The 72,089-nt window shown below is 35.9% G+C and overlaps 6 protein-coding genes and 1 long non-coding RNA gene across 7 annotated transcripts in view; 1 reads left to right on the top strand and 6 right to left on the bottom strand.

The window, feature by feature from the left end:
* Positions 1–7,379: 7,379 nt before the first annotated feature.
* Positions 7,380–10,376, bottom strand: LOC125273829. The gene is made up of 3 exons (XR_007186124.1): positions 10,263–10,376; positions 8,801–8,986; positions 7,380–8,412 (listed from the first exon to the last, which is right to left on the bottom strand). It is a non-coding gene; the product is annotated as an uncharacterized LOC125273829 (long non-coding RNA).
* On the top strand, positions 8,918–22,058 carry oxtra (oxytocin receptor a). Its single transcript, XM_048199538.1, has 3 exons — positions 8,918–9,007; positions 9,238–10,340; positions 19,800–22,058. Exons 2-3 carry the CDS (start codon positions 9,419–9,421, stop codon positions 20,048–20,050), a joined length of 1,173 nt encoding a protein of 390 aa, XP_048055495.1. The 5' UTR covers positions 8,918–9,007; positions 9,238–9,418; the 3' UTR covers positions 20,051–22,058.
* Positions 22,059–22,361: 303 nt separating this feature from the next.
* On the bottom strand, positions 22,362–25,102 carry cav3 (caveolin 3). The gene is made up of 2 exons (XM_048199539.1): positions 24,736–25,102; positions 22,362–23,101 (listed from the first exon to the last, which is right to left on the bottom strand). The coding sequence occupies exons 1-2, from the start codon at positions 24,844–24,846 to the stop codon at positions 22,760–22,762; spliced, it is 453 nt and encodes a 150-aa protein (XP_048055496.1). The 5' UTR covers positions 24,847–25,102; the 3' UTR covers positions 22,362–22,759.
* Positions 25,103–30,877: 5,775 nt separating this feature from the next.
* On the bottom strand, positions 30,878–36,539 carry LOC125273259 (caveolin-2-like). The gene is made up of 3 exons (XM_048198467.1): positions 35,216–36,539; positions 33,548–33,735; positions 30,878–31,767 (listed from the first exon to the last, which is right to left on the bottom strand). The coding sequence occupies exons 1-3, from the start codon at positions 35,534–35,536 to the stop codon at positions 31,617–31,619; spliced, it is 660 nt and encodes a 219-aa protein (XP_048054424.1). The 5' UTR covers positions 35,537–36,539; the 3' UTR covers positions 30,878–31,616.
* A 6,735-nt stretch (positions 36,540–43,274) lies between these two features.
* Positions 43,275–46,821, bottom strand: gpr61l (G protein-coupled receptor 61-like). Its single transcript, XM_048198468.1, has 2 exons — positions 46,320–46,821; positions 43,275–44,877 (listed from the first exon to the last, which is right to left on the bottom strand). Exon 2 carries the CDS (start codon positions 44,786–44,788, stop codon positions 43,505–43,507), a length of 1,284 nt encoding a protein of 427 aa, XP_048054425.1. The 5' UTR covers positions 44,789–44,877; positions 46,320–46,821; the 3' UTR covers positions 43,275–43,504.
* A 4,579-nt stretch (positions 46,822–51,400) lies between these two features.
* parp3 (poly (ADP-ribose) polymerase family, member 3) lies at positions 51,401–57,955 on the bottom strand. The gene is given in 12 exon segments (XM_048199540.1): positions 51,401–52,473; positions 52,583–52,726; positions 52,933–52,962; positions 52,965–53,109; positions 53,387–53,467; positions 54,002–54,157; positions 54,395–54,615; positions 55,153–55,297; positions 55,402–55,581; positions 55,692–55,817; positions 56,617–56,808; positions 57,823–57,955. Coding segments are annotated over 11 exon segments (1,587 nt in total). The 5' UTR covers positions 56,797–56,808; positions 57,823–57,955; the 3' UTR covers positions 51,401–52,294.
* The window catches only part of grm2a (glutamate receptor, metabotropic 2a), a 34,315-nt gene continuing 20,048 nt past the window's right edge, over positions 57,823–72,089 (bottom strand). Inside the window, exons 2-5 of the mRNA XM_048200939.1 lie at positions 68,691–69,588; positions 66,272–67,335; positions 61,138–61,315; positions 57,823–59,863 (exon numbers count right to left, since the gene is read on the bottom strand). Of these exons, the coding sequence (XP_048056896.1) occupies positions 59,790–59,863; positions 61,138–61,315; positions 66,272–67,335; positions 68,691–69,588 (2,214 nt within the window). The 3' untranslated portion in view covers positions 57,823–59,789. The remainder of the gene's footprint in view (positions 59,864–61,137; positions 61,316–66,271; positions 67,336–68,690; positions 69,589–72,089) is intronic.

The raw sequence follows: 72,089 nt of genomic DNA on the forward strand, positions 1-72,089 counted from the left end.
TAATAATTAAAAAATTAAGAATTCATTCCCATGACTTAATTCGCGTATTAGTTCCCTCGTTTTAGTAAATCATGGCCTACTAATGCATTCCCTCATTTTGATTAAATTAAAATGAGGTAACGAATCATTAGTACAACGTGGCCACGATTTACATACACGAGGGAACAAATTCTTTATTTTTGGCAATGATTTAATTAAAACAAGGGAACAAATTCTTAATTCATGGCCACGATAAATATATTTGTTTTCTGTGCTGTGAATCCACTTTGCAAAACTCTGGCTCGAATTGGTATGGTAAAACCAACACCATTGTTACTGTTTGTATCACTGTGTATACAAGTGCTGAGGAAGCCTCCGGAGCTGAAATTCAGATATGGTAATGACCGTTTCTTTTTGAAACATGCACTGTAAGCAGTAGACCAATCACAACAGACTGGACCATCTGACCAATCAGAGCAGAGCAGGCTCTCAGAAAGGAGGGGTTTAGAGATACTGGATCCTTTATCGAACCGTTTCAGACACTGTGAGAAAAGTGGTGATGCTGCAATATATATTAGGAGACCAAATTAGGAAAACAAAACAAAATTAAAGTTGCAAGCAGCAATGAAAGGGCCCTCGCACCCATGCCACTGCCATTAGGAAAACAGAGCATGGTGGGCAATATGCATTTAAGTATAGGAGGACTATGTCAGTCCATCGTAATTGCCACACTTCCTGCTACCAGCTGGTGGCGCTATGACTATAACTAAATTTTGGCATGTAGATATCTTCAGGCCAGGACTCTTATCAAACATGAAGTTTGGGCCAGGTTGGACATTGTATGCCTGACTTACAACAGCTTCCCGTTTCATTGCGAAACATCAGAATTTGTCAGGCCACCACGGACTCACCGTTCAACGAAAACTCAAAATCATTGCAATTTAATATTGCTAAGGCCAAAAGGTGTCAAAATGCAAAGATTGACTTAAGCGCTCTTTTCCTGCCAATTTCTGACTTCTACAACATGCCATTAAATTGTACAGAATTCATGGGCATGACGGATACAGTAAACTATTGTCTGATTATGACTTTATGTAGTCTGCAGATAGGAGTGCTTAAACTGCTTCCACATCTGCATTTATTAAGGATGGTAAAGTACGGCATGACCTCGCAGAATAATTTTGAGAAATGTGTTGAAATGGTGGGGTTTACTGTTCAGGGAATCTGGATGTTTACTTCCAATTGTAAAGGCAAGTTAAGAATGGGAAAGAATGATTTCCCACCTATTGGATTCAACTGACTATAAATGATGTTGTTCTGGTTAAATCTTAATGAGGAGTTAATCACAGTCTAAAACATGATATTTCCTGTTGCCTGCAGGTGGCGCTATGACTGTAACTGAATATCGGCATGTAGATGTCTTCAGGCCAGGACTCTAATTAAACATGTGAAGTTTGGGGCAGATCAGTTTCAACAACTTCCTTTTTCATTGCAAAACATCAAATTTTGTCACGCCCTTCAGCGAAAACTCAAGATCTTCGCAATTTAATGTCGCAAAGTCCTTTAGATTAGACTGAACAAATATGATGTTGATCTGATAAAATCTCTAGGGGGAGTTTGTTAAAGTACAACGTCTGGAAATGGCAAAAACTGCAACAATTTTGCAGAGAAAATTCAAAATATCTCACTTCCTGTTGAGTTTTCAGATTTTGCACCCAGGGATTTTTTTTGTAGGTATTGGGCTGTTACATGTGTCTTCCCAATTTTCATACTTGTACGTGAAACATAGCGCGAAGGGCACTTAATTGAAATTTTGTATGTGGCGCTATAGAGCCATTTTGCCACACCTAATAATCACCACTTCTAACACGTGTGTAAAGTTTCATAAGTTTTTGAGCATGTTTAGGCCCTCAAAAATGTGATTAATTTCAGAGAAGAAGAAGAATTGACGAGCAATTACAATAGGGTCCTCAAACGGACCCTAATTAAGAATCTTTAAAATAGCGTAATAGGAGTCCAACTGACTAATTGCTTTTGCACTAAAATCAGACATTGCATGACTTTGAATTGATATATATTACAAAATAAGATAGATATATGGAAGGAGTTATGCTAAGTGGAAAGTTATTTCATTAGAAAGAAAGAATTGCTTTGTTATAAAAATTAAGTTAGACCCTAGGGTTCTTCTGTATCAATATACATCTGTGGTCTCTTTCTCAGTCTTTCCCTCTCTTTCTCTGACAAGCTAATAAGCTAATTTTGTTCACTAAGAAGATTAAATTTGTTTCAAGTAAATGAGGTGTCGTAGGCTGGGATTTACTCTTCTTTGAATGAGGGATGTACGTTAATTCCCAACTTCATTGCACACTCTGGACTTTTTAAGTATATTAACAATTCTGTGGGTGTATACTATCCCTAATCTCCTGTTTTTCATTCATAATTTAATTTTTAATATTGCTGAAACATCCCTTTTATATCACAAATTAAAGACCTATATGAATAATAGAATGTGCATGAAAATGATGTATGATCTGTTTCCTTGGATTTTCATTTTGTTTCTATAATGAAATGAGATGCAGAGGTATTTTACATCTTATAAAAAATGTACAGATGTTTTCTTCTGCCTCATCTAGCGCTCGCAGGAAAACGTTCTGTAATGCAATTCCGAATTCAATGGCTTTGGCAATTTCGAAGTCCCATTTTCAGAGAGTCTGGATTGATCTGAAATTCACTTTATGCCTTTTCTTATAGAAATCCAAAAATATGAGCGTATCCAATTTCATTTGAGAAGAAGCCCTCACATCTTCTATTTATGAACCACCTTCGTGTTGTTTTCATCTTATCTCAGTGCTGTCAGAACAAAAAGAAAAATAACCCTTGAGAGAGGTAAGATACTGAAAAATGATGCTATCTCACTCCATAAACAGCTCTAGTGCAGCACGGTTTAGAAATACTTAGCAGAGCCTGAACTATACCGTGTTCATTTCATTTACTGTGATTTAAAAGGAATCTCAACACTGGCCTCCAAAATATGTTTCATTTTGATGTTTGGGGCCTGTCTTGAATTTATATCTAAACATTTGATCCAGTGATATCTTGTCATGCTTGTCTATGTTAATAAACAGTGAACTCGTTTTCTCTGTCAGCCTTAAAGTGTTCAACAGTACTGCCAAGACCCCCAGAATACATCACTTCACGCATGCCAAGATTTAGGACTACTTATCATGACTGTTTTCATTAGCGTTTGCATGTACGCTATCGTTTAGCAAACATGCCCCGCAGGATAGAAAACAATTAATACAGCAATAAAGTGAATTATTATTTTTGTTTTAGCCCACTGCACAACAAGATTCAAGAGCCCTTATTTTGTAAATTATTTGAATATGTGAACGTACCTTAATAACAGGGATTTTTTTTTTTGTTCAAAATTCTTCCAAATCGTGTTTTTGTCTTGCCCTGATTCACTATGCTAAGCCTATTACAAGTGTTTATGTTTTAGAGCTGTCGGGATGGGTTTCATGGAAAAGTACGTACATATGTCCCTCGCCTGTACATGTCTCGTCATATCTGTAAATAGAGATAAGTTGCTCCGGCTACTTTAATGCGTGTTTGGGTGTGGGAGTGGCATAGTTTTCACAAAAAAGTGAGAAAGGTTGACATGGAGCACTCTAAATCTCCAAGCTTTCGGGGGAATCACCCGTTTTACAAAAACACAGAACAGAGGAGAGTCTGCTGGCAAAAAGAGAATGTGAAAGAGCTCGTAATAAAACAAGAATCAACATTAACTTGGCTTTTCGGGGAAGCCGAGAACTGAGGGATCTTAAAAGTTGTAAAAGTGATGCAGAGATAGTGTTTTATTACTCAACAGGTGAGTGTGAGGTATTTTATTGAACAGATAAATTTCCATTTGTAGCTCTCTAACAGAGTTCATTGTAAAGCATTATCTATGGTGAAGGGTCATATTCATCCACACAGTCATGCAGAGCCGAAGCACAACCAAAACTGTTTATTACTACTTGTCCTTCTTGAAAGTCTTGGAGATATTTTTTGTGAGCTATTCCTCACTAAAAATCTCATCACAATTCAAGTTTTTGCCTTTATAATGGGAGAGTTTGTCAAATAGCATCTGAATCACTGCAGATTTTCAGTGCTATTGATCAGTCATTGCTATTGATTTGTTATTTTTCTTTCTTCATTTTTGTCAACACTACAAAATATCCTAACATATGTGAATCATTTACAGTACCATTCAAATCTGGATCTGTACTGGTCAAATGTGTCTGCCAACTAGAAATCTTTCTGGCAAGTGAAACTGGAAATGTTTCCTCTATGGCTATGATTCTATAACCACAATTTTCTTCTTTTTCAAGCATACTGCCTTTTTTTTTTAATTATTCCATAACAATTATACAAATAATTGTGATCCCACTATGTAAGTCTAAATATAGAATCAACAAAACTTTTTTTCCATTAGAAAAAATGGAATCATATCTGTAGCCTAATCTACATTAGCTTTGACTTTAGGGGAAGTGCTGCATGATAGCGTGAGCAGGCTAACTGTTCTCTCCCCTGTTTTGTGTCTTTGTCCTCTCTCTGTGTACACATCTATCTGTGTAAAGATAAATACAAAGTCAGACTACCCTTCAGTGACTTGATTTAATTTAATTCAGTGCATTCAGTTTATTATCAGATAAACAATTGTACCCATAAAGAATTTACATCAGATCTATCAATGTAATTTAACATCATAAACATAAATAAAAATTTGTGCTTTCTTTTAATAGTGTAATGATACACTTAGTAGCCCTTGATGCATGCTCTTTATATTATAATGATTATGTTGATATAGAACAGACACACTTACATGGCCATCGACTAGGTAGCAATGATCCATGAATGGCCAACCACTCATTAGCAGTAACTTAGTTTCCAGTGGCTACAAGGTTTACTTTGAACCAACCTTATGTAAAACAATATTTACCTTTCTTTGATGTCTCTGCATTTTAGAGGTTGATATGGCATTAGTATATATATATATATATTTACATATACACACACATACATACAGTGTTGGGGAAAGTTACTTTTAAAAGTAATGTATTACAATATTGTGTTACTCCCTAAAAAAGCAACTAATTGCATTACTTAGTTACTCCACAAGTGAACACACCAAAAGTGAAATGAATAAGCTTCATGCTTATCACAAATGTGATGTTTATCTAAAGTCATTTTTGGTTATAATTATGATTGAATTGGATCATCAAAGGTCAGCAGCTGTCACTCAAAACATGGGATATATATATATATATATATATATATATATATATATATATATATATATATATATATATATATAATGAGCACAAACTTTTGATTCTGAAACTTTGATTCTGACTGTTTGGCTCTGTATTTATATATATATTATATTATATTATTTGTAGTGATATCTTTTAGTGCCACAATATGAGTTTATCACATAGTCAAACATTCTCGTTAAAGTTGAGTTATGTACACTCAAAAAATGTTGCAAAATACTAAGCTTTTAATTGTCTTAACCACAAAAAAATTGTAAAATCAAAGCAAGTGCACTTCTTAAAAAGCCATTGCTGTCTGGAAAAAAAAAAAAAAAGTTGAAAGACAGAATGAAATTTTTGGCAGAATATGGGAAGTTTGATTCAGTGTGGTTCAGAGTTGTGTGAAGTGATGAATCACAGTGAAACACGAGTTGCATGTTGATACTCCAGAGTGGTGTCTTTAAAAAATCTGCTGAGAAATATAATAAATGCATCTCTACGACAGTAAAGCATGGAAGAAGAGGTGTCATGGGGAGCCTTTTTAGCTGCTGGCATTGATGAGCTACTTCACTGTGAAAAGTCATTTAATGCTTTGGAGTACAGGAGAATATTGCAGAATGGCTTGCTTCCCAAGTGGAATGATCAGATGTTATTTTTCAAGAAGACAATGCTCTTGCACAAATTGCAAAGACAAACAAGAAATGGCTTGAGAACAAGTCCATCAGGCTCATGTATTGGCGTGGTCAGAGTCCAGATTGGAACCTTCTCTAGCGAATATTTGGTCACATTAAACTCAAACTAACTGGGAGACATTTTTCAACTACTCATGAACTGTTTGAAGCCACTAACTTTGAGTAGATGGAACAACACTGACTCTTATTCTTGTAAAAAGCTGTCTGCAAGTTTTCCCAATTTAAACATTTAAAGAAAACAAAGGGGAAGGCTTTTTCATTACTTTATCTACAGTATTTTTGCAATTCAAACTAATTTCCTGACCAGTAATTTGTGATTAAAATGACGATTAAAAGACAACTAAATATTTTGCCATTTTTGGCTTTGCCCAGGAGTGTACATTCAGAAGAATTAATATCTCTTTCTCACTTCATTATTTCATCTGCTTTGTATTTTGTACGGCACACACCACATATTTTACAAATAAATAACCCCTCTGGCCTATGTATCTTCATTTCTTTTTATTTGATTAATTTTCCCATTTATTTATTTATTATGGGACGGTTGACCATTTCCAGATACTTTCTTAGCATCGTTTTTGTTTTAACCAATTACACTTGCCAAAGGGAATGAAATTTGAAAATCAAATTATGGTGGAGTTGTGCCAGGGATGATAATGAAAACCAGGCTTACTGTTCAATGATAATGGGCAATACAAATCATAATGCTGACAGAGGAGACACGCTGTAAAAATAATCATTTGGTTCTTTAGAAATATACCTAGGAAAACAGCTTTAAGAACATTTATAAAATCTCCATCAAGCAAAAATTATGCTTTTTACTGAATCTTACACAACCCATTGTTGTTTGAAAACTAAACGATTTGTTTAAAATTTCTAGAAGAAGTCCAGGCCTGTTCACTTACGCCACTGCTACCACTGAGAATAATGAGTGAGCTTTGCTGTAAATAAACAGTGCAGTCAGAAGAATACATCTCCTATAGGGTCAGCCAGGTCCTGCTATTTTCTCTAGAAGAAGTCGGACTGTTTTTGAAGCTCAAAACAGTGATTATCTAAGGTGACTGCAGTCATACTCTGAGCCCCTCTTTGGTGGCCAAATGAGATTTTAGGATGCTGCTGTGGTAGAGATGGCGTTATTATGCCAATTATGAGCCTTACCGCATGCCAGGAAGCATGCGCTTGCACTTTTAGCTTTGATTCTCCAAGAGTATCATATGGACTTGTTAGAGGAATTTTATTAATCTGGGCAATCTGTGCATGTCATTCTGCAGGAGCTGTTTATGGGTAAATTTGTTTAAAATTGAAATTGACATTCGAACCCCATTCAGTGGCTTTGCCTGTTCAGCATGAAGCATCTTGAGATTTTACTACAGATGCCACTGACAGGTGTAATTTACAGCTCTTTGTGGTCTCAGTAAGATTTCTCTCAGCACTGCGACAAGGATTCTTTGAACCTACTTGCTATATGAGGCAGCTGGCTTATGCATATTTTCACCAAAGGAGGCAGAAGTTTTGTTTTGAACATAATAATGCAAAGTCATTTAATGCAAATGAACTTGCCATACAATAGAACGTCATTCATTTCGCACAACATCCTTTCCTTTCAGGTCTGGTGGCCATGATAGCACATGGTTTAAAAGCTAAGATGTTAGATTATCGGAGTTGAACAAACCATTTTCTTGCAATGTCCACATGGGATGTCTGAGGTTCTGTGATGTCCAAACAAATGAGTGATGGTGAGATACCAGTGCACTAGTTTGGCTGGAAAACATGAAGGTTGATGTAGCATGGAGTGATTTATTCCTCTTGAAGCTGACCAGTTTGACACATTGGGGACATTCCACCATTGGGTGTTATGAATGACAGCAAAGTGGGCGATTTAGCACAGTCGATGGATTGCACAGTGTCAGTCTTTAATGATGATTTGGTGATCTTATCGTATAGAGTTTTTCTTTCTTATTCATACTTTGAACTATTGTAGTCCATTCAAATGACTTACATATTCTAATCCTCTCCATTGTGACTATCACAGACAGTTTAGCAACATTTCGAGGGCAATGTGATCTGCATGTACAACACACACACACACACACACACACACACACACACACACACACACACACACACACACACACACACACACACACACACACACAAAACACATCTGTTCATTGTTTGTTCATAATAAGAAACATACCTACATTTAAAAGTGTAACAACAAAACCAATGCATTTACTTTCCATTATAAGTTATGAAAACGTTATCGCCTGACATTAATAAGTTATGTAATTTCCGTAACTGATGGTTGATGTCCTTCCTTGGCCGGCACTATTTTGTAAGCGTGTTGACTTTCAGAAATCCTCCTGACACTGGTATGCAGCGCGTCCACTGAGAGACGCTGACGCAGTTCAGGACTCGGGCATTCAGTTGATGGAGTGTGATAAGGCCTGTTTGGGGCATACTAATAAGTCATCTTGAGGTGGATATTCAAAACATGAGCTGCAAAATCTCAAATGCCACCAAAGATAAATGTTATTCAATGATAACAGTGCTGGCTGATATTTTGTATGAATTAGTCAAATATTGTTGTGTTAATGTGCTGGAGAAAGATGTCTGCTGGGCAGTGTTTCATTAGTATTTATCTACATAACTGCATTTAGTTTATTTTATAAAGTATATTTTATATAATCTCCCCTGATACTGCTCTATTCCCATCATAAATCTTATTTGATTGCTCTAAAAATATGTTCCCTAATTACAAGGCAGTTAACAACATGCAAGCACTGAAAACATTTGATGCCATTTAGGCTGTTAGACCCTTTCAGGGGAACTTACTGATTTGCAATAGAGCACACGGACCCCTAGTGGAAGTCCTGGGTACGTTTTGGTAAAGAGAGCCATTGAGAAGATGTATAAGTGGTGATATCGTGACGCGCTCCATTCAGTGCGAATCGAGTGAGAGCAAAAGGAGGTTCTCCACATCTAGGACTCTGCTTTACACCAACTCTGCCAGGTGGAAACCTAATAAAATGGATAACAATTGTAAGTACTTGGACATTAGAAATAATATTTAAAATGTTAAAATATATTTTAAATGTTTAAAATATTATAAAGTTATATTTTTATAATCTTTAAATTGAAGTTACTGGATAAATGCATCTATTTAAAATATAATTCTTAAAAAAAAAAAAAAAAAAAACATGCATGTTTGTAAAATTCAGGCTAAATGTGATGGATTACAAAAAAATCTATAATGTTAATTGTTTTTATAGTTCACAGTAAAGGTTGAAAACAGCTAAGAAATCAGCACCAAGCAGCAAAGGGCTTTTCCCTGTTCCTGGAGATCCTTGTGGTGCCACCTGTTAAGTTAAAGGGCTACTGGCTGATTATGCGCGAGGAAAAATAATCATTTCTCTGACATTTGTGGAGAAGTAGGCGTGCATATTTGGCACCATGGAGGACATCTTCAAGGATCAAGACTTTTGGTCCTTCAATGAGTCATCTAGAAACTCCAGCGTCACCAATGAAACTTACGGCGTGAACCAGACGGTGAACCCCCTGAAGCGGAACGAAGAGGTGGCAAAAGTGGAAGTTACTGTATTGGCCTTGGTGCTCTTCCTGGCACTCGCTGGTAACCTTTGCGTCCTTATTGCAATCCACACAGCCAAGCACAGTCAATCTCGCATGTATTACTTCATGAAGCACCTCAGCATTGCAGACTTGGTCGTGGCTGTCTTCCAGGTTCTTCCTCAACTCATCTGGGACATCACATTTCGCTTTTATGGACCAGACATCCTGTGCAGGTTGGTGAAATATCTTCAGACCGTTGGGATGTTCGCCTCCACGTACATGCTGGTGCTGATGTCCATAGACAGATGTATGGCAATCTGTCAGCCTCTCCGTTCTTTACACAAGCGAAAGGACCGTTGTTACGTGATTTGTTCTTGGGCGCTAAGCTTACTTTTCAGCATCCCACAGGTTTATATATTCTCCTTACGGGAGGTGGGTTCAGGAGTATATGATTGCTGGGGAGATTTCGTGCAGCCCTGGGGAGCGAAAGCCTACATTACATGGATTAGTCTGACAATATACATCATACCAGTGACCATTCTGAGTGTCTGCTACGGCCTTATAAGCTTTAAAATATGGCAAAACTTTAAAAGGAAGACGAAGAAGGACCCGTGTATCACTCTCACAACCAAAACATCGAAAAGCAGCGCGCTCACGCGGGTCAGCAGCGTCAAACTCATTTCCAAGGCCAAAATCACCACTGTTAAAATGACATTTGTTATCGTACTGGCTTATATAGTGTGCTGGACTCCGTTTTTCTCCGTACAGATGTGGTCAGCATGGGATCCTGAAGCACCAAGGGAAGGTAAGTAAGTTTCTTGAACAGTTTGATTAGCGTTGATTAGCACGTGCAATGCGAAATTGGTTATATGGAGACTATATGGAGGGCTAATTGATAACTATAGCCTGGTGGCATCGGTGAGGGAAGTCTGATTAACAATTGGTTAGTCTGGGGAATGTTCATTTCATTGGTTGTAGTTACAAAAAGTTTCCCCACCGTAATTGCTTCTGGATCTACATGCCATGTTGTCTTAAACTTATATTCTTAGTTTAAAATATAAATGTTCCCTGTCTATCTATCTATCTATCTATCTATCTATCTATCTATCTATCTATCTATCTATCTATCTATCTATCTATCTATCAAAAATAAAAATATCTTTTAGGTTATCTAAGTTATTAAACAGTAAATAATAGATACAATAGATACAGTAAATAACAGTACAGTTAACAGTTAAATAATAATAATAATCAAAATGTTTTTCATAAAATCATGTAAACAATGTATACATTAAATAGGTCTAAATCATGAAAGCATAAAATGAAAAAAAAAAAAAAAAAGGTCCAGAATATTGCAAAATATCAGCCAACACATGAAAAATAGATAAAATAAAGGAAACTTAAGTATATTTTTAAAGTAGGCTACCTCACTAATTAAACTAGGGATTCTAGCCTATATGTAGGTTCAGTTATGACGTCAGTTTGTAGGCCAATCCAGGAGGCAGTTTGCAATGAGTTCATTCGGAAGTTCCCTCAATAATGACTGTAATTTCACAAAAAGAAACTTCCCTGGACCACAAAACCAGCCATAAAGGTATTTTTTTTGAAATTGAGATTTATACATCTCATCATCTGAAAGCTGGATAAATAAGCTTTCCATTGATGTATGGTTTGTTAGGATATTGGACAATATTTGGCCGAGATACAACTTACACAATTTAAAAATATCGGAATTCTGGGGGTGCAAAAAAATCACAATATTGAGAAAATCGCCTTTAAAGTTGTCCAGATGAAGGCCTTAGCAATGTATGTCCACTCACAAAAATACATTTTTGATATATTTACAGTAGGAAATTTTCAAAATATCTTCATGGAACATAATCTTTACTTAATATCCTAATAATTTTTGGCATAAAAGAAAAATCGATAATTTTGACCCATACAATGTATCGTTGGCTATTACTACAAATATACCCGTGTGACTTATGACTGGTTTTGTGGCCCAGGGTCACAAATTACACACAGTCATACATAAAATAATTGTGAATTTTGATTTCTGTATACTGACTAACATGCTATGCTATGCTATTTTCACATTCAAGTTAAATATACAATTATCAGTCTGGTCATATACAGGTAAGATATAGCCGACAAAATTAAAATGGTAGCCAATGTGAGATGGTTCCTGACCATGACTTTTGTTCTTTCAAGCATTCTTTTCAAGGCACAAGAAATCAAGCTGGTTTTAATATATTGTAATACATTGGATAGGATGAATAAGGCTCTATCAGTCCAGATCTAGGATTGCTGTGATGGGCATCTTAATTTTAAATCACTACAGATGTACTACGCTATAAACGGCGGAGCTATAAAGACCAGCCTTGGGGAAACATTAATATTCAGAAGAGCTGCACCGCTTAAATCATGACCGTCTGCAGTATGAGAAATCCACTAAACCCAGGGAGAACGGGCGATAAATAACAGTTTTTTTTGTTTGTTTTTTTGTGAATAAATGAATGATGCAGCTATATGACATTAATACTGTATATTACATATGATGAAGTCATGTGCTCGATTGAGAAATTATTTACAAATAGTCATTTTGTTTTTACATTCAAGTTTTCAGTGCGAAAAGAGACATTCAGAAATTCTAGAACTTTTGAGCTTACTGAAGCATTACATTATTTAAAAACTCAAATTGATATATTCTTAACTAATATTTTTGTAAGCTCAAAAGTTGGATTTATCAGAGTCCCAAAGTTCCTGCATGGCTTCTCTTGTGTATATGGAAAAAGAAAAAAAAAAGTCAGTGAACAATGTTCTTGCCATGAGTTGTATGGACATTACCATGTTTGTCCTGCAATAAAGAGACTAAGGTCAGGTCACATGTCGCACACTTCAGAGAGAAAAATTAAATATTATCAGACACAGAGGAAAGAGAGTGTGAGATACTGTCTTGCATCATTACCTCCACCATACAAAATATATGTAACTATGATTACATCCACACATCACGGCAAGTTCAGCAAAACATTCTAAGTCTAAATATTAAGATAACTCAGAACAGATTTATGCATCAACAGTGGCTGACAAAGCCATAGTGGAATGCAGTTACTAATGACATTTCCCCAAATGTGTGAAATAATATCTGTTTCTTTTGGCCAAGACCAGGTAATTAGTTTTATAACACTGATGATCTGATGTGCTTAAACCCCAGCTGCAGCTCTAATAAGATTAAATGATAGCTGAAAACAGCATCTTCCCGTTGAACTTGCATATGTTTGCTTTATTTTGAGACCATGTTGGGTTTGGCAGTGTCATTACAGGTTTGGCCACTAGTTTTGTTCTCATCTCCATGACTCTTACTTGAATTACGAGAGAAAAACAGCTTTCCACTAAGTCTTGCACCTTTTTTGAACAGTAAAAACATTTGGACAAATGACACTCGCTGACCTGTCCTTCTAAAATGAAGAGCGATACGCTGAATTGTATGGATATTTTGTAAATATACACTACCGTTCAAATGTTTAGGGTCAGAAAGATTTTTTAATTATTATTCAGCAAGGACATGGATCAAATGTGAAACTTTCTATTAATCAAATAATCCCTTCAAAAATGTATATTACAGGTTCACAACATTGATAATAATAATAAATATTTCTTAAGCACCAAATCAGCATATTATTTCTGAAGGATCATGTAAGACTGAGGACTGGAGTAATGGCTGCTGAAAATTCATTCACAGGAATAAATACATTTAAAAAATAGTTATTTTAAATTGCAATAATATTTCACAATATTACTTTTTTACTATATGTTTGCAGCCTTGGTGAACATAGGAAACTTCTTTCAAAACGACTTTCCAAACCCCCACTTTTGAACAGTATGTGTTTTAAAGATCAAGTACCTTAATACTGTAATAGTTTTTAGCCTGATGAAAAAAAGAAATGTGCTTAAGTAAATCATCATCTAGCTTTGCATCCAGTTAAAATGTTAAATCTTACTTGAAGTATGCAGAATAATGCACTTTTGCAGCCTGGAAACTCTTTTTCATTGCTTCATATTAAAGAATATTTTCTTTCATTCTCTCTGTTCATTGATCTAACTGCCAGTGGTACAGAGATGTGCTTGCCCAGTTTTCTCTGATGCCTGTGAGCTCAGCACAAATAGGAGATAGCAAAAAGAAAAGCAATACACTTGACTGAAGCCCTATCTGGGTCTGTTGCTTACGCCTTCATTTCTAAATTCAATTTCCTTTACTCTGAGAGACTAAAGGATCAAACGGAGAAACGTTGTGTCTGGATGTTTGATGCGAATGACCACACAAGTGCACAAAAATGTACATTGAAAAATAAGTTCTTGTCAACCTGTTTGAGTCTTATTTAATCAATGTGTACATCAATGTTTTTGTTTTTTTGTTTTTTTTGCTCACGTGCTTTTGGTTTTTTATGTTACCGTCTTTTTTAAACTTCTGATAGTCATGGATGTTTGTTGAATAGGGAATTATGCTGCCTTCACATGCTGTCAGAAATTTCAGTTAGGCTACACTTTATTTTAAGGAGTCAGTATTACAGTGTAATTATACATTTAAGTACTGAGTAATAACAATTAACTGCATGTGCTTACATGTGCTTAGGTTTAGGGTTGGGGTGAGGGTTTGGTTTAGGGTTCATTTAATAATGCATGTTTTAGAGTTATTACTACAGTAACTACATGTAACGTGTAACAATGACACTAAAATAAAGTGTTACTGAAATGTCCTACTTCCCAATTCTAAAGTCGTGATTACTAGCTCCAAAGTCCCTTTAATGCTGCGTTTCAGGCAGGTTTTTGAGCCCGTAAGTCACGACTTCAAATCACGACTCACGACTTTGTAGCGTTCCAGGAAAGTCACGCCAAACTGCGTAAAAGTGTAAACAAACCAACATGGCGGACCGTACGGGGCTTATGCTCATTAACAATTATTTCTATCGCCAAAGGTGCTTACTCCTTGCTTATTTGAGCGAAACAGAGGAGGAAACGGCGCATAAGGCAAGAGAAGCTGTTATACCTTTTATTTTACCGTGCACTTGCATAAACACCGCATCCGTAGGGGCTGCCATTGTTGCTTCGTGGGTATGTGACGTCAGAACCCGTAACTGGGAGTACATCAATCTAGTACGAGTTCACGGGTGGGAAGTCACGGCTTTGACTGCTGTTCCAGTGCACTTTCACGGGTAGAAGGTTGGAAAAACACGGGTTACGATTTGCCTGGAACGCGGCATTAGACAAGTCATTTCACTCGGCGGCCATCTTTGAAACGCCTCTCGGGCATCCTGGGCATCATGCAATCTCTCTGAATGGGGAAACATCAAATTCTCCAAAACTGTTCAAAATCACCAACCTTACGATTAAATTTCATATTTGAAATCACCAATGAAATCTGACAACAACCGGCTCATAAATTTAAGTTTCTAAACGCTCGAATCATGACAAAAAAAAAAAAAAACTGTATTTTTCAGGCTGGATCAAGCTAATGCGCATGCGCAGACCTAAATGCGCGTCTCTTCGGAGGCGCGCGTCTGACTGTTTCTATAGAAACCGGTGATTCTAACGGCCGCTGAAGTGACGCGATGACTTTACCAGTCTGCGATTGGCTCTTATTTAGAAGGCGGGACTTATTCCGCCATATTGCGCGTTACACTTTTTCTCATTCAAAACAATACGAGTGACACGTCTTGTGTTATTCTATAGTCTATATTCTATATTCTAGGTCTTCACGTTTATGTTCTTTTATGTAAAGCCAGAATGTCCCTTTCATTGACAACCCTATATATAAAATACCAGTGCTTTTTTATACATCCACGGCTATCTTGATCTAGGGTTTCAGTAAAATACATGTTTCAGTGTTTCAAATACATTTTGCTGTGTATAAATCATAAAATATGCTTCAAATCATGCACTACACTAATGAATACCAATCACAACAGAGCCCAACTCAGTAACTCGGGTATCAAAAATAAATTAAAAGATTTTCCCAGTGAATATGACTTGACAGGGCATTCATGTCCAATATTTAACTAGGAAACTCGTATTTACTAATTATTAATAGCACATGAAGGTAGCATTAGTTGTTCTCCATATCTCCATATTCAGACCTCTTTTGGCACGTGAATGCACAGAAATGTGTGGTTTCAGAGTTTATACACTATAATTTAAAATGTTCTCGCCTTCTTTCTGTTTGCTCCGATTCTCTTTTGCTCTTCTCTAGAGTCTGTGGTGTACTGTCAAGTTGAATTACTGATTTTCAAGATATTCCTTCCTTTGGATGCTTTTCCCACTTGGATTTTTTCTACCTAACCAGCAGGACTTCTTTGGTTGTTTTTCTATTCCTGACACACATAGGTCTTTTTAAAATGCACCACAGTGTATTTTCAGAAAGATTTTGGGAAAAGGGCTCTGATGGGTCCATGGTTCATGTATCAGGTTCTTCTTTTTTTACCCTCATGCATCATCCATTTCTCAGAGTGAGGTTATCCAGAAAGAAGAATTTCTCAGGAGAAATGATTTATTTCACAGCCCATATACATTAGACTGCAATAGGCATGTCACGTTTAATCACAGTACACAATCAGCTCAACACCAGAATACTAATCAGACTTTTGATTACTATCACCTGGTTCTTATTTTCTCTTTGCATACTAACAGTAGCATTTAAGGACTACCTAAGTTGCCAAAGTTGCCATGTATGGCAAAGTAATGTCAGTATTCTAATGGTTTGGATTGAACATGGATTGTAAATTTTTGTTTTAAGATACAATCACATTAGCGAATTTTTTTAGCAAAATCGTGCAGACTAAAAAGGCTCATTGCCAACAGTGTAGCGATGTATGAAGCACAGCTCACACAGAAGTCACTTTCAAACCAGCTTTCTATTGGTCAAGGCTTGACAAACTTGAACCCACTGCAAAATTTCTATTTCTATGGACTACACATTCTTTATTTCTGTTTCCAGTATTGAGGGTAACACGAGTTATGTAATCAGATTACTTTTTTCAAGTAACTAGTAAAGTAACGCATTACTTTAAATTACTTTTTCAAATAAGTAACACAAGTTACTTTGTTTTCATATATTTATTGACTGACAGCTCTTCTATCCCCATGTTGCGAGAAATCAGGAGTGAGCCCTCTACTGTGCAGATGTGAATTTGCATTTCCTTCAGCCAACTTTTTTGATGTTGTTATTAAAAACAAACAAGCAATCCTCAGCCAGGTGAGGAAAAAGTAAAGCAAAAATAATGTAACACATTACTTTCCGTAAAAAGTAACTAAGTAACGCAATTACTTTTTTAGGGAGTAATGCAATATTGTAATGCATTACTTTTAAAAGTAACTTTCCCCAACACTATTTCTATGCAAAAACTAGTTTAGTTTTTAGGTTATTGTTTATTAATATTTATATTAATAATAAATGTAACTCTTCATTATTACACTGCCATTAAAAAATTTGGGGTCGGTTTTGCTTACCAAGTCTGCATTAATTTGATCAAATTACAATAAAAACTGTAATATTGTGAAATATATTTACAATTTAAAATAACTTTTATCTGTTTAAATGTGTTTTAAAGTGTACTTTGTTCTTGTGATGGCAAAGCTGAATTTTCAGCAGCCATTATTATAGTCTTCAGTGTCACATGATCCTTCAGAAATCATTATTCTGATTATCTGCTCAAGAAACAATTATTATTATTATTATTATCAAAGTTGAAAACAGTTGTGCTGATTAATATATTTGTGGAAACAGTGATACATTTTTGTATTAATTAAGTATTAATTTCTTAAAAATACTTACTGACCCCAAACTTTTGAACAGTAGTGTATGTCATATTTTGCCACCGTTTTATAGAAGCAATAAGTGACCCATGGTTAAAGGGGTTTTTCCTTCTACTTGTGCCTGAGAACACCTCTTTCCCATGATGATAAAATCACAGTAATGTATGACCTTGATTGGCTCATTGCTTAAATGTAAATAGGAGCAGAATGAGTTTACCTCAGTCAGTCATCTCCTGCTTTCTAGCTTAGCAGATCTTTCAGCATTGTTATGAGCTAGCAAACAATCTGTTGTTTATTCTGTCTATATTTGTCTGTTTGTAAAAGATCTTAAAGAAGGACAGCTCAGTGACAGATTATACTGATTACACCACAGTCTACCAATGCTGTTTTTATTTAAAAAAAAAAAAAAAAAAAAGGAAAAAAAAAAGAAGTCATCTGACATCATGCTTCTCACAGCAGTTAGTTTTTAATGCCACATAGTGTATGCATATCCCTTCAAGATTGAAAATAGCAATAAAGCATGTCTGAGCTTGGGACACTGTGCTGAATGACATTCAAGATTTCCCCCTTTTTTGGACTTCTAAAGATAAACAGTACAGTGGTGCAGACCCTTATCAAAATACAAAATAAATCACTTCATTTGCAAATGACTGTTGAATTAGTGTCTAATGTCTTCCCAGTAAAATGTTTTCATCTTCCTCATTGCAGTCGCTCATTCAGATTTGATCTGCGCTAATATCGGATCTGAGGGATTGCTCTGTATGAGGTTAAATACAGGACACCAGCCTATACTACTCATCTCAAATAGCTGTCAAATATCAATTCGGCAGGAAATGTCACTCTTACGCTGAAAAAAATGTAGGATTTCCTTTAAAACATTTTTTTACTCTGAAACTGCTTTTTAAATAATTACAAAGAAACGGCAAGTAGCATTGAATTAAACGTGAATTTTTGAGGTACAGTAGAAAGACTGAAATAATATTTTCTTGGAAAACATACTCCAATAATCTTTGTTTTATTTAACTTTGAAATGTTACTTTTTAAAGTGGTGTAAAAGTCATCCTATTAAAGTTGAGATCATGTGCAATTATTGAACTTAATAATTTTCTCTGTGCTTGTTTATAACAAATTAAGAAAAAGATTTTAGTATTAATGATCCTTATTCATATCATTAAATGTTCTCACTGTATGTTTAAGTGTGTAATTTAGATTTTATTTTTACTTGGTGTGAAGAGCATTTGAAAAAATCTCAAGAACATTTTTCCACTATAAAGAACCTGAAAAGGTGGTGGATGTTAAAGGTGCCGTAGAACACATTTTCAAAAGATGTAATATAAGTCTAAGGTGTCCCCTGAATGTGTCTGTGAAGTTTCAGCTCAAAATACCCCATAGATTTTTTTTTTCCATTTTTTTAACTGCCTATTTTGGGGCATCATTAAATATGCGCCGATTCAGCACACGGCCCCTTTAAATTCTCGCGCTCCCCGCTCTGAGCTCGCGACTGCCTTAAACAGCATAAACAAAGTTCACACAGCTAATATAACCCTCAAAATGGATCTTTACAAAGTGTTCATCATGCAACATGTCTAATCGCGTAAGTACAGTGTTTATTTGGATGTTTACATTTGATTCTGAATGAGTTTGTTGGTGCTCCGTGGCTAAAGCTAACATTACACACTGTTGGAGAGATTTATAAAGAATGAAGTTATGTTTATGAATTATACAGACTGCAAGTGTTTAATAATGAAAATAACGGCGGCTCTTGTCTCCATGAATACAGTAAGAAACGATGGTAACTTTAACCACATTTAACAGTACATTAGCAACATGCTAACGAAACATTTAGAAAGACAATTTACAAATATCACTAAAAATACAATGTTATCATGGATCATGTCAGTTATTATCGCTCCATCTGCCATTTTTCGCTATTGTTCTTGCTTGTTTACCTAGTCTGATGATTCAGCTGTGCACATCCAGACGTCCTGCCCTTGTCTAATGCCTTGAACATAAGCTGGTATATGCAAATATTGGGGGCGTACATATTAATGATCCCGACTGTTACGTAACAGTCGGTGTTATGTTGCGATTCGCCTGTTCTTCGGAGGTCTTTTAAACAAATGAGATTTACATAAGAAGGAGGAAACAATGGTGTTTGAGACTCACTGTATGTCATTTCCATGTACTGAACTCTTGTTATTCAACTATGCCAAGGTAAATTCAATTTTTTTCACCTTTAAAGGTTCTTTATGGAACCATCAATGCGAATAAATAACCTTTATTTTTAAGAGTATAGTCATTATATAATTAACATACAATATTACAATATTATGAAAGCACTGACATAGCAGAAAACTAACCTAACAGGTTAAAACAAGATCACTTAGTTGGAATACAATGTGTGTTCTGCTCTTTACATTGTTTAGTTAAAGCTGTTTCTTTTCCTCTACAGCAATGCCCTTTATCATCTCCATGTTGCTGGCCAGTCTGAACAGCTGCTGTAACCCCTGGATTTACATGTTTTTTGCTGGGCATCTCTTCCATGACCTTAAGCAGAACCTGCTGTGCTGTTCCACGCTCTATCTGAAGTCCTCTCAATGTCGCTATGATCCGGAGCAAGATTCCCGTAAGAGCAACTCTTCCACCTACGTCATCAAAAGTACCAGCAGCCAGCGGAGTATCACCCAGACCTCCGTCACATAAACCAGATGTACCTCCAAACCATTTTTTCCCCCCCACAATTTAAAAGCCAGATGAAGGACAAGAAAGCTAAAATGTAAACCCACACAAGACTGCAATGCAAGCTAAATGTCACAATCAGTTTGCTTCAGCTGTGTTTTCGTTTGGGAATTATTCCAAATTTCATTTTAATTACCCCTCTTCTTTTCACCCGTTTTCTTATCTCTGAGGACCTTGAGCAGCAGTAATCTATTCCTTACCTTCATGTATTGTGCTTCTAGACATTACAGAAGGAACGTTGTTCAATTCTGACCATGTTTATGGTGTATTGACACTAGTCACAGGTCTTCATCGTTTAAACTGCTATCTGATTGTGCGTACACATTCCGCTTGGCATATACGTGTCTTGGTGCTGGGCACCAAAATTTGCAGCGCTTCATGAAGCTCATGAAAACAGGATGTGGCTGAATTAGCTTCGATGATTGTGGTACAAAACATAACAGATGTTATGTGCCACATAAAACCTTCGTTCACTATCATAGATCTATTTAGGAGAAGCAAAGTTTGCATATGGCCTGAACAGCCAGATGGATTTACACTAGGCCAATTCTCAAACCACCAGATCGAATTTCTGACGGTCTTAAATGTGTCTTAGAGTGTCCAAGTGTAAATACCCCTGATGTGATGTAAACATGCAAAAACCACTGAACCTTAAAAGGATAGTTCTCCCAAAAATGAATATTTTGTCATCCATTACTCAACCCTATGTCCACCTATAAAATGCTTATTCATTAAAAAAAGGAAAGGAAAGCAGTGAAATGTAATAAAATGCTCACTACTTATCGTCAAAGATGAAGATTGACGTACTTTGTACGTACTGAAGACGAAAGCAGGATTATATCATTTTAGTTTTCAACTAAAAATGGAAAACGTTTTTTGCATTTTGGCTGTTTATTTACACGAAAGCAGCGTTTTGGGGATTCAAAGTGCAAGTTTTTGAACAATACTGTTATAACAACACCGTGTAAACTACAAACACTCAATTTCATGAAAACGGTGGCGTCATGCGTATTATGTGTTCAGTCTATTGGCACATAGTGTTTCTTTACAAAGTGACATCGCCAACTACTGGCCTGGCATGCATAATACAGCGTTTTAAACGTTTTCGTGGATCCGTTGTTTTGACAATGTTGTTGTCTGTATGCGAAAAAACCTTTCCATTTTTAGTACATTGTTGTCTTGTAAACGTACCCCTATGTGTTACAAGGAGGCAACTGTCACTAGTAACACAAAACAGCTTACATGCAGATTTCAGAAGAGGAGGTTAACAACAAGATGGGCTAGTGAGAAACATGGCCAGTTGATCATTTTTAATTAACTTAATTGTTAAAATAGATTTTTATGTTTATTTCTTTGTTTGTTTTAAGAACACAAGCACTTTTCATTGTTGGCACATACATGTTCTTGATATCACTGTACTTTATCATTTTACATGTAAACTTTACTGTCAAGCCTAGATGACCACCTCTTTGCAAAATGTTTCTGCAATGCATCATGGTAATCAAATATGACAAACACCTGATTTGTTTTTAAAAGTGAAGGACTGGTTGTTTACTCCACTTTTATGGTTGTTTGACTTGTAAGAGAGTATTTGTAATCAATAAGATTAAAGTGTTTATTCCACTTACATATTTTGCTTAATATTGCTAAATACTTATGATTATGTTTGTTGCTTCATCTTTATAAAATATTCTGAAGAAAAAATGTTTAAGAGGACAAGTACATTTTACATAATTTTTTACGAGTGCTGCAAGATAAGAAGGAAAAAGAAAAGGCAGTATTATCAGCAGAAGATATTTATTTCATAAGGTTTAAATACTCTATTCACTGAAACTTTTGTTACTTTCCCATTTAAAAAGCTACTGATTTTTCTTCCTGAAAAATTATATTGCCAATTTACTTTTAATATGTGTAGCTGTAGATTTTATTTATTGAAATAAATTGTATGTGTTGATGTCTAACTGTGAGTAAATGTGTTGACAATTTGAGTATAAAAAGCCACACTAATATATTTTTTGATAGCTGTACCCTTTCATAGTTATTAGTGGAAATGACACATTTAATCATGAATTCACGGCATCAATTTAAGAAACAAAATCATATTTAATGGGTGACAAATGTGGGAGCATAAAAATTATTTGGTGAATTAATTAGTTGTAATGCATCAAACTTGCTTTACACAAATGAAGCCAGAATTTTTTTAAATTCTCATAATCTGTCACACACCTGAAACTCACAAAATATCATATATATATATGAAGCACAATTCAAACCATTACTGTTTAAACCAAAATGTTTAATTAGTAGTTGTACAGAATACATCTGACATTGTCATGATAAAAATACCACACTCAGCAACATACCATTTTTAATCTGTCAAACTTAGAAACCCCATGATATCAGATATCAAATAAGACTTATTCTCCATTGTCAGTCAGAGACGCCTTTAATCATAGATACATTTCTCTGAACAAACAGGTGGCCTAATACTGAATTGCTCCCAAAGCCTCTTACGAACACTGAGAACATAAAAACACTGCATGGGGCACTGCATATGCATTTCTTTCATTGATGTAGTCTTTTCATTTTTAGGGAACCCAAAATTAGATATTTGTAAAATAAAACATTTTCCTCCAAGGACCGAACATGTAAACCTTGATTTGTCTAGGAAATCTAAACCTCTTTGCGTAATGCCACCCGTACACTGCTGAAAATTTTCCCTAGAGCTTCGAACAAGGGGTCACAGAAGGTGTGGATGCAGAGAGAGTAGATTCGACTCAGGCACTGGGTCTCGATCAGATAGCTCTTAATGCAGGGCATGACTGCCCAAATGTGACAGAAGGAGATGCAGGCAAAACAGAAGCCCCACAGCAGCGCCACTGGGATGCCAAAGATGGCGGACAGCACACGGTAGCACCAGTACTTGGAGACGGTGAAGGTGGTGTAGCTGGCCTTCCACACTCCATCCATACTGTGGGTGCCATCGGGCTCGGCTATCACATCCTCAAAATCCACCTTGGATTATTGGGGGACAAAAGATATGGTAACACCGGTTAGTACAAGTTTCCAAGGACCAGAGATTTTCTGCCAAATCGCTTAGCCTATTGAGCAACCAGAAGTCAATGTCAGGCATGTGGCATGGGTTCTCTACTGATTGTGCTCCTAAAATGGAGGATGATTAATTCTCCAAACAGTGACATTTGATATCAAAATACCCCGCATCAGTAGAAGGCAGTCTGGCACCTTGTTTATTTCAGCTTCATTCTCTTAATAGAGAGTAAGAGGAACTATTTCAGTAAGTTATTTACAATCTTTATGTAACATCTATTTAAGAGCTGAGAGAGAAAAAACTAAAATCTTTTGTAATTAAACTATTGAATGAGATAGAGAATACTGGAAATCTAAATCTCATAGAAGAAGAAGAAATATATTTAATTTTAATTAAAAAAAAAAAGAAATTAATACTTTTATTCAGCAAGGATACACTAAATTGATCTAAAGTGATAGTAAAAACTCTATTTCAGATAAATTATGTTCTTTTGAACTTTGCATTCTGAAGAAAATGTACCACAGTTTCCAAAACAATATATATAAAAAACATTTAGTAGCACTTTTTTTTTTTTTAACATTGATAATAATAAGAAATAAGCATCAAATCAGCATAATGATTTCTGATGGTTCAAATATGGAAATAAATTACAGTTTAAAATAGAAAACAGTCAATTTAAATTGTAATAATATTTCACAATTTTACTATTTTATTGTATTCTTGATCAAAATAAATGCAGGCTTGGTGAGCATTAGAGACTTCAAAAACATAAACTTTATATAAACAGTGAGAGATATATATAGATACAGATATATATAACTACGAGGGTAAGATCGCTGTTGTTATTAGCAACACTTTGTGTACTTCTCACTGTTTATCTATAGTTTATATAGTACTGTTTATTATATATCTATATATAGTGAGAAGTACACAAAGTGTTGCTAATGACAACAGTGATCCACAGTCAACAGTGGAAGAACAACATAGTGTAATTTTTACCATATACTATATAAATTTGTATACGTGGCTCAATAAATAGTCAATATAAAAAATAAAAAAAATCACAGTTTCCTCTACTAATCTAGTGAATTATTAAAACACATGGGAGCTACTGAAGAAGTAATACATTTTACTGTCCGACACACCCTTTTACCTCCTTCTATAAATACTGATAGTATGGCCTGTCCTGGCAGATGAAGTAGGTTTAGTGCTATTTTTGGGTCATGCCGTGTAGCTACAGTGTAAGCGCAGCACACACAAGTCTGTCTCTACGGACCAGATCACCAATCCACTCATATCAATTCCACCATTTAGGAAGTTAGTGAATAGTTTGCATGCTTTATCAGTTTCTCAAAATGTATTTATAGCTATATGTACACATTTTTGTCAAATATATGATTATTGGGCTATTTTGACCGAACGAAAAGATAATATTTTTTTTGCAAGCTATTAGTTTCTGCAAATACTTCCCAGAACCAACACGTTTTTTATTTTTGTTTAAATGGCATTTCAACTGAAATTAACAACCAAGTTTCAGTGCCAAACTTGTTAACACACACAGAACTAAAGCATGGTATGGTCAAACCAAAAACACACATACCTTCACAACATCTTCATTGATCAGCTTGGGGTCCCTGTTGATCAAGTCAATCTCCTTGGTGTGACTATCCCTCAGGATTTTCTCCTCGTTGGTGTTATACTGGTCCGCCATATTGGGGGCCTCTGGCCCAAAACTGGTTAGAACAGGATAGGTGTATTGCAGAAGTGGCCGAAATAAGGAAAGTGAAGCAAACTCGACCGAAGGAAAAGTGTCAGAATGGCCCCACAGTCCCTAGTCCCTTTTAATTCTTCAATCTGTGGACTGACGACACGCCTGGAATGCTAGGGACAGCTGCGCCGGCCAGGGCTCCTGTCTAAAGAAGGGTCCTGTCTGTCTCTCTTGCTCACGCTGACTGTCTCACTCTGTATGTTACCCTCCTCTACCCCCACCCATTACCTATTCTGCCCCACACAGCCCATACTCCCCAGTCCATAACTCACACACTTGGTAAAAGCACCTCTTGAAGGGGAAACCAGGGGCCGTGTCACATTTCACACACGGCTGCGGGGTCAGCCAGGCAAGAGTTGCACAGTGGCACGAATTTCCACTGTGAAGTGTTGCTTTGAAAACCGATGCCCAAAGATACAACACATATTTTCAAAGCATTAATATTAGGTGTGTTAAACTATTCTGTTTCAGTGTTATTTCAGTATTTTTGAGATACTGTTATAGTTTTTATTATTATTTTAAATTAGTTTTTATTTTTTACATTTTAATTTTAAATCCAGTTGCAGTTTTAGTAATGTTGTTGCGTTTTTGTCATTTTTTTTTTTTTTTAATAAATATGTCTATATAGCTTTTATTCATTTTGATTTCAGTTTTAGGTATTTTAGTACATCAAATAATTTAGTAAACTAAATGAAAATGAAAAAATTAGCTGAAATAATTTTTTATATATATTTTTATATTTATATAATTTGTTATATATATTTTCATTTATTTCAGTTGAAATATAATTTCATTAATTTAAAGGTGCCCTAGATTGTTTTTTTACAAGATGTAATATAAGTCCTAGGTGTCCCCTGAATGTGTCTGTGAAGTTTCAGCTCAAAATACCCCATAGATTTTTTTTTATTAATTTTTTTAGCTGCCTATTTTGGGGCATCATTAACTATGCACTGATTTTTTCAGCGCGCCGCCCCTTTAAGAGATGCGCTCTCTCTGCCCCACGAGCTCTCGACTATATATACATCGCATAAACAAAGTTCACACAGCTAATATAACCCTTAAATGGATCTTTACAAGATGTTCGTCATGCATGCTGTATGCATGCTTCGAATTATGTGAGTAAAGTATTTATTTAGATGGTTACGTTTGATTCTGTGTGAGTTTGAGGCTGTGCTCTGTGGCTAAAGCTAACATTACACACTGTTGGAGAGATTTATAAAGAATGAAGTTGTGTTTATGAATTATACAGACTGCACGTGTTTAAAAATGAAAATAGCAACGATTCTCGTCTCCGTGAATACAGTAAGAAATGATGGTAACTTTAACCTCATTTAACAGTATATTAGCAACATGCTAATGAAACATTTAGAAAGACAATTTACAAATATCACTAAAAATATCATGATATCATGGATCATGTCAGTTATTATTGCTCCATCTGCCATTTTTCGCTGTTGTTCTTGCTTGCTTACCTTGTCTGTGCACAGATCCAGCCGTTAATACTGCCTTTCCTTGTGTAATGCGTCGAATGGGCTGGCATTATGCAAATATTGGGGTCATACATATTAATGATCCCGACTGTTACGTAACAGTCGGTGTTATGTTGAGATCCGAGTGTTTTCCGAAAGTCTTTCAAACAAATGAGATTTACATAAGAAAGAGGAAGCAATGGGGTTTGAAACTCAATGTATGTCTTTTCCATGTACTGAACTCTTGTTATTCAACTGTGCCAAGATAAATTCAGTTTTTCATTCGAGGGCACCTTTAAATGAAAATAGAAATATAAATTTAAATATAATAACAGTAAAAAATAACTATAATAACCATGTTCTTTTAAAATAATTTTAACACATAACACATAAAATATTATGTTAACATTTCAATTCTTTTATTCTCCAAAAATAAAATAAAATAAAATAAAATAAAATAAAATAAAATAAAATAAAATAAAATAAAATAAAATAAAATAAAATAAAACTTAAAAAACGAAGCTGGTGTATTGTCCTGCTAAAAGACAGAAAGATTTTTATATGTTCTGGGATTGAGATAAAAAGGTCTCTAAGGTCTTTGAGAATGTGTGCCTCACTTTGCAATTTTCATTGACATGAACAGCATAAAATTTGCTGCTGCTATGTTTTTTTTTTTTTAATAACTAATTAAATAATATCAGCTTTGTGTAATCCTGCAGTTGCTGTACATCACTTTTCATCGTTATGTCTATGTCTTTATAATGAATTACACTACTAAAAGATAAAAAAAAAATGGATTTTTGAACATTCTTTGCTGAGATGCACCAAAAATAGTAACAGGAGGCTGTAAATGTGCCAGAGGTGTGTGTGGAATGTCTTTCTGCTAATTAGAGAAATATTCTCAGTGTTCTGTGAGTTGGGATGGGGTTCAGGTCCTGAGGGAGAGCAGCAGAGAACAAAAATACCCCTCCCAGACATGCTTGGATCGACCATTTATATCTGTGGGACTGTTTATATCAGTGGGGAGTGAACCAACTTTGTCTGTGCTTAGCTCTACTCTTTACTACATAAACAAGAATATTTAAATGTGTGAGCCAAAATTAGAAGCCGGCTGCTATATTAATATGCAAACCTGAAGCTTGAACAGAGCTATTTAAAAGTTTTCATTTTTAGCATGCAAAGCTTAGTAATCAGTACTGTTTTTAAACAAGTGATTTTCTAGATGAAACATGCATGAGTGAGGAAGAGGATGAGATAACTCTCCCATGAGCAGCTTTTGCCTCAAGAGATGTATTGTTTTTATTTTGTAAACTACTTGGGACACCAAAATTGCTCGAAGGGCTGATAGATGAGCATCAATATAGTGGGTACGGGAAGTATTCAGACCCCCTTAAATTTCAATCTTTGTTATATTGCAGCCATTTGCTAAAATCATTTAAGTTCATTTTTTTTTCCTCATTAATGTACACACAGCACACCATATTGACAGAAAAACACAGAATTGTTGACATTTTTGCAGATTTATTAAAAAAGAAAAACTGAAATATCACATGGTCCTAAGTATTCAGACCCTTTCTCAGTATTTAGTAGAAGCACCCTAGAACCATGAGTCTTTTTGGGAAAGATGCAAAAAGTTTTTCACACCTGGATTTGGGGATCCTCTGCCATTCCTCCTTGCAGATCCTCTCCAGTTCTGTCAGGTTGGATGGTATATGTTGGTGGACAGCCATTTTTAGGTCTCTCCAGAGATGCTCAATTGGGTTTAAGTCAGGGCTCTGGCTGGGCCATTCAAGAACAGTCACGGAGTTGTTGTGAAGCCACTCCTTCGTTATTTTAGCTGTGTGCTTAGGGTCATTGTCTTGTTGGAAGGTAAACCTTCGGCCCAGTCTGTACTTGGCCGCATTCATCTTTCCCTCGATTGCAACCAGTCGTCCTGTCCCTGCAGCTGAAAAACACCCCCACAGCATGATGCTGCCACCACCATGCTTCACTGTTGGGACTGTATTGGACAGGTGATGAGCAGTGCCTGGTTTTCTCCACACATACTGCTTAGAATTAAGGCCAAAAAGTTCTATCTTGGTCTCATCAGACCAGACAATCTTATTTCTCACCTTCTTGGCAAACTCCATGCAGGCTTTCATGTGTCTTGCACTGAGGAGAGGCTTCCGTCGGGCTACTCTGCCATAAAGCCCTGACTGGTGGAGGGCTGCAGTGATGGTTGACTTTCTACAACTTTCTCCCATCTCCCGACTGCATCTCTGGAGCTCAGCCACAGTGATCTTTGGGTTCTTCTTTACCTCTCTCACCAAGGCTCTTCTCCCCCGATAGCTCAGTTTGGCCGGACGGCCAGCTCTAGGAAGGGTTCTGGTCGTCCCAAACGTCTTCCATTTAAGGATTATGGAGGCCACTGTGCTCTTAGGAACCTTAAGTGCAGCAGAATTTTTTTTGTAACCTTGGCCAGATCTGTGCCTTGCCACAATTATGTCTCTGAGCTCTTCAGGCAGTTCCTTTGACCTCATGATTCTCATTTGCTCTGACATGCACTGTGAGCTATAAGGTCTTATATAGACAGGTGTGTGGCTTTCCTAATCAAGTCCAATCAGTATAATCAAACACAGCTGGACTCAAATGAAGGTGTAGAACCATCTCAAGGATGATCAGAAGAAATGGACAGCACCTGAGTTAAATATATGAGTGTCACAGCAAAGGGTCTGAATACTTAGGACCATGTGATATTTCAGTTTTTCTTTTTTAATAAATCTGCAAAAATGTCAACAATTCTGTTTTTCTGTCAATATGGGGTGCTGTGTGTACACTAATGCGGAAAAAAAATTAACTTAAATGATTTTAGCAAATGGCTGCAATATAACAAAGAGTGAAAAATTTAAGGGGGTCTGAATACTTTCCGTACCCACTGTATATATGCATATATTCCTTCTCAAATTGAAATGTTCCAGAGACAGAATTGTGGCAAGGCACAGATCTGGCCAAGGTTACAAAAAACTTTCTGCTGCACTTAAGGTTCCTAAGAGCACAGTGGCCTCCACAATCCTTAAATGGAAGACATTTGGGATGATCAGAACCCTTCCTAGAGCTGGCCGTCCGGCCAAACTGAGCTATCGGGGGAGAAGAGCCTTGGTGAGAGAGGTAAAGAAGAACCAAAGATCACTGTGGCTGAGCTCCAGAGATGCAGACGGGAGATGGGAGAAAGTTGTAGAAAGTCACCCATCAATGCAGCCCTCCACCAGTCGGGGCTTTATGGCAGAGTGACCCGACGGAAGCCTCTCCTCAGTGCAAGACACATGAAAGCCCGCATGGAGTTTGCTAAGACGGTGAGAAATAAGATTCTCTGGTCTGATGAGACCAAGATAGAACTTTTTGGCCTTAATTCTAAGCGGTATGTGTGGAGAAAACCAGGCACTGCTCATCACCTGTCCAATACAGTCCCAACAGTGAAGCATGGTGGTGGCAGCATCATGCTGTGGGGGTGTTTTTCAGCTGCAGGGACAGGACGACTGGTTGCAATTGAGGGAAAGATGAATGCGGCCAAGTACAGGGATATCCTGGACGAAAACCTTCTCCAGAGTGCTCAGGACCTCAGACTGGGCCGAAGGTTTACCTTCCAACAAGACAATGACCCTAAGCACACAGCTAAAATAACGAAGAAGTGGCTTCACAACAACGCCATGACTGTTCTTGAATGGCCCAGCCAGAGCCCTGACTTAAACCCAATTGAGCATCTCTGGAGAGACCTAAAAATGGCTGTCCACCAACGTTTACCAGAGGAGAGGATCTGCAAGGAGGAATGGCAGAGGATCCCCAAATCCAGGTGTGAAAAACTTGTTGCATCTTTCCCAAAAAGACTCATGTCTGTATTAGATCAAAAGGGTGCTTCTACTAAATACTGAGCAAAGGGTCTGCATACTTAGGACCATGTGATATTTCAGTTTTTCTTTTTTAATAAATCTGCAAAAATGTCAACAATTCTGTTTTTCTGTCAATATGGGGTGCTGTGTGTACATTAATGCGGAAAAAAAATGAACTTAAATGATTTTAGCAAATGGCTGCAATATAACAAAGAGTGAAAAATTTAAGGGGGTCTGAATACTTTCCGTACCCACTGTATGTATATATATATTGTTGATGCTCATCTATCAGCTCTTCGAGCAATTTTGGTGTCCCAAGTGTGAACCAAGGATTTGCAACAGCTTGGCTTTATACATAATATTTCATAAACTATGGTACAAATGATGACTACTATTAAAAAGCTGACAAAGAAAGTAAATGGGATGATCATGCAAGCATCATTGGTATGCAAATGTGCCTTTTGGAGACTGATTGTGTATCTGTTTAAAAAGGCTACCACAGAAAATGACAGTCACCTTTCAATCATGAAACTGTCAATAAGAGCACACACTCTCACAATAACTTTTATCCTGTTTTCACCCCCAGTCAGAATTTGTGTATGTTTGCATGGTGCACAACTACATGGCCATCTTTTAGTCTTGATGTGCACAATTCCTTTATTTTGAGACTATAGCCACTCGTCTAATTAAGGCGTTTACAACAACGAAAATACATTATTATGTGCACAATTTACTTTGGTTGAATATTCTGATATTCACAGGCATAATAATTATTAGCAACTATATGGCAATTAATCAGTATCATCAAGCAAATAAATTCTGAATAATTATAAATCAGTATTATATAATTATATTTATAAATATAATTAATAATTATATATCAGTATCAATTGTTAAAAGTTTGTAGTATTATATTAATATGGAATTAATGCATCCAATCACCAAAATAATTCATTTTTAGCACCACATGGCAAGTAATCAGTATCAAGTACTGAAAATGTCAGTATTATTATTATTATTATTATTATTATTTTTATCTCTATTCTTCCATAATTTCCAGCCCCTTCTTCTTTTTACAGGTAACTCAATGTACAATTCTAAACAAAACAAAACGAAACAAACAAACAAAATGAAATGAAACATTAAAAAAAAATTGCATGAAGAAAAATGTTACCAAAAAATTAGTTTTGTCTTACTGGTTCAAAAAAATTATGAAAACATCTACAATTTAAAAAAAAAAAAAAGAAAGAAAAAAAAGGTCAGTTGCATTTGCATGTCCAGCATTACATGAAACCGAAGAGACATACATGTAAATCATGTATATGTATTTATATGATTTTCTGGAATCCTTTGCTGATCCTTTGGTTCTGTAATGTAGTTAATATTTTTCCAAACTAATTCTGATGAATCCCCAGCACTTCCCAAAGCTTCTGAAGAAGGGGGAGATTGCAGTGTCCAGCACATTATGCCAGATCATCTTTATCCAGTGCAGGTTTATGGCCAATAGCTGCACACTGGGAACTATCAGCCTAAAAAGGAGAGAAAGGAGATAAGTCATTATTCGCTTTCTGGCCTTCTTTTAGACTTCTGTTCAGATTTTTGACACATCTGACTACATTTTCTTGGCTGTACTTTGGAGTCAGATAAGCCTTTATGGCAAATATACTGATTTATTTGACAAACCATGCAATTTTAAGTGCACTTGGCAATTATTTTTCATGGAAAAATTATATAATATGTGACGTTCCACAAGACTCTAATCCTGGATCCACGCGTTTCAAATTTTCACTAACAGGGGATGTACCAGCTTTGTCTATGTTAAATGACAGAGGGAGGTATAGCAGTGACCTCAAATGATCTCGACAGATCTCTCATCTACTCTGTCACCGATGTAAGTGCGTTAATGGCCTTGAACTTGAGCAATACAGTGATTCTATTGTAAGAACACATTCAAAGTGGAAAAAAATCATCACACATGAAAGCTGTTATAGATTATGGTTAATTTTTGACAGGCTTAAAAGGCAGCGGTGGACGTTACTACAGTAACTATTGATTAAAACACATTTTCAGGCAACACTTTACAATAAAGTTCTACATTAACATTGGTTAATGCGTTATGAGGTCATGAACTATAAAAAACAATATGTTTACAGAATTAACATTATTTATAATAAAAATGTTTAATGCTAACACTTTTAATAAAAATGATAATAATAAAGTTAAAAATTAGTACATGGAGAAAACAAGGTTAAAAAAGGTTAATAAACGGTGTAAATGTATTGTTTATTGCTTGTTATAATGTAATATAATGGTATAACTAATGTTAACATCAACTAATGAATAAACTTATTGTTGTCACATTGTGGCTGTAAGGATACACGTGACAAAGGAGATAATCAAACAACAGTTACAGGAAAACACAGGAGATAATATAAACACAACTATAGAACAAAGATATTACCAGACAAATGAACTTAGGAAACGCAGTGCTTTAAGGGATAGTTCACCCAAAAATGAAAATTCTGTCATTAATTACTCACCCTCATGTCGTTCCAAACTTGTAAGACTTTTGTTCATCTTTCGTTCATCAAGCTTTCTGTCCCTCAATGGAGAGATTATGCAACTGGCACTTTGATGCTTTAAAAAGGTTATAAAGAGATTGTAAAACCATTCCGTATGAATTGAGTGGTTTAGTCCGAATCTTCTGAAGAGACTTGATCTCTTTATATGATGAACAGATTTAATTTAGGCTTTTATTCACATATAAACATTGATTAACAAACATAAACAGTATAGCTCAAACGTGTCATTGGTTCTCGCACATCAAGCAAACATGCTTGAGCTTCCGTTTACCACAAGTGATGTGTGAGTTGATGAATGTTTACAGCATATGTGAATAAAAGCCTAAATTCAATCTGTTCAGCATATAAAGCGATCTTGTCTCTTCAGAAAATTTGGACTAAACCGCTAAATTCATATGGATTAGTTTTATGATCTCTTTATGAACTTTTTGAAGCGTCAAAGTGTCAGTTGCATAGCTGTCTATGGAGAAAGAAAAAGCTGATTTCATCAAAAAGATCTTAATTTGTGTTCCGAAGATGAACTAAAGTCTTACTGGTTCGGAATGACATGAAGGTGACAGATTTTTCATTTTTGGTGAACTATCCCTTTAAATACATGGGGAGATGAATTAATGTAAACAGAAATATAGTATATATATTTATAATATATTGTCTGATCATTTTATCAGTCAAATTATGCAGATTTTTTGCTTTATTGGAATTTATTGTTCACTCACTCGTGACTCACCAAATATGTAGACAGCTGAGGACAGCAAAGAGAACACCTGCAACCAAAGCCACCGGCACTGCGAGCAGCAGGGAAATGATACGGTAAAACCAGAGTCTGGACACCTCAAACAGAGCATGACTCCACAGCCACACCTTATCAAAGCTGCTCACTGATGCAGGCTCTGCTATCACATCCTCAAAGGTCACCTGAGTAGACAGACACATCATATTGGAAACTATTTTGGGCTGCTGTAACTTTAGACCTATTACTCATCCCAAATGTCTTACTGATAACAGATTACTTTGAGTAAAGTAGAATCTGTGTAAATATGTCTTTGAAAGTCATGCAATACCAATGTTTAACATAAGAGGGCAGTGTAGCATTACAAACGTAGTAGCACCCACTATTGGTGTTGATATCGACCATTCTGATGTAAGAACAGCAATACTGAATTACATTCAGGTAAGGGTCAGCTATATAATTAGGTTAGATTTTAATTGAAAAATGAAACTGTTTCTAGGACATTTATGAAAAATACTAGAATATAGGCCTACAAGTTGTCCCATTTAGGCTATATTGATGTCTAGCCTGGGTCTCCCTTACAAAATGTTTTAAAATGTTCTTCACATTAAGAAAAAAATGGTTCTTTTAAAAAAATGTTCACTGAAATGTTTTTTGGGGGAACCAAAAATGGTTCTTCTATAGCATCGCTGCAAAAAAACCCTTTATATATGCTAGGCCTATATACTGTAGGCTACTGTGCAAAAGTCTAAGGCACATTAGTATTTTCACCCCAAAAAATGGTTTTAAGCCAGTTATTTATATCTTTTGCTGTAATGTGTCAGTAGGAAATATCAGTTATTTTCCAAAAATTCCTTTTTGCCATTAATTGTAATAATCCTGTGAGATCTGACAACAGCAGGTATGATCTGATCTCACCATCATCAAGTCCATCTGGGATTACAATACATAAAGATACAGAAAAAACAGAGACAGACTAAATCTAAGAACTGCGTCAACTTCTCAAAGACACTTGATGAAACCTGCAAAAGGCACTTAAAATGTAAAAATGCTGTAAAGTGAGGATGCTTTCAAAAATACTGTCATAAATAGATTTTATTTATCAATTAACTTCTATTAACTAAATCAAATCAATATTTGGTGTGACGAACCCTGTTAAACAGCTTTTGTCCTAGGTACACTTGCACATGGTTTCAGGTAGATTTCTTCAAGCATCTTGGAGATGTTGCCACAGTTCTTCTAGATTTAGTCTTTTTCTTCATGTAATCCCAGGTGGACTCGATGATGGTGAGATCAGATCTCCATGTGGAACATACCGGCTGTTGTCAGACTCCTTGTGCATGTGCATGCAAAAAATCTCACTGCATTATTACAATTAATGTCAAAAGGAATGTTTAGAAATATAAACTGATATTTCCCACTCACACACTACAGCAAACGATACAAGTAAAAGTCTTAAAACCTTTTTTTTGTTTTTGTTTTTTTTGGTGAAAATACTAACATGCCTAAGACTGTTGCACAGTCTAAACAAATTAAAAGGTCTAAATGGGACTGTTGCCACCATTAGGCTGGAGAAACTACTCATTTAGTACACATATAAATGTCTGTAAGCCTGATAAGACCAGCAGGCCATTAGTTGGCACTGTGTTTGATTGTATGACTCACCTCAAGATACTTGTTGATTCCCTTTGGGTCCCTGTCCTTGATGAGAGCCTTTGTGTTACTGTGAGTAGCCAATGAATCCTGTCCCTCTGTTTGTGCTTCTGTAACATCAGGAGCATCATTTGGATTAATTTCACGCTGATCCAAGAGTGAAGACACCTCCTCCTCCTCCTCAGTTATCTCTATGTCTATAGCGATGTCCTTTAGAGATGCTCCCCGGTCCATTGTGTGCAGTATGTGTGTGATTGTCTTAAAGGCTTCCTGTGGACATACTGAGAACAACAAGATCACAATAAGGGAGTCACTTGCACCAAGATGGGACATAGCAGAAATATTTGTGCAGCCTCATCACCATCCAAAATAGCTTTCCAAGAGGACAACCGACATCAAATAGAAAATGATTTACTTTGGCAGAGGTTAGTTAATTGGCATTGGCTGAAATGGTGGAATGGATTAGAAAGGAAAGTTGGATGGGTAAATGTTTTCCATTGAATGAGTTTGGACTTCAGTGTTGATTATACAGTGGCTTAGGGAAAGTATTTGGACACTTAAATAACATGTAAAAAATATATGAATTTCTTTGCATGCGATATGCATTGTATTTAATAGTGTAATACATTTATAAATGCTAACAGTAAATTTATTATACATCTATTATATATCTTTACTATATTAAACCAACAAATTTTTGTACTTTTTTTTCTTGAAAAGTGATAGTAAGCAAATGCTGTCTGATTTGATTTGATTTTTTTTTTTTTTTTTTTTTTTAACTCCAATGCAAAAACAATTGTTCAACAAGTGTTAAGTGTCTAAACAGTTTTTGCAGCCATGCTGTGACTGGAGACTCACTCTGACACCAAAAACAACTGAAGGGAGGTGCACAGAAGAAAAGTGTGAAGGACAGGGGAAATGAAATGGCATTGCCTTCGAAACGAGGAGTGTTGTGTACTTGTTGTGCCAGGCCTGGGAGTGAAGGAAGCGGAGGAGGAGGAGGAGGAGGAGGAGGCCATCTACATCTGCATAATGATAGATTTGAAGTGAAAAAAGTTTATCTCTCAAACACAGATGAAATTAATTATTCTGTATGTTCATTTTACTGTGATACTCACCTCAAAACATCAAAGACTGGTTGGAGATTGTGAAGAAAAACATGAAGCACTTCATCAGGGTCAGTTTTTGACAACTGATTGCTGTTCTACACTAAATGACAGTCTGTGCAATATATGCCATTTCCAAAGGTCACTGACACACAATTGTCCTTATTGACCTTGAGGAAAGATGCTACTGAATTTATGTTTTATATAGTTATATAGCAATGATTTTCATTTAACATATCGTTAGCCTCATAGCATAATTGCCTAAGTCATTCATTTTCAAATGATACTTAGGCAATTATGCTATGAGGCTAACGATATTCAAAAAAAAGACTCAAAATCCCATAATGAATGTCAAGGTAATGTATACTTGCCTTATTTGCATGACAGAATCTTCTTTGAGACTAATTACAAGACTAATTTGTTTCAGAGTTATTAAATATTGTAAACACAAGACTTAGTGAAGTTCCTAAACGTAATTTAGGGAGGAGCGAGCCCATCTAATCTTCCAATCAACAGCCAGAGTATATAAGCAGCTGCTTACCTCTCTTCAGTCTCAGCTGTTTCAGCATCCCTCCACCTCCCCAAACTCCACCTTCATTTCAGGTACCTTGCCCTATATAATCATATCCTATATTTATTCACTGGGGGGGGGGGTGTATCAGAGCTCGAGTTGAAGATGCTTCATCGAGCCCCTCCTCAGTGGACAGCAAGCCAAATTAGCTAACCTAATACCCTAAAGATTATATGGGCAAACGAACTCGTTAATAATAAAGAATAAAAACAAAAACTCATGCAAATTTGACCTTTTGCCTATAAACTCGCAAGGAAAATCCTTGTCCTTATGGTTAAAACAGCCACGAACATCTGCATTCTCCAACCTTTACAGCCATTAAGAGATCATCTTCCAGATCCTCCTATTAATAACCACAGTCAGCCTTGACAGTCTGTGAGAGGACATTTTTTTCATCTGAGAGCTGGAACATTGTTAATCTCTCCTGACTGTCCTTCCAGAGACTCATAAGCACAAGGATAGAGGATGATGAATTCACTTCCAAAAAATCCTGAATTCTATGATCAATATTACGTTCAAAAATGGGAGGCACCTTGTCTCAGAGATTCATTTTTCTGACTTCAGTTTTCACCTTCAATACTACAGAGAAACTCTGATACTTTGGATAATCACACTGATTGTGTAACAGGACTAATTCCCCACACAGCTCAGCCCGAAAACATCTGGCTTCTGGATATGAAGGATTCAAGTCTATTCTGCCATTGATGCAGGGTTGTGTATGATTCAGATTTGATTTTAGAATGACTTGAGTCTTCATTTCATATGTGTATGTGATTCTTTAGAGGTTAAACTTTTTTAAATGTGTAAAAAAAAACCCATTCAGGGCACTTTTAAAAAGAACACAAGTTAATACACATTCTGTTGTGTTAAATAATTCCGTAAATTCTTCTTTCTGCTACTCCAATTCAAATTCCAGTTGAACGATTCAGTTAAAATTCCAACTTTAAAAGGAATAAAAGGGAGCCCATTCTGAATTTTCCTCAAAGTTGCTTCTTAGTGCTCTAGTTTAAATATTTTTAGATGCTTCTTTATGAAGTGTATGAATTCATGGTCACTTTTTCAATTCATCTACTCTATCACCAATTAAAGCTGCAGTCCGTAACTTTTTTTGGTTAAAAATTATCCAAAATCAATTTTTGAGCAAGTGCATAACCAGCCAGTGTTCAAAACTATCTCATTATCTTAGCTCGATTCACAACGATAAGCTTGTAATAATGTTTTATAATAAGAGCGACATGGTGGATTTCCGCGGGAAATTTGAGCATGCAGCAGTTCCTCTGTGCGTCATTATGTCACGTCCCTAAACAGAAAGAAGGAGTCCAGGCTAATCGGTTTTATCACGTGAGAATGCTGCTGGTAGCGGATCATTTATAGCCTTTTCTCACAGCAGCTGAAATAATTAAACTTTTCATTTTGATGGCGGATTGTAATCCAGAAATGTCCAAATGACAATCATCAGTGACAACTGGAGATTCACCCGTAGTCAAAAGCAAAAGTCTTTGGACTGTTGAGTGGCTACAGAAATTGAAGGTAATGCTAATATACACATAGTCATAGTAATGCTGATGTTGTTAACATTAATGATTTGAGAACAAAATATAACAGTAATAATAATTTGCACGGTTTAGCATGATCTGAGCTAAGCGATCATTAGATTTAATCATCATTGACAGCGCAATTTATTGTAGGCCTAATGCTTTTTCCTCAGTTGGTCAGAACAAAAGTGGCAGAAATGTTACTTACTTGTTCGGATGATATTTTCCAGTGAAAATTCTTATATTGGTCATACTTTCAAGACGTAGAATATGTGATTCTGAAGTACAGTATCCACACCGGTGCAGTGACTGACAGCAAGCATTAGATTCATCCGCACTGATGAGCTGTGCCGAGGCACAACGCATGTACAGATAACTATTCCGCATATGACTGCAATTGCAGGTTTCAAACAAGAGATGGCGACAAAGAGGAAAAATCGTGGACTGCAGCTTTAAATAAGAGTACGTTTAGAAATACACTTACTCTTAAGTTTAGCAATGCACTCTCTGCTTTTGTTATTTTTATTAATACAATGAAAAGCATAGTACACAACAGAGATCATGTGGATTCCCTTGGTACGTTGGTGTCAAAAAAGCAATCATATTGACATCATGACACAAAATCCCCTTGTAACCAAATTGATTTAATAAACTCTGATCCAACTAGCTTAAGTGGATTTCAGCAGCAGGATGTTCCAACACTCACACCTGCCCTTCCAGCTGTTGCTGCAGTTATGGATCATTCCATTCCAGATTTACTCCACCCAAAAACCTGGTTTGCACCAGCAGATTCAAACAAATTTGCATCCCTACAGCCCAGTGGTTACGTGGCACATGTCACCATTATGGTGGTCAGTGCTTGCTTTAGTTAGGCTCTTGACCCTTGACTTTTCATGTTTTTTTCTGACTGCTGTAACTGTGTGTTTCTGATACATGTTTGTTATGACAAAAAATGTAGGAGAAAATCTGATCAGATGGTTTTGGTTGCTTTTTGATGATGATGTAGTTATCATTAAGAGGCCTGAATCACTGAGTTCATTAGCTGTTAATTTCACGTGATTTAATGTAGCTTTGTGATATTGTGGCATCAGTATTATGACAACCTGGTATTCTGATTTTTAAGTAATTATGCAAAAACTGTTTCAAGGTGTGTGTTTTTTTTTTTTTTTTTTTTTTTTTTAGGTGAAGGGACAAATCTTTTTTGTGACTTTAGTAGCTTGTTTTGAGACGTTCAGAGATAATCAGATTTTTTTTTTTTGTCACCATTGTTGAGATTCATACGCTGATTCTTGATGTATGTGTGAGTCTGCATGATTTTACTGAAACATTTTTTCTGCATAATTGCTTCATAAAATTATTTATAATACTACAACAATGCAGAAGTTTCTGTAGTGGTACTAGTATGTAACAACTAATATTAAACAGTTTAATGAAATATCAGCAAATCAGACAGTTATGTGATGATTATACCATCATCTGATCAAAGTTTCTCTTGCTTTTAACAAAAGTTTATCAAAGACACACAGTTAAAGCAGCCTAATGTTAAAGAGTCAAGGGTCAAGAGCCCAACTAAAGCAAACACTGATCTCCATAATGGTGACATGTCTTGAGTGATCTGTAGTGTTTAATGTTCTGTTGGGATTTAAAGGGTTTCTGTATCGCCTGTTTTATGAACTGAAGAGTAGAGCCTATGCTTCAGTCCAGATTCAGCCTGAAAACATTGGTGTTATGCTGCATGTTGTTTTATTTCAAAGATAATAACTGTGTATTTGCTGATGTAGTGACACATACTTACATTAATTCATGCATGTGGGCTATTTCTGGTTAGCTGCAGGAGATTTGCATTTTATAGTGAATGTGTTTTGGTAGTAATAATTGCAGAAATACCTGTGAAAAAATGTTTTTCTGTAAAAGTTTTTTGCACTTTATTCAAATTAGGATATTTTACATTAGTTTTACAGTTTTTGTTTGGCAGTAATTGCTGAAAGTCATTTGATTGTTTTTTGTTTAAAGATTATTTTTTACAGTAAAGGGGTTTTATTGTAATAATTCAGGCAATACCTGTAAAATAACAGTGTTTTTCTGTAAAAAAAAAAAAAAAAAAAAAAAAAGTTCCTGTTAAAGTTTTTTTGCACTTTATTTAAATTAGAATATTTTACTTTAATTTTACTGTTTTTGTTTGGCAGCCATAGCTGACAGTCATTGACCATTTATTTATTTATTTATTTATTTTTTACAGTGGTACTTGCAAAGTTCAGCTCCAACCCTGATCAGAAACACCTGAATCAGCTAAATGAGATCATTACAAACAGGTGTGTTGAGCAGGGCTGGAGCTGAACAGGATTGGGCACCCCTGGCTTAAAGGCATAAAATGGTCCATTTAATTCAAAAACAGTGTTTACACTGGATGCGAACAACGTGACAAACAACTCAGCCTGTTACGGTGCAACATGAGGCTGTCTGCACTGGATGTGACAAAGCGACAGTTGCAAATTTGTCAACTGTCTTTTTCAAAATTTTGTCAAAATTTTGCATTTGTCACGTCATACCACTAAAGACACAGTCTAAGGGTCATAAAGAGGGTGGAATCAATGGTCATGAAGGTCTAAGCTATGACCAGTTTTGGTGCAAAAAACCCAGAAAAACTCAACAATATGATAATAATTAAATTAAAAAATATATAATAATAATAATAAAAACATTTTGGTGTGGTGTGCTACAGCAGGTCTTCATCGCTTTATTATTGTTCATTGTGGAGGGGGGTGGGGTTTGCTGCTGATCATCTGACCATGATTTCCCCCCTCTTTAATCATTTTCCTTTAATCTTCACCTCAACATGTCTAAATCCTTTCAGGTTCTATTTTTGCCAGGCCTTGTTTTGATCATGACAGGGACACTCAAGTTTATGAATCCCTAATCATGCCACATGTACCTGGCCCTCTCTTTCCCTCCCCCTCTGTTCCTGACTCCCTCACTCCACATGCATGGCTCGTGGTTTTATTGTTTGAAGTGACAGATCAGGTCACTCTCTATTGAATCACGGATGAGAAGGAGTTTTGAACCAGAGACTAATCTGCGGCACGGATACCTCATGCTAGTTTCTGAGAAAAAGGTTTCATTCAGTCTTTTCCTTCACATACTATAGTGTAGTGATTATCTTCATATAATGACTCATTTCATGCCTGAACCTGCCAAAAAAGTTCACATCATATTTCTCCCTAAAATGACCGCTGAGAATAAAGGGGATTACACACAAAAAACAAAACAAAACAAAAAACTCAAAAGTAAACATTAAAACATTTTTCTTATGGCTTTATGCAGAATGTAATTTCTTTCTCTTTTTTTTTTCTTGTGTATTTAGGAATGAAATGTGACTTGAAGCACTTTTATTTGTATATGCAGTTCCTTCACATCACTTTCATTTAAAAGTGCCAGCTAACAGACCTGTCTTGTTTACTAACTAAAGAATGGAATATACTGTACAGCCCAAGTTACATAATTAAAACAAATTTAACACCTTGTCTGCAATATGAACCGGTAAAGAGGTCATTGCTGCTGTTTGCTGAGGACAAACAAGCTGCTTCCTGATTTTTGCCCTCTGTTTGTTAAAGTTGTACACTAAAAGGCAAAAGACCATAAAATTACACCACATTATCTCATTCTCTGCACTTGCATTGCATGGTAATGATTTCTAGTATATTGCTCCCAGAGGTTACATTAAAAGCCTACATCTCAAACTATACGTAATTTCATCCTACATAAAAACGGTTATTATCATATAGTGCAGCTCATAAAAAGAGCTAGGCTGTAACCCTTTATTTCAGCCAATCTGCTAGGACGATACTCAAAGGCGCCTTGTTGCTATGCAAGTCCCTGTCTCATCACATTTCCATGGTTACAGGGCAACAAGGAATTAGCAATGAACATCAGAGCTCCCTCAGAAACATGAAGAAGGTTTTTTTTTCTGAACGAAAACTGAATTAGGCTTGGTAATGGAGTGAGAAACTTCTTAATATAACAGTGGCCTTAGAGTGAGGCATTAAAGCACATCTCAAACATAACAAAAAATGTTTTATTTTCACTGGCATTTTTTTTTTTTTTTTTACATATTATTATTATTAATGACTAATTTGTGTCATGATAGTATCAATATAGTGGCTCCACACACCATTAACTACGGAAGAGGATTAGGGCCAAGCAATATAAAAAAATTAAACCATCTCGAGATTAAAGTTGTTAAATTTCGAGAAAAAACTCGTTAAATTTCGAGAAAAAAGTCGAGATAAAATGTTGAGAATAAACTCATTAAATTACGAGAAAAAACTTGTTAAATTTCAAGAAAAAAGTCTAGATAAAATGTTGAGAATAAAGTCATTAAATTACGAGAAAAAAGTCGTTAAATTACGAGAACAAATTCATTAAATTATGAGAAAAATGTCGTTAAATTTCGAGAAAAAAGTCGAGATAAAATGTTGAGAATAAACTCATTAAATTATGAGAAAAAAGTTGTTAAATAACGAATTTGTTCTCATAATTTAACGATTTTTTTTTCTCGTAATTTAAAAACTTTTTTTCTCAACATTTTTTCTCGACTTTTTTTCTCGTAATTTAATGAGTTTATTTTCAACATTTTATTTCGACTTTTTTCTTAAAATTTAACGAGTTTTTTCTCGAAATTTAACAACTTTAATCTCGAGATGGTTTTATTCTTTTATTATTGCTTGGCCCTAATCCTCTTCCGTAATAAACAGCCAAAACTTAAATAATGGTAATTATTGAGTATAAGTGTTGATATTATGAATGAGAGCAATTGTCAATTAACTCAACATTGTAACAGATGGAAATAAATCAACATGTAACAAAAGGAATTTGATATTTAATCTTATAATGAATACTTACTGTTGCCACTGATCAATAGGAACCATAACAACAAATTAAATAGATCACACTTGTCCAAAGAGCATTTAGATCTAATTTTGCATGAATTTAATATAGAATTAGAGTCATGCACATAATGCTCTTCTTAATAAAAAGAAAAAATTCAAAAGTCATGACCTTTATTCATACCAGTACTCACACATTTTCCAAGTCATTCCTCAGGGATCTGGCCAGGTAACCTGGCACCCTGATCCACAGTATTCCTTGGACTGGAATTGCCGCAACTGGGCCTGGTGGTCTCAGCTGTGCTGTTGGTCCTTTGCAGAAACTGAAGAAAGTTTTCCTGGATGGAACCTTCATGACTGGAGGCTCGAAGTTCAACAGGTCTACTGCCGCAACATTTTCTCAGTTTTATCAGTTCCTCGCGGATCTGTCTGTTCAGAAGACCGTAGAAGAACGGATTCACAGCAAACGAGGAATACGCTAGCCATGTGACGGCCTCTTCGATGTCCCCTGGGCTCTGAAGTGGAGTGGTGATGGACATGTGAAGGTGAAAACTGAAGTACGGAAGCCAGCAGATAAGAAACTGGCCCACAATGACAACCAGAGTGATAGCAGCCTTTCCGCCACCAAAAACTCTCTCAGGAGACAATCTCTGGGGCAGGCTGCGAGTGGTGGTGATGATAGTGGTCTGGCTGTTGATGGAATCCGAGCGACGCTTAGCTTGGTCGGCCGTCCAGCTGGGCAATGGTACGTGCTGACGGGCAGCTGTTCGTGCGACTTTGTATACATTGCAATATACTGCAAAAATCACAACAGCGGGGACCAAGAAGCAAAGCACGCTGAAGAGAATAGCAAAAACCTTCCTGAGGCGACTGTGGCTCCAGTGTAAAGAGCAATGGGCTGCTGCAATGGAGCTTTGGTTCCCATACGCTGGCCAACCGAGAAGCGTAACCAAAGCCAGCAGGATGGATTTGACCCAAATGAAGACCATAACACCAAGCGCAAGATTTAGAGTCATTTTTACCTCGTATCGCATAGGATGAACAATATAGTAGTAGCGTTCAATACTGATCGCAGTTACAGTAAGAATAGAGGCACAGATGAGGAACACGTTTAAAAAGATGTACACCTGGCACTCTAGAACAGTAAACGCTACAGTGCTAAAGAGCGGAGAACTAGACACTATACCGAGAGGCATCAACAATATAGCACAAAGCAAGTCAACTGCACAAAGATGACACACAAACACGTATTTTTTCATATGAGGAGCTCGGGCAATGGCCACCATGACTCCGCTGTTGCCCAGTAGCGCTGCCAGGTTAAGGGTCACCATGCAAAACAGCCCAACAAGATCCTTAATCTGGGATTGCGAGTGGATAACCTCCTCCATGCTGGGAGGGGTAGGCTTGGTTGTGCGCTGGCCGGACGTGTCATTTGGAGTTGTGTGATTGGTCAGGAGACCCAGCATCAGACCTGGCACAGCTTTCTCCATACTTCACGGGCTTGAGATGAAATCAGGCTTCTCCATGCGTAAATGCTGTTTTCTCTGCTGTTTGTCAAGCGTTTGTGTTGAAACCATCTCTGAGAAGAAAAGAGCAGATCTATTAAAACTGTATTTCACGTGTCATATGTCACAGAGCAAAGTTTGTAAATACATGTATATGGATTTACATTTATTCATTTTACAGACATTTATCAAAAATGTGACTTCCAAATATAAATATAAATGTTAATTATGAATGTATTTTTAATATAATGCATAACTTAATATAGTTAGATATTTTATAAATATGTATTATATTTGTCCATTTTTTTTAAAGCAATTATGGAAAAAAACTGTTGTAAGCTGAAAATTGTTTGAAAGTCAAACAAAATATATCAACAAACTGATCAATATATATATATATATATATATATATATATATATGTGTGTGTGTGTGTGTATTTGTGTGTGTACGTACGTATAGATCAACTCATGTTGATGTAAAGTTAGTAGATAAATATGTAAGTAATATATGAAAATGCCAATATCAAAATGATCAAAATCAGAATGATGTAGCTGAAAAGCTGAACATTGTTAAACATACAAACAAAATATATCAAAATCAGTTCCCAAAAAACCCTAAAATTGTATAGACTGTGATGCTGCATATTGCAAACCACAGACTTTAAGAGGGTAATAGAATATTACGCCATAATTCATTGTGCAAAGGGTCATTAAAAGGATTGGTGACTGTTTCATACTCATAATGATTAGTTATGTAAATCTGTAACGCCTCCATCACTCATCATTCAGTGAGAGAGAGAGAGAGCAAAATCCCCTTCATGTCAAATTAAACATGCAATTATTATCAGAAACCTAAGGCTGTTATTATACACACACTAAACAATTGAGTGCGAATGGAAAGGAAATCCCCAAAGTTAATGAATAAATCCTGAATGCATATTGGAAATCATTTCTCTAAGAGAGTAGCTTTTCTTTAAATTATTGAGCAACTCTATAGGTGCCAGATCATTCCCAGAATTTGTGTCAATTTCCTTTTACTTCAGTCTTCATGGAAAATCTCCCCTATTTTTCCCCTAACCCACTCTCCAGGTCTCTCTATATGCTAATGAGGGCAGAACAACATCCTGTCCTTCCTTGTTGGCAACTGACAGATTGCTTTCACCCAACAGGAGCATGTTATTTTGCACAAATGGGTTGTTGACCTTCAGAGATCAATGAAGTTGAGGACTACATGACTGTTGTTATTGTTGTTTTTTGTCAGTGGGAGTCACGAATGAGTCATACCTGATTGTGTGCTGTGGCCTCCCCACAACACCCACCTACGCGCTGACCCGTCCCCTCCCCCGACCCACAGACACCACAGCCCCATGAACTTTAACTCACTTCTCTAGAAATTTGAAAACACATTTTCCACTAAATTAAAATGAATGACCTGCCAGGTCATGCCAGGTTGTGCTCCGCTGTTGCCATGACACATAACATTATTAGTGAAAGAAGATAATGTGAGTTTTCTTACCTGTCAACTTCTGGGACGTTTTCTTTGCCGTTTCTTTGAGTCTCCAATCAGATTTGGGATTTGAACATCTGGACGTATTTTCACACGTGTAGAAACTTCTGCAGGCATTAAAACAAGAGCAGTGCAATCCCATAGGAGGCCAGTGTTTCAACACTCGACATCTCAGGTGAGTTCAGTTGAGAGTGGTTCATGATACATCAAATAGTATTATCATCCAGGAAAGCCCCAGCTCTAAGAAGCAAAGTTCATACAGGTTTCTCTTTCTATCTAACAAAACCCAAGTGAAGCAGAATGGATATGGTCCCACCTGCTCTTCCTGCTTCCAGTAGTGTTGATCAGTATTCGCACCACTTAGGCCGGTGTCCGTCAGGATGCTCTTCCACAGTGTCCGGTGCTGTGGAGGGCTGTGACTGTCACACATTGTATCTCTGTGATTTTTTTTCTTCCTCTTTCAAACAGACACATACTCCTCTGTCCTCCAGGGTGGCAGTCATCCCCTGGGTCCTACTGCACACCATTAATCAAAAAGATATTTTATGGTCCATTGTAGCTCGACCAAGTCATTTTTGTCACATGTAAGGATATTTTTCAAATATATGAGACACAACACACAAAAATAAAAATAAAAAACAGTCTAAAACTGCATCAGAAGTTGACAATTCTTATTTTTTCATTCAACTCTTTTTTCAATCAACTCTTAGTTTTTTCAATCAACATTGAAATCTCATAACTGAATAAAACCGACCGTCATTGAAATCTTGTTAAGGAACAATGTTGACTGTCATTAAAATCTTGTTAGGGAACAAAACCAAGTGGCATTGAAATTTTGTACTGTAAAAAAAAAGGTTGTTATTGAAATCTTGTAAAAGAAGTTAGTGTTTAATATTCTATTATTTTGGAATTTAAAATGGTTTCTGGTATGTCTGAGTTTTTGGGGTTACTATTGTGCTGAAGAGTGTTGCTGAAGAGCACAATGGTACTAACAAGGTGCTCAAGAAGCTCTGCAGTAATCAGCCTAAAGCTTTTTACCTGCACACCCACTGAAGCTTAGTAAGGTTGAGCCTGGCCTATATCTGGATGGTAGACCGGGTAGCTATTGCCTGAGTGGGTCCTAATGCCCCAGTCCAGTCACAATAAGCTGTATTGAAATCTCCTAAAGGAACAAAACTGACTATCTTTGTAATCTTGTAACCGAATAAAACTGACTGTCATTGAAATCTCCTAAAGGAACAAAACCAACCATCATTGAAATCTCGTAATTAAATTAAACCGACCATCATTGAAATCATGTAACTGAACAAAACCAACAGTTTGAATCGTTTCAAACTCGACTGTCATTGAAATCTCATAACGGTATAAAACTGACCATCATTGAGATCTCTTAATGGAACAAAACCAACCATCATTGAGATCTCACAATTGAACAAAACCAACCGTCATTGAGATCTCATAACAGAACAAAACCGACCGTCATTGAGATCTCGCAACTGAACAAAACCGACCGTCATTGAGATCTCACAATGGAACAAAACCGACCATTGAGATCTCGTATCGGCACAAAACCAACTGTAATTAAAATCTTGTTAAGGAACAAAGTCGACCGTCATTGAAATCTCATAACCAAATTAAACTGACCGTCAATGAAATCTTGTAAAGAAACAAAACCGACTGCCAATGAGATCTTGCAAAGGAACAAAACCGACCGCCCTTGAAATCTCGTAATGAAGCAAAACTGACAGTCATTGAGATCTCGTAAAGGAACGAAACTGACTGCTATTGAGAACTCCTAAAGGAGCTAAACAGATCATCATTGAAATCTCATAACGAAACAAAACAGACCATCATTGAAATCTCGAAACGAAACAAAACAGACCATCATTGAAATCTCGTAATGGAGCCAAACCAACCCCGCTAGAAATTTTACATTCCCAGAACATTCTCAGAATGTCTCCACTGGTGTTAAGGACATTGCCTAGTAATGTTCCCAGAACAATCAGAGACGGTCACGATGTGGAGTTCTTTTAAGGTTTGGGGGACGTTATTTGGCGGACCTTCACAGAACATTCAGGATGTTCTCTGAATGTTTAGGGAACCATATTTTATTTGGTAATGTTCTCAGAACGTCCCTGCGGCCCTTGTCAAAAAATTGAATTGAAAATTAGAACTAAATTGACTAACAAAAGTGGCTGTTCAAACAAAAACTAATTTTTCTTAAATGTCTTTAAAAAAAAAAACTCTTTACAGGTATTTCCCAGATTATTATCATGACACCTTTTCTTTAAAATGCAAATCTTTTGCAGTAAGTCTTTAGCTGACAACAGAACATGCATGAGCTAATGCAACTGCTGTATCACTGCATCAGCAACTACACAGTTACTGCAGGCTTTAAATAAAGCAACATGCAGCACAACAGTGTTTCTGGCTCATCATTGACTGAAGCACAGGCTCTACTCTTCAGCACAATGGTGACCTCACAAAACTCAGATAACAGAAACAGAACATTAAACACTAACATATCTCTCTAGATCTCTGCATCTTCACTTATTACAAACCGTTCTGACTTTATTTCTTTCATACAAAACTTCTTAATGAGGTGTTGATGTTTTCTTTAAATTTCTAAATGTCACCATTACGGAGGTAAGTGCTTGCTTTAGTTAGGCTCCTGACCCGTGACATTTTAACATTGCTTTTTTGCCAATTGTTATAACTGTGTTATAAGCACATTTGTTACAAAAAATTGTGAGAAAAAAAAATCTGATCAAATGGTTTGTTTGCTTATTGTTGATGATTTCATAATCATACAGTGGCCTTATTCATTGATCTCTGAATATTGTATTCCTGTTGTTGTTGTTGTTGTTGTTGTTGTAGTTCTATGAATATGCATAAAATCCTGCTCTGCTGTGATTCTTTGGAAGTTTTTATCCTTGTGCAGAAATTATTCAGACAGGATCATGTAAATTTTCAGATAAACAGATCAGTTCTGAGCATCACAAAACAAGCTACTAAAGTCACAAAATTGTCACAATTATTGTCGCCATTGTTGAGGTTCATATGCTGATTCTGATGTCTATGATGAATTTAAAAAAATAAATAAAAGTCGTTAAAAAAAACTAACCGTTAATTAATGCAAAACTAACAGTTAACACACTCTGAGTTCAGACTCTGGAGAGGGCCAGTGAATCAGGACACTCCATGATGCTATTTAATCACCATTATTAAATAACCAGATTCATCTGATCAGAATTTCTCTTGCAATTTTTGTTATAACAGTGTGTTTTGGAAACACAGTTAAAGCAGCCAGAGTAAATCCAATGTTAAAATATCAAGAGCCCATCTAAAGCAAACGCTCACCTCCATAACAGTGACTTCAAACGTTATTATTTTCTATAAAACACCCACGTAGAAGGAGACGTTCTTGTGTCCTTGCACAATGCTCCCTAAAAGTTCTCTAAAGGTGATGAAAAAATTCTGAACCTTTACAGAACATTAAGGAACATATTGTTGTCATAGAAACATACCCTAAAAATCATCATGAAAATGTGTTTGACACTATCACAGCATAGAGAAAACAAACCTATCATAAGAGTTAAGAGCCCAACTAAAGGAAACATGAGTCACTTTTACGGTGACTTCAAAAGAAACAAACATGAGCGTTAAAGTTCTGTAGATGAATGGCAGAAATAAAGTCAATCTGGTTAGTAATATGTGAACCTGTAATGCTGTTTGTGGAGTTAATCCTCCTCTGGAGAGATTTAATGTCTTTTATCGTCAGTTGATTTCATCTAAGGCTGTGGCTGAAGTCAGTAGATCTTGTGTTTGTCTTTTTTTTCTGTTTTTTTTTTTTTCTTTTCTACAGTAATTGTGCTTGTTAACAGGCTTTTTAATGCTAAGATGATTCTATAAATAATATATAAAGATTTTGTGGCTCAAATACAGTTCAGTTCTTGTTTATTTCTTTGCTCTTAACTGACATGTGACATTGCTATGGCCTGCTCGTGGCTCAGATCTGGAAAACAGGAGCAGTACACCCTAATGCCATCATTCCACACCACATGTGGCCCAGATCATCATAACACACATAACAGATGTATGCCAGACAGGAGCTCCACAGAGTTGTGGTCATGGTCAGGCTGCTATAGCCAAACGCTAGATTCAGTGGTGCCAACAGTGCAAATTTTGGGCTGTGGACAATGTGAAACGTCTTATTCTCCAAATCCTTCTTTACAAGGCTTACCACTTGGACTGTTGCAGCCCAGAGTAAAGCACGGGAATGGATCAGTGATGGTTTGGGCAGCAATTTCATGGCATCCCCTACTGTGCTTGATTTGGAGCTTCACTGCCAAGGACTACCGAACCATTCTGGAGGACCATGTGCACCTAATGGTTCAAACATTGTACCCTGTATTAGCATGATTATGTAGCAATACACATAGCAAGATTTGTGACAGAATGGTTTGTTGAACATGAAAGTGAAGTTGAACATCTTCTATGGCCTGCGCAGTCAGCAGATTAAATATTTTTGAGCCGTTTTGGGGTATTTTGGAGGAGCAAGTGAGAAAACGTTTTCCTTCACCAGAGTCACATAGTGATCTGGCCACTGTTCTGGAAGAGGAATGGCTCAAAATCCCTCTGGGATTTTGTCTTCAGGACTTGTGTCTGTCATTCCCAAGATGAATTGATGCTGTATTGGCCGGTAAAGGAGGCCCTACACTATACTAATACATTATTGTGGTCTAAATCCCGGTGTTTTAGTTTCATTGTCCAACCCCTATATATAGTTTTCAAAAATATATAAATTTGTTCATGATATTTTGCAGTTTTTGCAAATAGGCATGTGTGGTTTAAAGAATGTGGGCAAAGACTGTCATACTGCTGTCCACTTCATCTCAGAACAACATATTGATTATAACTGCACAAAGTCTAGCAAAGGATTAATTTCTATCATGAAAATCTAACCTTTGTGAACAATTTCACAGATTGCATACAGTGCATTCTAATGATCTAATGTGATGTTTAATAAAACCTTTGTGCTTTGAAAAGTGACATCTACTGGTTATGAGGAGAACACAACACCACAAGTATATAATTATAATTATTTATTATCTTCAGTTTTTTCAGTACTAAGCAGTTACATTAACATGTACAACAGAACTTTACTTCAAAGCTTACAACATAAAAGAGAAAAATATATGTAATAATATCTATAGCCTTTGTAGTACAATATGATTGTGTAAACAACTTCAAATAAATGCTTGGTAAAACAAACATCTAACCAAACAAAAGTATAAAGGGCTGTAATAGCATTAGACTTCCTTTAGAAGCCATGATTATCAGCAATATATGAGCAGCTTGCTTGAATTTGTGCAAATTAGTGCAAATATTCTCAAAGAATTTAATAAGGCTTCAATCATATTTAAGATTTTTTTTTTTTTATAAAATACTCTTATTCTGTGTAAAATAAGAGTATTTAATTAACAAAAAATAAATAAAAATAAAAATAATCCAAACAAGCTTTCTCAAAAAAAAAAAAATAAAAATAAAAAATCACAATCTTTTATCCCTCTTCATTTTGGCCCTTTTTGAAAATGTTATCTTCTTTTAATGAAATCACACATTTATTCAACATTTTTCAAATGTTTAAAGGTGAACATATATGCTAAGTTTTTATGACAGTACAGAAACCAGCAGTGGTGTTTCTAATATGAATAACATATCAATTAGAGAATAGTAATGATAGGAAGACATTCAAACCTCACTCAAAAAAAAAAGACATAATGAGCAAACATACTGTAAGGCTATACCAACCAAAGTTTACAGTACATGATAAAGACATAGTGTAGTAATTAAATACTTTCTGACTAATTAACTCAAACATTCAATGCTTTATACAGTATGTGAGAGTGAAATCACATAGCAAGAGTGGCATATATAAGTAGCTATATATGTAGCTACAGTTCCACGTTTTCAAATCAGCTCTAGTAATAATTGAACTTCAACTCCAGGAGGTATCGGATGCGACACTGGCTTTCCTTATAGATGAGATACTCACTGTTGTAGAAGGAACTTCCTTTGTACTGCTGCTGTGTTACGGCTTTTCCCTGAGGAACCGCCACCTTTTTACCATCAAACTCAATGAAGACATCTTTCGAGGGATCTGAAGAAGAAAAAAAAATAAGAGAGACTGAAACATTGCCAAGAACTTAACATACTGTTAAGTCAATAAAAAGAAATGAGTATTGATTTTTGATTGTATTTAGAGAAACCTGGTTCTTGGGTTCCTCGTGCAACTACGCTGTCATAGCCAGCGGGAGCCTTCCTTAAGCTGCAATCATCCTGTGTGATGGTGTGTTCTTTTCCCAAAGCAACTTCATTTAGAAACATGATGCCAATGTTGTTGGATGGATGCACTGCAAACACAATAAAGAAGTTAAGAAAAATCATTTTAGCGATAAAAAAAAGTACCTATGAGTAAAGTCTATCACATTACCAATTTTTGCAAACTGGAAATGCAAGGAAATGTTGCTATGTTGTATCTAATTAAACTTTCTATTTGTTTCTATTGTTCTTTTTCATTTGAAGTCTGTACTGATGCAAAGAAGGTCCTGTTTCTCACCATAGCCCGCAGATTTTATGTTTTCAGAGCAAAATATATTCCCCTGCCCACACGTCCACCTGAATGGGGCATAATACGAAGGCCGCTCTTCAGAATGGCGGCAACCACTGCCACGTTTGTTCCATGCCAAAGCAGCTTCCGGTTCTCCAATGCATCATTTTCCCTGAAGCGCTCAGCCTACACAAGCAAATACACACACGAATGCACACACAAAGGATTTAATTAGGATAAGAAGACTCACTAATGAACAGAATTCAACACCCACTGAGGCCGAGTTCTCACTGCTGGTTTGAAATGAAGTTAGGAAGCTAATGTGAACCTAACAAGAGTTCAAAATGACAGTACATTTTACAATATTCAGAGTACATTTACTGTTAAGATTTTACTGTTTACTTTTATCGTTTACTGCTTACTATGTGGAAACTTCAAACTTAAATTATGCAATACTATTCACCTCTGTATTTCTGTCAACTTCCCAGACGTCCACTAAAGTGAGCTCTTTGCGTCCAGTGGCACTCAAGTACTTCTCAATTATCTTAAATACAAAAAAGAGAAAGCACTTCTGAGCATACTGCAGTTTTTCTTTATCTATACCACTTATCTATACATCAATTTCAAACTTAGTAAATGTCCATAATTCAACTCATAACTTATAGACTTAAATGACTATAACAAAGGTTAAATAATATAACATCATTCATTGTGTTTTTAAAATATGTTCATGCCTTCAGGGAAAATCTGGGAATTTTCATTTAAATCTGGAAATTTTGCATTTTTTTTAACTATTGTTAAAAAGTTGACATGTATATTTACAATTTTACAGTACAATATTTACATAAAATATTTTCAATTTTGCTATTCTAATATACGTGCTGTTCTAATATCTACGTCATATTCTTAAGCAAGACATTCTGACAATCTGTTAATTCTTTAATTCAACTTTTCAGTGTTATGCTGATAATAAACATTGTATCATTTATTCATTTTAAAAGTTTGTTTACCAGATTTAAATTAGATTTTGAATCCCTGATTTCCAGTGTGGACTATAAATATTAATGTGCATTGAAACCTTATATTCCTTCGATTTCTTATCCAGCAAACTTAGCTTGCATTTCAGAGACTGGTAATTTTGGTCAACTGGATGAGGCACCATATCCTTCATTTCTTCTGTGGCTTTCTCAGATTCAGCTTTAAGACTCTGGGCAACCTCGATGTCTGCAAGAACCTACAAGATACACACAAAAGAAAGTTTGGATTTTGGTCATTCTTATCGAGATTTGCCATTCAACTAACACACAAGATCAATGTTTTTTTTGTTTTGTTTTTTTTTAGCCAAGATGTATGATTTGACTTTATCAAACAAACCTATTCTGAGAAATATTCACAGTAAAAAGTGTGACAACTAGCCATATTTCATGAAACCGAAACATTTTCAGTACACAGTAACTGCTATGTATCTCACCAAAAGCATCTCCTTCTTGCTCTGAAGAACAGAATCATCAGAGATGATAGGGGGTCTGTTGCGGCCAAAGTTATGAGGAATAATGGTGAAGAATTTGTTGGTGAGTTCTTCTAACTTGTTCTGTTCCCCCTTCTTTATTGCGGCTTCAATCTCCTCCAAAGCCTCAAAGCCTTTGGCTATCTGCTGCTTGCTGAGTTTCCCCAAAGGCATCTTCTTAATATCTGACAGAGAAATATATGACACATGAAACTCCTTCACAGAAATGGATCTTATTTAATGTTACAGATGGAGCTCAGAAAAATGGTAGATATGGCTCAAATAGGAAGTAAAAAGTCCCACATTCAGTTTACAGTCACAATGCCAAACTCCCCTGTGGCCTTCAGAAATGAATGTAAAATGGGAAATGAATCCCTGAGTGATCTAGTCTATTTCACTGACTTTTTAAAATATAACATTTTCCCCAGCTACCAAATACAAGTTATAAACGAACCTCAGTAACATGGCTATCGAAACAAAAGAACTGGGACTTACGGTGCATTTAAAGTGCCCCTATTATGCTTTTCCAGATATGATCTTTCATGTATGTAATACAGCTGTTTGTGAATGTAAAAGGTCTTCAAAGTTTCAAAGATCAAAATCATCTGACCAATCAGAGCAGAGTAGGCTCTCAGAAAGGAGGGGTTTAGAGAGACCGGAGACCTTTAAAATAGCATAATAGGGAACTTAAATGATTCAAATTTATATCACAATAAACTAACCCAGGTTCATGCTGGACATGGCTTCTTTGAACATGTCGTTGTTGAAGATGAATCGGATGAGTCTTTGAGTTGCCTCATCCAATGTACAAGGCAGAACGTGTTGTTCACTTTTCACCTTCACATTTCCACCGTCTACAGTGTCCACCTGCAAGAAACACAAAACATTAGAAACTGTCAAATGTGTTAATCTTTAGACAACAACAAGGACATGGCTTGTTGCTGCAAAAACTGATGAACAGGCTAAATTACCTTCACTTCTGCATCCTGATCCCCATCTACCTCTATCAATGTGTACTTCCCAGAATGCGAGACAAAGTTTTCTCGATCGCTCCAATTATTCTTGGTCTTCTCTTTGAATTTCTTTTCGAAAATCTTAACGGCTGCATCAGCGGTAGATGGACCGGCTAAATTGTTTTGGCCTGACTCTCCCTGAAAACAGTGAAAGACAGGAAAATTAAGTCATCCTTTAGAAGCTACAAGAGCATTTACGCAAATCATACTGTGACATATTTGATGGACATAAAAATGAAGTAACTTACAACTCTGCCCCATCTTGTCCAGCAATAGTATTTCCCTCCAGACACTAAGACTTGGATTACATAGAATTTGTTGTTGTTGTTTCCAATGTTAGTTTGGTTTAGCATACAGTCATAATCTTCGTGAACCTGTTAGTTTGGATCACACAAGTTTTTTCGGTGAATCAGGGCAAGTAATAATTTGCATTTCTACAACAACTGAAAACACAATTCGCAATGAACCCAAGACATTAAAGGGAGAGTTCACCCAAAAATGAAAATTTTGTCATTAATTACTCACTCTCATGTTGTTCCAAACCCATTAGACTTTCGCTCATCTTCGGAACACAAATGAAGATATTTTTTAATAATTTCTCTTCTTCTGTTGACAGCTATGTAACTACCACTTTGAGGCTTCAAAAAGTTCATAAAGAGTGGTTTAGTCCAAATTTTTGGAAGAGACTTGATTGCTTTATATGCTGAACAGATTGAATTTAGGATTTTATTCACATATAAACATTGATCATGCTTAATGCGCGAGAACAAACCTCATTGGTTCTTATGGAATCTCAAATATGCTACGTAACATGAGATTAAACCTTACTGGTTCTCACACGTCAAGCGAACATGCTTGAGCTTCCATTTACCATGTGAATAAAAGCCTAAATTCAATCTGTTCATCATATAAAGCGATTGGGTCTCTTCAGAAAATTCGGACTAAACCACTCAATTCATATGGATTAGTTTTACGATCTCTTTATGAACTTTTTGAAACATCGAAGTGGAAGTGGAAACTGAGCTAAAATGCTTATGGGTCTTATGGGTGAACGAAAGTCTTATGGGTTTGGAATGACATGAGGGTGAGTAAATGATGACAGAATTGTCATTTTTGGGTAAACTCACCCTTTAATGTTAGTTTAAACATTGTTTAACACTTGTTTGGTCTCACCTCAGCGTTTGATAGATGACAGAAGCTATCAGGGTTCCTTGTGCCTTTCACCAGCGGTGCTGTTGCCTTCAGGGCCTCTTTGACAGAGGTGAACTTGTCCTTTGGTGGAGCTTCAGGCTCCTCTTTTACCTTCTTCCCTCCAGCTTTGGTGCTTGATGTTGCCCTTCTCTTAGGTGCCATTCTTTTTTCTCTCTGTGATATGATGTTTAAATATTGTATATATTAAAACATTCAATAAACAATTGATCAGAGGTTATGTGGAGTCAGTTAGGCAAGATCTAGTACAATATGCAATACTTAATGGGATAGTTCACTCAAAAATTAAAATTCTGTCATCATTTACTCACCCTTATGTTATTCCAAACCTGTATGAGTCTCTTTCTTTTGCTGAACACAAAGAAGATATTCTGAAGAATGTTGATAACCACATACTGTAGCTGACAGTATCAACTGACTTCCATAGTACTTTTTTCTCCTATACAGATCTCATACAGGTTTGGAACAACATGAGGTTTAGTAAATGATTACAGAATTTTCATTTTTATGTGAACTATCCCTTTAATATATTAAAAATACATTTTAAAAAAGGAAATAATATTTTAGTTTTTTAATCACAGTATTACAGTTAAGTAAACATAAGGGTGAATTTTAAATTATTTCACCTTTGGGAACTTTTTTGAACTTCTAACATGGACAACTGACAATTTATTAAGAAAATATTCCAAATGTTTCTTTATACATTTTTATTTCTAACCAACATTTTTCAAACCCCCAGTTTGGAAATAGCATGATATAAAATTTCAAAACATGATAAACTATAATTCATCACAGTCACAGTCCTGCTGAAACATGTCCAGACATGCTGGAGTTTACTGTAAGTGACGTAGATCTTCCTGGCAGCCTATCAGAGCTTCTCTTAATTAAAAACGCCTTCATAGAAATCACGGGGGTGTGTCTAGTCAACAGTGAAAACATTTACTAAACGACAAATGTGTTCACAAAGAAACATAAAATGTTATATGTGAAATTGCAAGTGTTCAGAATCGCGTGAGATATGGCCAGTCATGAAGTATAGCGTTAACGCAAAGCTCGCGGCTAAAACGAGTGTCACTTCACTTACAGCGTAGCAACATATAGTCTACAAAGCAATACGACCCGTAAAAAATATTCGAGATTTTATTATTAAGCAGATGAAATGACACTGACCTGCTATTGACGGTGCAGTGAAAGTTTGCAGATTCACTCTCACACTTCGGGACTGTCTGCAGCCTGACTTCCGTGTTTCAAAAAGTTTACGTCACATCCCTCCCTAGTTACTCAGACCTTTGTACCACAGTAACTGTAGTTTACACAAACATACTGTAAACCATCAGCTAATATGGTATTAATATATCTTTCTGTCATTTTTTCGTAATCTTTTTTTTTTTTTATTTTTTTTTTATTTTTTAAATAAATAAAATATATATATTTTTTAATTGCAAGTATGAACAAGAATATCAATCCTATCAATATAACAATGGATGATATCATAATATAAATAATGAAGGAAGACAAATGCATAAAGTAGTGGAAGGAAAGCAATCATTAAAAAACTAAAAAAAATAAATAAAAAAAACAGAGGTAATAAAGCAATGTACGTAACATTCATCAGATCATCATACAGATTCATAAATTTGACCTTTTTTTTTTGTTAATCTTTTTTAGTGTTATAATTAAATAGTTAAAGTCACAGAGAACGTGGTTTAATTTGGGCAGTGTTGAGGAAAATTTACATTTATGATCCTTTTTTCCCCCCTTTTAAATGACAGTTGTCTTAAATTAAGTCACCAAAATTGTAATGTTTTTAAAATTGACACATTTCATAATTCATAAAACACACAATTTGGTTCTGAAAATGTTCATGATGTTCACTCAATCAACCAATCCATCAGTAAACCTCAAAATTTTGTCCTCCTTATTGCTAGTGTTTTTATTTAACTGATATTTGCTTATATTTCTCTGATAAGTTTCAGGTTATGGTGCATCTTAAATGGAGACATCCTGCAATTTCAATTTGTCAAATTATTATTATTGTTGTTACAATACTTTTGTGTTACAAAAGAAACATTATAAAACTATTATAAATGATAAAAACAATGAGGCAGAAATGCAGATGTGACCGTCACAAAACATGAATGCATCAGGTTGAAGGGACAATTTCCCATTTGTTATTTTATCACCAGTGATTGAGTGTGCAACACAGTGTAGCCTACACAGTTTTTGTAACATGGGTCAGACTGTGGTAGCCTGCATGTATGTGTGGACATTGTGATTATTAAGGATGAAGGATATAAATACGATACTTTGTCCATTACAGTTGCAGTAATAGCAGCATTTGCAATATTTGTCTTTTTATTTTTCTTATTGGTTTATCTTCTAACATGGTAGCTAATGAAATAAATTTATGCAACAATGAAATTAGGGGCATAATTTATTGCATTTGTATCACCTGTATTATAAAAGGCTCATTCAGGGCATTATTTTAGACAGTGCAACAAATTAGCATTTAACATAAAAATACATATTAATGATCATTTTAGTTAAGCCTCATTCAATTTGATGTGATGAGCACCTACATCCTCTAGATGGAGACAATGTACAAGTTTTTAAGCTGTACCATGAACACTGCATAATATTTAATTCTTTAAAGCTGAAGAGTGATATTTTCTTAAATGTACATTGTAACATTGTACATATTATATAGTACAAGACAGTATAACCAACCAGGAGAGCTTGTATTCATATAAAACACATTTTATTTACATAAATTACAAGAAAGCACAAACCAGAATCACCATAAATCTACATTAAAAACATCTTGTATATAATACTTTAAACAGATTTACTATATTTTAACTCCATATCTCAAACAATACTTTATTATGGTTTCCATAAAAAGAACAGGTATACAGAGTTTAAACTGGCATCCCACTGATATTATCTAACTAGTCAGAGAGAGAAAGAGAGAGAGAAACAAAATGGGATATTGTACTCACAGCACGTTGAGAACAACATTACAGGCATTCTTTATTCCGAATAGCCTCCTCAACATTAGCAAACACTTGATTTCATGACTAGTGAAGATAAGATTTATCTGTATACCGCATTTGGCAAACAAACAGGAATCCTGTTTCTCAGAGTGAAGATGTCGTTGAGTCCACTACCTCTCTGCCATTACATACTGTAGGCACGATGTTGGAGGCCGAGGCTGTAAAGACATTGTTAATAATATAAAGATATTGTAAGTTGCAAATCACAGTGTATCGCCATTGCCATTCAATAGATGTTTTTAAAGGGTTAGTTCACCCAAAAATGAAATTTCTGTCATTAATTATCACTTTCAAGCCCCAGAAAGGTAGTAAAGACATCATAAAAGTAATCCATGTGACTCCAGTGGTTTAACCTCGATTTTATGAAGCAATGTGAGTGTTTTGTTTGACCACTTTATTTACACTTTATTATTTAGTGCTTATTTATAAACTTCATAAAACTGAAGTTAAACCACTGGAGTCACATGGATTACTTTAATGATGTCTTTCTGGGCATTGAAAGCGGTAGTTGCACAGGCTGTCAATGGAGGGACAGAAAGCTTTCAGATTTCATTAAAAGGATCTTCATTTGTGTTCTGAAGATCAAAGAAAGTCTTACATGTTTGGAACAACACGAGGGTGACAAAATTGTAATTTTTGGGTGAATCTCATTAAAACATTTTATATTATATATTATTAAAACATGTTGCATAAACAGAATAAAATAATATTTAGAATTTTTATTTTATTTTTTATTTTTGGTTTTGCATTTTGACACTATTTTCATCATAATTAACCACTTTTTACTCCCAATTTTATATATTTCTTATTCATAAGCATAATTTTTCTGTGTTGATTCTCCTTATATTTTTACTACTGTAAAACAGCAAAATTCACTGTATATTTTTTAATACAGCACTGATTAAAGGCAGGACCATAAATACTACCATGATGTATCTTTCCATTTAAAATATATATTTATTATTTTTTACAGTATATTACTGAGAATGAGTATTTTTTCAATACGGTAGTGAGAATAATTGTCTGTGTCCTTATGCAAAACATTTGCATCATAATACTAAATATAACTTATTTGTCACTTGATTTTGAGGTGAAATATGTTATTGTGAGATTCACATATGCACTCTATCCTATAAGCTCAGGGATATTTCAGTGCTAGAGTAATATCAATGTAATGCAATAAAGCCAAATATCTGCACTCACAGGGCCAATGATACTTTATGTTTCTGATCCAATATTACTTCGCCATCATACAGTACTGTATATTTCAATCAATATTTTTCACTTCTAAATGGCAGTTCAGACAATGCCAATCCATATTTTGAATATGGGAGACACAAGTTAATCAATATGCTTGAATTAAACAGCTGTTGTTGATTGATTATATTGACGATGATGCTGATATATTGAAGACAGAGATCATAAATGATACCTTGAGAGAAGCTGGAGCCAGGGCCAGTGGTCACACTGAATCGGGTGGTGGCCACTCTGAGCGTGGTGACGTTCTTCTGGGGCTGGAAGAGGATGATATGGATCTTGGGAGCGAAGAGGCAGCCCAGCACCACTGAACCACTCAGACTCACAGAGATGCACATGGTAGTGGTCTGTACCTGAGAGAGTAGACACAAAAAAGCGATTAAATTTACACTGTGATACCACCCGACTGGCTTATTCATATTCAACAGGGATGTTAACATGGGATTTAATTTATTTTTCCATTGAACTCAATTCCAAAGTGTTGCCAAAGCCTATGCGGCTAAAGATGTATCTTAAGAGGATGAATCCATGTGCAAAGCAGGTGCGTGTGCCGTGTATAAGCAATCTCATGCATACTAATACTGGTATTAGAGACATGCATCGCCAAATAACATTTTGATGAGAGAGGGGGTGAATCAACAGGAACTGTTTCTAAGATTTTCACTGTTTTGGCTGAGATGTTTGCTTTGTATCATTGTACATTTAATTTGGCAGATACTTTTATCCAAATCGAAGTGCATTCAAGCTATACATTTTTATCAGTGTGTGCGCTCCCTGGGTTTCAAATCCACGGCCTTAGCATTGCTATGCTCTTTCAGTTTGGGCAACAGGAGAATTTTCATTTCCTTTTTTATTCTAACCCTAAACAGCTAACTGCAGCTTGTTTCGATCTGAACTGGATCACAAAACTTTAAAAGCTAACAGCCCTCTCAGGGTCACGCACTGGAGAAACGTTAATATGACCTTGTTAAATAATATAGTTTTTTGTTTATTTCTCAATGCCAAATGAACAAAGTAACTCATTCTTTCTTCAGTACAACAGAATTATAAGTGTTTCTGTGAGAGAGGCAATGCATCAGAATAAACCAAAATGCTTTAAATAATGCATCATTCAGAGGAGAGCTGTGCTTGGAAAGGTCTTATATTCTTTCCCAGCAAGCCTTTCTCTTGTCTCCACAAACATGCACTTTTCATATAGAATATCACACTGAATGAGACATTATGTTGTAGTCTGTGTTTCCTCCATAATTGATCATCATTATTCTTTAACAATATCTCAAGAGTGAAAAACTGGAATGACTCAGCTAAGTAAACAAACCTGCAGATGAGAACCCAATGGTAAATGGAAATTTATTTTGACCAATCACTGTATTCCGTAGTTTCCGTATATACATTACCGTTCAAAAGTTTGGGGTTAGTTTTTGTAATGTTTTCTCAAGTGTCTGCTGTTCACCAAGGCTTACAGTAAATACAGTAAAAACAGTAATATTGTGAAATATTATTACAATGTACAATAACTGTTCTCTATGTGAATATATTTTTAAAATGTAATTTATTCCTTTGATGACAAAGATGAATTTTCAGCATTGTTACTCCATCTTCAGTATCACATGATCCTTTAGAAATCATTGTAATATGCTGATTTGCTGCTGAAGAAACATTGGGTAATGTAATCAGATTACTTTTTTCAAGTAACTAGTAAAGTAATGCATTACTTTTAAATTTACAACAAAATATCAGTTACTTTTTCAAATGTTTTCCTATTTATTGACTGACACCTCTCATCTCCTGTATAAGCTGTGTAAACATAATGGTTATTCTTCAGATGTGATCACATGGGGGTTTCACAGAAGAGAAAAAGTAACGCAAAAGTAACACATTACTTATGCAATTATTTACTTTTTTAGGGAGTAACGCAGAATTGTAATGCATTACTTTTAAAATTAACTTTCCCCAATACTGATTATCAGTGTTGATGCTTTATATTTTTCTGTGATACATTTTAAATTCAGGAATCTTTGATAAATAGAAAGTTGAAAAGAACAGCATTTCTCGTTATAAATATATTATCTTTTTATCAATTTAATGCGCCCTTGCTGAATAAAATTATTTTAAAAAAAATTACAAAAATTGAAAGTTGTCACTGTCAACCAATTTACTCTGTAGTTCATTTTCAGGATTTTGAATTCAACATTTCCTAGTATTGTCTCAAATTTTTGGAGGCCACTATTTTATTTTAGTTCCGCATTTGTGATTTAAGTCTGATTCTGAAGATCAAATAATATCATATAAATTTTACAAGCAGCATGTGCTAAAATGAAATCTGCGGGATGAATGAGGCTGCAGCATTTCTTGTGAGTGTGTGTGGGAGTGTGGCGAGGTCGCGGTCTCTAAGGCACACCTTGCTTTCTGAGCACAGGCCCCAGCTGGGAATCATCATCCCATGTTCTAACACATCACCTCACACACGCACATATATATAAAACGCAGAAGCCCTGAACAGAGAATGACATCCTGTCCAATCAGAACTCAAGGAGATTCCCTTCTCTCTCCTGAGACCTTTTTGACTCCTTTTTTTCTGAATTCTTTCGTCTAGTCTTGAATGGATGATGTAGAACCGACCCTTACAGAAGCCCCCTAAAGCTATAACATCTCTGGATCACGTCCTCTTTTTTTTTGCTCACTGAAGCATTCAAATACCATGTAAAGTGGCCGTTTTACCAGCAGTGTTGGCTGTATGCACCAGTACTGGGCAGTTAGACTATTTTGGATGCACATATACAGTATAAAAATTATATATGGCAAGTAAGTTTGTGTTGCACTGTAACTCTTTGATTCCCAACAGTTGAATTTTGACCAGTCAGGGTGTAATGTTAATTCCAAACCACTATGGGTGAAAAAAATAAGTAAATAACTAAATTTTAAAAAACAAATAAATGAAATAAATAATAATAATAATAATAAATCAGCATTAAAAATATTGGAAATATTATATTCTCATTCAAATGCTTTGATTCACAACAGTGGAGTTTTAACCAATCAGGGTGTGATGTTACTTCCAAACCACCATGGGTGATAAATAATAATAATAATAATAATAAATCAGCATTAAAATGTTTGGAAATGATTATATTCTTGTTTTTGAAAATAATTCTTTCAAATTAATATTGCATGCATCAAAATGTTAAAACTAAAAAAAGTGTGCTTCATGTTGTGAAATATAAGAGTGTTTATTTAATGGTGTCTGTCCCGAGGTACTTGACTGAAGGATACTCAGACCAAGTGAATAGCATGTTTTCATAGGCTAGTCATTTACCGGGAAGAAATATCCCCAGTTTCTTTGTTCTACACTGAACAGCTTTTGTGCCACATGAAATGTGAGCTTCTCCTTTCATCAGTGCAAAAGACAGGTGATCAAAGAGATTTTTCTATCTGCCATCTGAATTGGCAGGTAAGGTAACAAAAAAAATCAATCAGGCAAACTCCCAGACTCACGCTCTCAGGAAAATTGTATATATGCTAAAAATAAAGGATAAAGTCAGTGTCAGAAAGTGATTAAGGGTTATAAGAGAAGCTCATTATCTAAATGATGAAAAATATTCCATGCTGTCATTGTGTGTGCAGTGTGATTTGAAACAGCCCGTCTGATATCTATTCCCAGAGGAGAGCTGGTAATATCCCCCGGGCACAAAATTTACTTCTCAAAGAAATCACATTGTTATACAGAACACTCAAGCAAAGCATTCATTAACAATACTGCCGGAGAACATAGCATATTGCCAAATCTCAAATCTATGTTGAGCATAAATGACATTTAAAGATATGTTCCGAGAAACTGTTAAATGATATTGTGGTCCTCACATGCAGATTAAATCTAAATGGTTTTGCATAATTTGAAGTTAACTAAAAAAAAAAAAAATCTAAATTATTCATTCATTCATTCATTCATTCATTCATTCATTCATTCATTCATTCATTCATTCATTCATTCATTCATTCATTTGTTTTTGCTCCTGGTCTTATTGTGCACAGTTCATCTGAGGCTTTACTTAAATATATACATACACATTCAAAAGATCGTTAAGAAGTTCGGATTGCTGTTGAAAATGCTGTTGTTCTGCTTAATATTTTTGTGGAAACCATGATATAATTTTGACGAATACAATCTAAAATGTAATTCAGGGGACCTGTTACCACAAGTGAAATAAATTAATGTTTGCAAGTTCCAATTTGTTGGTTTAATTTAAGGTTTTAAGTTGCAAACATTATTTTGTTGAGTTCTGTTGACATAATAATGTTGATCATTACAGTAACTTAATATTGTGTGTAGTTGTACTTGTAGTGATTTAATAAAATTGTTTTGATAACTTTTGGGTAGTGGATTTCTAGTTTCCAGCATGCTTTGCAAAGGACTGGATAAGGAGAATAAATGTTGAAATGAAGTGTTATTTTTTATTTTTTTAGATGTTTACTGCTGTTATATTTGACATTTAAAAGAGTTTCTGTAATGTTGAAGTTTTTTACCATTATCCTGAAGAGCAGACCACATGAAGATGAACACTATATTGATTCAATAATCAATGACTGTGCTAATGGCAGAGACAAGTAATACGTGTATCTTACTTGTTCATTAAATTGGCATGCTAAATAGCATTTACATTTACATTAAGCATGTGATATATGAGCTGTGGATTTTAAGTTTTAAATTTTAAGGATTAAGCTCCTCTAACTCAATGTAGTTTGTTGGTTGAATTTAATTTAATTGAAAGTCGTCGTAACTCAGAAAGATTGATGCAAACTTTTGCTTTAATTTTTTGAACCAACACATTATTTGTTTAGAATGTAGCAAGTTCAACAGAAAAGTGTTTATTTTAAAATAGATTTTTTTTGTAACCTTATAAATGACTTGACATTTATGTATAAATGTATATATATATATAGACTCTACCTCTGAAATGACTTTCTGTTTTGGCCTGATGCCACAAATCCCTCTCTGTATTCAACACTTCTCCTCCAAACCACCTGGCTCCATTCTGTTCTATACTTTTCACAATCCAGTGAATGAATGAAATTCATTCAACTTTTACACATTTTTATCCTGCTGAATATCCTGTTGCTCTCAGAAATACGGCACATTATGGAAGTAAAATGGGTTGCAAAAGACATTTCAATTTTACTCTAAACGTAAATCTTATTTAGAGGCTATTATTTCCATAGAAAGAAGCTGACAAGCTATTAAATGTCGTTAGTGAAGCATTGATATGTATTGCCACGAGTAACCATGCATTGTGCTGTTCATATTTACTTACCCTATAGTCACTGGCAGTAACATAGAAGATCGGCTGGAAAGCCAGCCAGATTATGCACGTGGTGTACATGGTGAAGCCGATGAACTTGGCTTCATTGAAGTTCTCTGGGCACTTTCGAGTCTTAAAGGCGTAAAATGTACAGAGGATGATGAGGACACAGTTGTAGGTCAAAGACATCAGCATGCTAGAGTCCTTGCTGTTGCACTTCAATGTCACCACGTCTCTTCTTTCAGGACTGACCTCCTTTCTCACCCCTGGAGCCTCAACCAGAAGCCAGACCACAACAACCAGGAGCTGACAGGAAATAAGAGCAGCACAGATGGCCACCTGTGAAGCTGGACTGATGAACCTCGGCCTTTGAGCTCCATCTTTAACGCCGTTGAAAATCCGAGCGATGCGATTGGTCTTGGTCAGCAACGCAGAGTAGCAAACGGCAAAGGAAGTGCCCAGGCCGAGCCGCCGTAACGTGCATACTACGGCAGAGGGTTTGCTGATATAGATGAAGGTCATGCAATAGCAAAGGAGGACACCGAGCAGAAGAATATAGGAAAGTTCACGTCCGCTTGCTTTCACCACTGGTGTCTCATTGTTCTTCAAGAAGAGGCCAATGACAAAGAGTGTGCAGAGCATGCCAAGGCAAGAGATGGTGACCGGCCCAATAGCCCAAGCGTCCTCCCAGTGAATGTACTCCTCGGGTAAGTTGTAGCAGCCTGTGAGATTGTCCAGAGGCCACTGTCCAAAGCTACAATCCGCACAGGTGAATTCGTCAAGGAGGTACTGGTAGGGCTGGCAGGGAATGCAAATCCAACAGCAAACGTCACCAGGCTGCATGCTCTTTATTTCGTTTTTTCTACATGGGTCGCTACACTGGGACGTGGGCACCACTTGGCTTTCCCAAGGAATCAAGCTTGTGTTCAGAGTTAAATCCCGAGCCCAATACCCCACTTTCCTATAGACGTACTCATCATTCTCTCTGTGATAATGGAAGATGTTGTAGCGGCCCAGACTGTCTCCATTAGCATCAAAGTGAACATTGTTTTCTGTATCAGCTGGGCGAAATGGAGCTGTGGACACAAAGGGCAAATGATAAACATAATTTATTTACATACTTGGCAACAGATAAATAGATATTTTACAGCAGCAAAGCGCATTTCTTTGTAAGAAGAAAAATGTCCAACCCAGAAAGACGTTCTTATGTAAGTCCACCCTACTGTCTTCAGCGTCCTGCCCTGACTATTTCTCATTAGGTTTGTAGATGCATTGGACTCAGGTGCGAACGGCATATTTACATAATGGAAGTCAGGAGGTTGATATATTGCCTGGTTTCTATGATGTTATTTGTCATTCTTAGAAGAACATCATAAAAAACAATCAGATGGCAAAAGATTTAGAAATATATAAAGAATAGCTATAGGAACCTGACAGACTGCCAGTTCCCTAATACAAGCAATTGACCACTCGGCACAGACATTTAATATACATCCCTGCTCGTACTTGTTTAAATCATTTAGAAGTTAGCATGGGGCTAATGAGGCTAATGCATGTAATAAAACACTTAGACTGTACACAGGTCATATGTTGGATTCATGCATTAGTGTAATCTATTTTACAGCAGCAGTTTTCCCCTGGGGAAACTTCCTAGATCCATTTATCTTTCAAATTGATTGCTTCCACTAAACAAAGAAGAGACATACATTTATTAAGATATACTGATTAAAAAAGTGTTTGTTTTGAGAGCAAATTTTAACTTTAATCTTTATGTGCCCTATTGTGAACAATAGAGCTGGAACCCCTGGATTCAAGACTTTTGAAAACTGCAAATATAACAAAATCAACTTAAGATGATGTTGGAATAGTGGGAAATATCTATCTATCTATCTATCTATTACAGGTATTGCCTTATGAGAAGAGAACTGTTAATTTAGATTTAAGATGACTTTGAATATATAGGATTTATAGGACAACTCATAGACCACCTTTATTATAGTTTTACGGTGCTTTTTAGTCCTTTCTTCTTTTGAAAATGAACAGTGTGAACATTTTCCTGCATGAGCCAACTTTTGTTTTCATAGAAGAAAAAAAAAAAATCGGTAACACTTTATTTTAATGTGTCCTTGTTACACACGTTACATGTATTTACTATAGTAATAACCATAAATTATGCATAATTACATGCAACTAACCCTAAACCAAAACCTAATCTTACCCTAACCCTGAATTAAGTACATGTACTTAATTTATATTACTCAGTACTTATATGTATAATTACACACTAATAGGGACACATTAAAATAAAGTGTAACCAAAAAATCCTATTGAATTCGAATGACAAGGTGAGTACATTATTACAGAATTTCATTTTTGAGTCAACTACTCCTAATTATAAAGTGAACATAAACAAAGAAACAAAAACACTTACAGTCAAAATTTGCCTTCAGGATGTAGTCCTTGTACAGCTTTTTTCCATTCACTGGTTTCATGGCACTGCAGAGTTTGGTGGTATTTGAGCACAGTGCTTGTCTCATGTTGTGAAGGGCATGGGCCATAGCGTAGACAGCATTGACCACAAACATGATCTTGGACTCCTGCTCGAATTTGCCATCCCGGAGAGAATGTTTCCCACAATTAATGTCGTGCAGGGTGCACTGAAAGCGATTTTCCCAGAACTCCCTGAACCAGGGGTTACGTGTGTTGTTGTAAGGATTGAGGTTTGTGAAGTACGCTGCGAATTCAGGGATCGGGTAGGACGCGAGCTCAATGGTAAAAGCTCCATCCGCTACAGTCTCGCTCCCTCTCACCACACTCTCTTGCGCCCCCCAGCCATCGCTGGCCACCCAGATGAAGGAAACGTTCATGCGCTTTGCTGCAACCAAGAGCTCTCTTGCATCTTCACTTCTGGTGAAGAGGATTACTACTTTAGCATTGGACTTCTGCAACAGAGATCTGATTACTCCATCATAACTGTAGCGGTCCATGGAACGACTGACCTTGGCGGACGTAGCGATGCAGATTTGCAAGGCGCGGGCCTCTTGCTGAAAGGCATCGATACCCGTCTCGCCGTAATCGCCCTCTGAGGCAACAGTGGAGACGTAAGTCCAGTTGAAATAGCGGAGGATCTCAGCGATAGCTTTGGCTTGGTAGGAATCAGGGGGTACAGTCCGGGCAAAGTAATCGTAACGGGATTTGTCACTCAGTTTCGCACTGGTGGAGGCATAACTGATCTGAGGAATCTGGAAAAGACGCAGGAGATTGGCCACCTGCAAAAGGACAAATGAAAAACTGTGATGAAAAACTGCTGAAGTGTGTAAACGGTCACACTATTTCACTGTGATTCACGAGTGCTGGCTGTCAGTATAATTCTCATAAACGGCGTGATCAAAATTATGTTTACTTAGACCCTACAACCCTGTGGGGTTTTCATTTTCAGCCCAGTGCCCAAAGTTACAAAAGATTTATATTTCAAATAAATGCTGTTCTTTTGAACTGTCTATTCATCAAAGAATCCTGAAAAAGTGTATCATGGTTTCAACAGAAATGCTTCTTCAGCATATTAGAATGATTTCTGAAGGACCATGTGATTCTGAAGACTGGAGTAATGAATCTTTTCCATAACAAGCATAAAATACATTTTAAAATATATTTGAATATAAAACAGTTATATTAAATTGTAATAATATTTCACAATACGTTTTTTTTGTTTTGTTTTTTTTTTTGATCAAAAAATGCATATGAGGCTGCTTTCAAAAACATTTTAAAAATTGTACTTACCACAAACTTTGAACAGTATTGTATACACACATTCATAATATAATACTTTATTGTTCTTACGATTAATGTGATTGCAGGACAGACTCTTATTCAAATTAATGTTATTCAGAGTTTAAAAAACCTCAACACTAAAATAAAATAAGCACATGCAAAACCCAAACCGTGTGAAGCCATTTTTAACACCAGTTTAACCAGTCAAAAGAAAAAAACAAGAAGCTGTAGTTAGTCTGCCACTTAGGTCTAAGCATGAGAATTCCTCTGATAACACAAATTATGGCTGTTATCACCAGATGCTTAGCATACTGCAGTGACTGTTAGTCTCACCCTTCTCACTTTTTTCATCTCTGAGAACCCTAATGGCAACACTTCACATTTCCATTTTCATAATGAAATAATATCAGTCCAAAGGAAATGACCCCAGGAAACTTGCCTTCTCTATATCTGACATGTGTGCAGCATCGTCATCCCAGAGGTATGTAATTGTAATTAGTTCCTGTACTTAAGTATCTTTTTGGCTACTTTGTAGTTGTACTGAGTATCAAAGATATTGGCAACTTTTACTCTCTACTTGACTACATTTTTGAGCAAGTAAATGTACGTTTTAATCCACTACATTTGTGATGAGTAATGCAATTACACATTACATTTTTCATGGCACCTAACTTTTTCTGCAGCAGTTTGTTTCTGATATAAAGAAGCAATATTGCCATCGAAGTGCATTGAAGGTACTATATCTTGTGCGTTTTGCCTTCACTCCCCCAAAACTTGTCAAAAAGGCTACTTTACGTGAATGTGAATGCATTAGCAGGTAGTTGCTGATCGCAGGTGTTTGATTTATTAGATGAGGAAATGATTGCAGCTGGTGATGAGGCTCAACCAGCACATACAGTAGACTTTGACTATTTAATTTTACTTAACATTGTTTTATTTATCCGCTATATTGACAGGACTGTTTTGAAGGATATTGGTTTATTTATGGCCTTTCTGTGCACTTGAGCTCAACTGAGACTTGAGAGTTTGTAGACGTTTAAAAGGTTGTTGTGTCACCTTGATTTATTGCAACACTGAGGTGTTCAGTTTTACTTTGATTTTAGAAAATAAACTTAATTTCTCATCTTTCAAATCAATTATTTCTTATTTTCACCGGCATGTCTCTCAGGTGTTGAGGACTAGTGCATCTCTGAGCCTACATTCAGCATGAGTAAAATACTTAAGTACTGTTAAAACCAGATACTTTAAGACTTTTACTCAAGTCGTATTGGAATTGGTTACTTGTAACTTGTAGTGGAGTCATTTTCGATGTAAGGTATCAGTACTTTTACTCAAGTATGGTTTTCAGTCTCTCTATTCTTGCATTTATTAAACTTAAAATCAAAAAATCTTTAACCATTCCACTGTCATAACAGAGATTTATTTGTGAAATATGCATGTACAAAAACTGTAGCTCTAGGAAAGAGCTCATTCAGTGGCTATAGGTGTTGACGGATGCTGAAGCACCAGATCTATATGGTTTTGCATACCAATTCACTTCACTCAGAGACACTTTTTTGCCAGCTGTATGTGAGTGTTTTTCAGTTGTGATCATGTGATATGCAATAGAGCCTGACTGGACTTTGCCTCAGGCAGTTCCTCAGAAGCCTAAGGGAAAGTCAGCATGAAGACGGCAGCAGCGAATAAGAAAGCACTTCAGGATTTCTCTGTACTGTATGTCAACATTGCATAACATGCAATTGTCATCTGACTTACAGCTTAACATATTCAACATCACATAAACTTTCACAACCAGAACACAGTGAATAGGCTATGCATGCATGTGCATTCATGTCTCATACACAAAATAAAAGAGAAATACACAGGTAGTCTTTTCCTGCATGCTATCCCAAAAAGTTTTTATTTTAACGCAGTGCTTCCAAATCCAGATGGGACATTTAACAAAAGTTATTTGTAGTTTTCATATGTAATATAATTATTGATGAAGCTCAACAAATATGAAATATCAAAGGAAATCATATCAACATAAATTATTTTACTTCCTTTGAAACTGACAAAA

The sequence above is a fragment of the Megalobrama amblycephala genome, linkage group LG8 (genome assembly GCF_018812025.1).
Source record: "Megalobrama amblycephala isolate DHTTF-2021 linkage group LG8, ASM1881202v1, whole genome shotgun sequence".
Classification (NCBI taxonomy): Eukaryota; Metazoa; Chordata; class Actinopteri; order Cypriniformes; family Xenocyprididae; genus Megalobrama; species Megalobrama amblycephala.

Coding starts and splice junctions, on each gene's coding strand:
- oxtra (XM_048199538.1), top strand. CDS start 9,419: ATGGAGGACATCTTCAAGGATCAAGACTTTTGGTCCTTCAATGAGTCA. Junction 10,341..19,799: donor TCCTGAAGCACCAAGGGAAG/GTAAGTAAGTTT, acceptor TTTCCTCTACAG/CAATGCCCTTTATCATCTCC.
- cav3 (XM_048199539.1), bottom strand. CDS start 24,846: ATGGCGGACCAGTATAACACCAACGAGGAGAAAATCCTGAGGGATAGT. Junction 23,102..24,735: donor TCAATGAAGATGTTGTGAAG/GTATGTGTGTTT, acceptor CAATAATCCAAG/GTGGATTTTGAGGATGTGAT.
- LOC125273259 (XM_048198467.1), bottom strand. CDS start 35,536: ATGTCCCATCTTGGTGCAAGTGACTCCCTTATTGTGATCTTGTTGTTC. Junction 33,736..35,215: donor GAATCAACAAGTATCTTGAG/GTGAGTCATACA, acceptor CTGTCTACTCAG/GTGACCTTTGAGGATGTGAT. Junction 31,768..33,547: donor CTCAGCTGTCTACATATTTG/GTGAGTCACGAG, acceptor TCTCCTTTTTAG/GCTGATAGTTCCCAGTGTGC.
- gpr61l (XM_048198468.1), bottom strand. CDS start 44,788: ATGGAGAAAGCTGTGCCAGGTCTGATGCTGGGTCTCCTGACCAATCAC.